The 72,089-nt window shown below is 39.6% G+C and overlaps 2 protein-coding genes across 2 annotated transcripts; one reads left to right on the top strand and one right to left on the bottom strand.

Moving 5' to 3' along the window:
* Nucleotides 1-1,076: 1,076 nt before the first annotated feature.
* LOC149069054 (uncharacterized) lies at nucleotides 1,077-1,898 on the top strand. The gene has a single exon (XM_089250340.1). It carries the CDS (start codon nucleotides 1,077-1,079, stop codon nucleotides 1,896-1,898), a length of 822 nt encoding a protein of 273 aa, XP_089106466.1.
* Nucleotides 1,899-49,028: 47,130 nt separating this feature from the next.
* LOC149069053 (E3 ubiquitin-protein ligase MARCHF3-like) lies at nucleotides 49,029-53,061 on the bottom strand. The gene is made up of 3 exons (XM_089250338.1): nucleotides 52,887-53,061; nucleotides 50,306-50,415; nucleotides 49,029-49,262 (listed from the first exon to the last, which is right to left on the bottom strand). Exons 1-3 carry the CDS (start codon nucleotides 53,059-53,061, stop codon nucleotides 49,029-49,031), a joined length of 519 nt encoding a protein of 172 aa, XP_089106464.1.
* Between the last annotated feature and the right edge of the window lie 19,028 nt (nucleotides 53,062-72,089).

The following is a 72,089-nucleotide window of genomic DNA, read 5'->3' as shown; positions in this document are numbered from 1 at the left end:
TTCCATGCATTATGTTGAACAGCGACTGAAAGGTGAATTTGGTGCCTTGTCTAGTGTGGGGGGGGGGAAGGGGGAGGGCCCTTGCAGCAGACTAACTCAGTCTCCCCTAGTTATGGATCTAGCTGATGGTTTTCTTTAACTCAAAGCGATCAAAATCACTAGGGGCTCACGATAATAAGGATGACAGGGGTGGTGTTCGAGTGCGTTCTGGAAAAAGCGGAGTTATCCATGCACTAGAACAAAAATCTGAAACATTTTACGTACATTTCCGATAATAACAGTAACACAATATGCAGGTAAAATGATTGGGCGTGTTCGAGAATGCTACCGCTGCGAAACGGCCACAGACTTTCTTTCAATTACCAACGATATGCATTCGTACATACGAGTCAAATTGATGTCTACAATCATTGCTCACCTTCAAAGTCGTCGCACGACGACATCAAATTCTCTTCGCTGTCACCACTCGAACATATACGACTGGTTGGCTCGTTGGTTTTGCTACCATTTTCCTTATAATCCGAGTCGTACGCGAGGTGGTCGGAAATGGGTGAGATGACTTCTACTAAAGAATCTTCCGAAGACGAATTCCCCATTCCGGGTGGAACCGATTGCGGTACACTCATGGATGCCAGTCATTCAAGTGCTCTTCGTCGTATGCCGAACATTTACACTCATTAAGATATAAAAAATTAATGCATGCTTAGTTACAAATAAACGGATACCCACTAATTTCAACTCGAGTTTGATGTTTATGGCTACTCATATATCTGTCAAAGAGGAACGTTACAGAAAGTGCTTAATCATTCCACAAAGAATACAACAGGGAAATACTTTGTAACAGATGATTAGGTAGATAAGCTTTCTTGCTTCATGCTCCGTACATTTCTTTTTATACCACTGTGGCGCTGCGATCGTCACGAGAAAGCGCGCGCGTCCGTGGAGAAAGAAAAGAATTATTGCTCCTTCTTCCGGCGCTCGACAAGGTTGTAACACCTCTGTGTGAATAAATTTCTCTTTATCTATTTTGTCGTTTTGTGAACCATAGTTTGGTGACCCGGCATCGAACGATAACGATGTCCAATCCATCGGAGCAACCAACGATGCCCAATTCATCAGAGCAACCACCTGCAATGTTCCGAGTCGCTGTCAAAGCCCCACCGTTTTGGGCCAAACAACCTCATCTATGGTTCAAGCAATTGGATTCTCAGTTCCTGGCGAGTGGAATTACCTCCGATGCCACTAAATACCACACAGCCGTTGCAGCCATGGATACGAGTGTTTTGGCACATGTGAGTGACCTCATCATGAATCCACCGGCGGCAAACATGTACGACGCACTAAAAAGACGCCTCCAAGCTGAATTTGCTGAACCAGATGAGCGACGCTTACAACGTTTGATGTATGAAGTCGAGCTGGGCGATCGTCGACCTTCGGCGTTACTCCGAGAAATACGGGATCTGTCCAGTGGCCGTCTCAGCGATGAAATACTTCGAAGTCTATGGATACAACGGTTACCATATCAAGTTCAAGCAATCCTCTCCACAAGTTCAGAAACGTTGGAAAAGTTATCGGAGATGGCAGACAAGATCATCAGCGTCAGCGGCAAAGCAGAAGTACAGAATATTTCACCAAATCTCGATCACCCACAACAACTTGACGTGCAGCAGCTGACTGAAAAAATAGAGACATTGACATTGCAAGTTGACGCGCTACGTCGATCTCGAGAACAACGCGGAAACCCTCAACGTCCTCCCAATCGAAACCGCCACGAAGGTGCAAAATCCATGAGGTTTCGAAACGATCTCTGCTGGTATCACCGTGAATTCGGACCCAACGCCCGTAAGTGTGTGCAACCATGTAGTTTCTATTCGGGAAACGACCAAACCGACAACTAATGGCGACGAGGGAGTCGGTTTCATTCAGCAGTCGCCTTTTCATCGCAGACCCACTAAGCAAGCTTTCGTTTCTCATCGACACTGGTGCGGATATTTCCGTAATACCCCCTTCTGCAGCTGATAGAAACAAACCACAGTCACTACTCACGCTTACCGCGGCAAACGGTTCTACAATAAAAACATACGGAAAGAAAATGATAAAACTAAGTCTCGGATTAGCAAAAACTTTTTCATGGGTGTTTACCATTGCTGATGTATCCCGACCAATAATCGGCGCCGATTTTCTGAAAAGATTCCGACTCACGGTGGATTTGGGAAACCGAGTTTTGGTCAACAACGGGGGTGAACGGTCTACAACCGGAACAACTGTTTCTCCAACTGTTTCCCCTGCAGTAACTGTGACATGTGGACATGAGATTTTCCACAATCTATTACAAGAATATAAAGAGCTCATGGAAGAAACATCAAGTCCAGTGCAAGCAACACACGAAACGGTGCATCACATCGAAACTACAGGAGTACCGGTTTACGCGAGAGCCCGTCGATTAGGCCCGGAGATGCTGCGAGCTGCCAAAGCTGAGTTCGATAAAATGATTACCATGGGTATATGTCGCCCTTCAAATAGTCAGTGGTCCAGTCCCCTCCACATGGTGAAAAAATCCGACGGTTCGTGGAGATGCTGTGGCGATTATAGAGCTCTCAACGCGAAGACGGTTCCTGACAGATATAGCATTCGGAATATTATGGATTTCACTATGGATCTGCACGGTAAATGCATCTTCTCTACCATAGACTTGAAACGCGCTTATCATCAAATACAATTGTCTGCTTCCGATGTACCAAAAACTGCTATTGTCACCCCTTTCGGACTCTTTGAATTTAACGTCCTCAGTTTCGGGTTGCGAAACGCTGCGCAAACGTTTCAGCGCTATATAGACGAAATATTGCGAGGACTTTCATTCTGTTTCCCTTATCTAGACGACGTGTTAATTGCATCTTCAAACCTTGAAGAGCACGTCGGTCATGTGCGTGAGGTCTTGAAACGTCTGTGTACACACGGATTAAAAATAAATATCGACAAATGCGTGTTCGCATGCAGCTCAATCAAGTTTCTAGGACATTTAGTCAACTCTCAGGGCATTAAACCGCTACCAGCCAAAGTCGATACCATTGACTCTTACCCAAGACCCAAAAACAAGGCAGAACTTCGCCGATTTGTCGGTATGGTTAATTTTTACCGTCGCTTTTTACCGAAAGCGGCTGCGATACAATTGCCACTGCATCTAGTACTTCGAAATTGTACGCGTCATGACAAAACACTTATTACCTGGACACCAGAGCTCATTAAAGCTTTCGATGACACAAAACTCGCTGTTAGAGAAGCAGTTCTTTTGACACATCCGAGGCCCTATTCCCCAATTGCACTCGTGACAGATGCCAGCAACATAGCTATCGGCTCAGTGGTACAACAACGAGTCAATGATAGCTGGCAGCCGCTCGGGTTTTTTTCCCGCAAACTGAGTGATACTGAAAAGCGATACAGTGCTTATGACCGCGAACTTTTGGCAATTTTCGCATCGATCATTCACTTCCGATATTTACTGGAAGGTAAACCTTTCACGGTTTTCACAGATCATAGGCCGTTAGTGTTCGTTTTCAATCAGAAAGCCGACAAGCTTTCTCCTCGACAAATTAATCAATTAAATCTAATTTCTCAGTTTACAACTGATATTCGTCATATCGAGGGAAAAAGCAATGTGGTAGCGGATGCTCTCTCGCGAGCAGGAGTTGACCTACTTTTTCCTTCTTCCATGAATTACGACCTCATCGCTGAAGCACAGAAGAATGACCTTGAACTGAAGCAGTTGCTTGACGGAAATATACCATCTTCACTCGCTCTTCAACAGCTCTCTTCCCCATCTGGAAAAACACAACTTTTTTTTCGATACCTCGACATCTAAACCACGGCCTTATATTCCTAAACAATACCGTTGGGAAGTGTTCAAAATTATTCATCAACCTGCGCATCCGGGTGTTAAATCCACTGTTAAAATGATCATCGACAGATATGTATGGCCGAACATGAAGAAAGACATCCGACATTGGGCTCAAGCGTGCATCGCCTGTCAGAGGTCAAAAATTCATCGTCATACCAGCCCTCATATTGGACAGTTCGTATCTCCATCTCGACGATTTAGTCACGTGCACATCGACATAGTGGGCCCGCTTCCATTATCAGAAGGTTATCGCTACTGCCTCACTTGCGTAGATCGCTTTTCAAGATGGCCCGAAGCCATTCCTATAGCAGATATTACTGCTGAGACTGTTGCTAAGGCTTTCATACATACTTGGGTTGCACGGTTTGGAGTACCAGAAGTGATCGTTACTGATCAAGGTCGACAATTTCAGAGTGATCTATTCCGAGCTCTCGGCAAACTACTGGGGATCAAACAAAATCGTACCACTCCATACCATCCGGAAGCGAATGGTGCCGTTGAAAGGTGGCATCGCGTCCTTAAAGCAGCGATCAAGTGCCATTCATCAACAGATTGGGTGGCAGTATTGCCAATCGTCCTTCTAGGACTAAGAGCGGCATACAAGCCGGAACTGGAATGCTCCACATCTGAACTGGTATATGGTGAACCTATCAAACTCCCTGGCGAGTTCTTCTCAGCTTCCACCACAGACGTCAATGAAAAACAGTTGCTCACTGAATTACGACAACACTTTTCGAAAATTCGACCTGTCCCAGCGTCTCACCATAATAAATCCAAAACATTCATCCATAAAGAACTTGATCATTCCACTCATGTTTTCCTTCGAAATGACGCTGTCAAGAAGCCATTGCAGTGCCCATATGATGGCCCCTATGAAGTGGTCGCAAGGCGCAATAACACTATCACCATCAAATGCAAAGGAAGAAACGTATGTGTGAACATTGCACGAGTGAAACCAGCGCACATTGCCACTAACAGTGACAGTACAAACAGTGAACCCATTGTGACCCGTTACGGCAGAGTAAGTCGTCCCCCGAATCGTCTCATTGTATAAGTGCATTCATAATCCCGTCCTTATATGTGTATATATATTTTTTTCTTTCTTTTGTTGTCAATAATTAGTTCGTGCGATCCGCACTGGAGGGGGGGTACTGTGGCGCTGCGATCGTCACGAGAAAGCGCGCGCGTCCGTGGAGAAAGAAAAGAATTATTGCTCCTTCTTCCGGCGCTCGACAAGGTTGTAACACCTCTGTGTGAATAAATTTCTCTTTATCTATTTTGTCGTTTTGTGAACCATACCACTATAGGAAGGGTTACCAGATTATCCCCTCTCGAACTGCTGACCATATTCTATCGATACAATCCATTCAATTATCACCAATTGGCGTTCATTTCCTTAATTGAAGTAAAATCCAACACATTATAAACGGAACATATAGTCAACCGAGTTTCAGTCCCAAATTCATAGCTTTTTGTTAACGTTTGTGTTATCTATGTACAGGGTGTCCTGTAAGTCCAAATTTTGCCATCTCATTAACCGTTCATCGTAGAGTTATGGTTGTAATTTAAAACATGCTCAAAATGTGTTCAGAAATCACGCTTTCGGGAGTCAGAATATCGTGTGTCATAAAATAAAAAAAAAAAATCCAAATTTGCATACGGTGTTACAACACCGATGAAATACAACTTCCAATTAGAAGGCTGTAGCTCTGTGAGGCCAAAAAAAAAAAATTAATGTTTTTAAGTTAAAAATTAGCCGAAACTGCTGAAGCTATAAATATAAATTTGGTTGGTAGTTCTATTCTACTTATATGTGGAGACTCAATAAAAAAGGATTTTTAAAAATTCAACACTTAAAGGGGTCATAAGGGGATTTTTTGATTACAAAATTGATGCAAAGGGTAACATCTCGTACAATATAAGAGGTTTAAAGACTTACAAAAGGAGAAACCCGAAACATACTTTTTGATCAGATTCCAGTTTCTGTTTTACCTGAGCTTATTCATAGTTTCTACATCCATGAAAACTTCATAAATTCATAAGAAATGGAGAAATGATCTTGTTGAGGTGCTTTTGACAGAGTTGTATTGTATACATGGGGATATTTTTTTTCTTAATACTTAGAAAAAAATAGTTACAAAAATCCCCGTAGTTGGCGTTGCCGTAGGAAAAAGTAACTGATAAGTGATAAGTATACAACTGTCTGTGACTGCGTTTATTGTGGTCAATGTTTCATCTAAGCCAGCGAAGATTTTTTACTTTTTTCTTCAGAAAACTCGCAAGTCACCTGCACCAAGCACGAATGAAGAATTTAGAGGAATGGATAATTAGGATTTGATTACCAGGAGCAGGTCCCCATTTGCAGAATTGTCTCCATAGAGACAGCAGGCGATACTTACATCATCGATAACATATCAACATGACTTACATAACATGAAATTCCAGCTATTTGCGAGTTTCACATCAGAATGTAGAAGCCACGTGGCAGTACCAGCCTATCACGGAACGAACATACGTTGGGCGTCCTGTAAGTCCAAATTTTACCATCTCATTAACCGTTCATCGTGCATTCACAACAAAAGTTCTGACATATATAGTTCGAAATTCCCCAGACACGGAAGTTTACGAGAAAAGGCTGATTTCACAAGTTGTATGCACGATTGAGTAGTAGTACCTACACCTCGTTCGTTCGATGTGCCATCTACTAGCGAATACAGCAACTTTTTTTCTCTATCCGAAAGAAAAACTACACTTACGCACAACTAGTGCTCATGAAAAAAAATATGCTGACTACACCCAAATAGCATATTTCTTTTACTTTTTACAATGTTTTTGAAGTTTTACGTAAATCTGCTCCCTTCCCTGTACAAGTAAACTGATTTTAAAATAATTTTCTTATAAGTTATATAAATTTCTATGAATTATTAACTGTTTGATGTTACATCATTTAATTATTGCTGCAACGGTACTGTACAACAACGTGGACCGTTGATTTTTAAATTATGTATTGTTATTTTATGTTTTCGCTTGTTTTTTACTATTGCTGATTCATATGAACCGAACGATAGTAAAACAGTTGTTAATTAAATGGGAAACAACTTGAGATCAGACTCATACTTGGGAGATCGTTATAAAAACTATTTACGGCCTCTGTCATTAAAGATAGGAACAAGTTGGAGGATGGAAAACACCTATTACATACGCAAGAACACTATCCTCGAGAGGTGAAGAAAAAAATGAAGTCAAAAGAAATGAAGTCGATTTCCACAGCAGAGAAACGCCAGAACAAAAACCACTCATTATTTTAATTATTTCAGTCGAGGGAACGGAACTCACACGAAAAGCTATTCCGCAGAGCCAAGTTGAATGGGAGTTGTTCTCGGTGTGAAACTGAACTTTAGAAGGTTTTGTCTTTAAATGGTTGTGAATTACCCTGGCATTTATTTGTTGCGTTTATGCTTGGTAGTGTGTGTCATTCGAATGTGTAAGATAATAGAAGACAAAAGGGAAGAGGAGTCCAAATAGAGAAGTGTAATTAGATAAGTTTAATAAAAACTGAATCATTTGTACGAAAAAGAACAGAAATAAGCTACCGCAGCACTCTGATTTCACATTTTATCTCATTTTATCTCTCATCGTGAGGATCCAGATTTGAATCCCGTTGGCGGCACAGTGGTGGTCAGCTAAAGTTGGTTTTCTGCGGTTTTCAAACTTCAAGAAGTGAATGCAAACTGGTCTCAATTTGTAACAGTTTCTCCTCAGAGAGTACGCAGTCCTATACAACATGACACTCACATAACATAAAAAAAAATTCCAGCATTTAACATCTTTAATTCAAAATAGGGTGGAAAGATGATAGCACGCACAAGAATGTGAATTAAGTACAACTCTAACAACATAAATAAGTGAAAGGCTACTCATTTACATCCAGATACTCCCACATTATGGCGTGTACTGATTCGTTAGAAATTCTACACATGAAAAATATGGTCGAACATGATTTTCGGTAGGTTGAGCTTGCTCTTCCATCCTATTCTCCGGATGACGTTCAACAAAAACTTTAACTTTAATGGCTAAAAAGTCTCGCTACAGAGAGCAACAGGCCTATACAACGATACAGTTATTCAATCATTACACTTCACTCATAGTTAGAAAAATTGATGGCAGATGGCAGCACTAAACATAACAAGCATTACGCGAAATAAACTTCACGTACACGCTTATTTCAACGTATACCGATTCGCAGAGGAATGAACGAGGTCCATGTGTGGTTTAGTAGTAGTCAATTTATTAGACAGCATTTCCAATTTCAATGTAACTTACAACATAGGAAATCATATTCTGAATAATAATTCTTTGATAAAACTCTTTTTCTTTCTATGTAGAAAAGTTGCTCTTTTTTTTTAATGGTTAATCTTTGAAAAACTAAACTAAAACTTTTTTGAAAATTTTCACTAAATTTAATTTGAATTGATGATATAAATACAAATAGAAATCCAAAGCCGCCACAACAGGCGAAATGGCCATAACAAATATGGATGTCATATATTTCTAAATACAGCAACCCAATTAAATATGCAATTATGAAAACTAAAAACTATATATACGACAAAATATTATGGAATACCCATAAAAAATGAACCTTTAAAATTAATGGAGTACAGGAAACCTCTCTTTTGCGGCCTTCGTCTGAACAAAGAGTTTCGTCCGTAACGGAGGGGTAAGCGTAAAAAATGAGTTGTTACTGAAGACTCTTAAGAATAAAACCTAATAATTATTTGGCCGTAAAATAGAGGTGAACGCATCTGTGGGGGTGACTATCAAAAGAGGGTTTGACTGTATTTTGTTCACCTTACATTCATAATAACATTTATGGAATTTTTCTTTCCATAACTTCTTTATTAACCATCAAGTCAGAGTAATAAAAAATTCTGTCCTTAACTTTAAACTCTTCATTAAAACACATTATTAAAATTATCTATTAATCTTGCAACAAAGCTATTTCGGAAATTTGATTTGGTTTTCAATTCCATGCAATTAAATATCTTCAGAAACACGGAAATATATGTTTTGGAAAATGCTTGAAGGCAAACATAAATTTTTTGAAATAAAATTATATACAACATTAAAATGATAAGAAAAATCCCACTAATTGAATTTACATGAAAACGAAGGAAACAAATTGAAAAATTTGAACTCGAGAAATTGGCGATACTTGAATTTAATATTTAACACAATATAATGAAAAAATCCATGATTGGATATTTTACTAATGAAATAAGTCAAATATTTTCAAAGTTCAAAAATAGTCATTATTTATTTGAGGATGTTTTAGAGAATTCCCCTGATATAGAGAATATCTCTTTGATTTTGTAACGTTGTAGAGCTTTTGAATAATTGCTTTTACCGTAAGTTTCTCAGTAATTGATGGCCATTCCATTAGGAAATTCGGGTGGATATTGTCTTACAATTTTCCAACGAAATTCGTACTGAAAGTATTTATAGTGCAAGAGCGATCACGTTCCGAACAACTTCATTAGAAGCAATTCCATTTGCCTCAAATTATAATCACGTGAGTTCTGCGACATTAACATCAAAATTGAAGCTGGTAAACTTTAATGCTCTCTCATCATTGTTTTTATTTCAGTTCAACATTTTCATCATTGCTGACGATGAATTTTATTGTATCTTGTTCGATGTGATTGCCATTCGGTCCCTTCAGAATTGACTATACTTAATATATTGTATCTTATACTTATTACTTGATATTCAAGTGCGATTGAAAAGTCAGTAAAAGTGGGAAAAACTACGAATTTAGCTGAATATAAAATAATTTTAAGAAAAATTGCAATAATGCCCGATTGATGGCACTTTATCTGCCAGCAAGAATATTCATAAAAACTAAAATAATTACGTTAATAAAAAAATTTGGGCGGGGGGGGGGGGGATTGAAAATACATATGTGCACACATGTTGTATACTTACAATTATCACATTTCATAACGAAAAGTGATATTCTATACATTTCTAGGTTACCAATGATGTAATATATTGATAGCAGCACCTACTAGTAATATGCATAATCGTTTGCATAAGTCAGGGAATTTAGTGACATTAGATCTCGTTTTGCTCTAATATAGATGACTGACACTATTACAGAAACTAAACTCTCATCCAGTATGGTTTAGATTATTGCAAGATATACAGAAAACTGGATGTTGTGAAGATATTTATTTTTTGAGATAGTTGATTTTTCAAAGGAAAAACTCATCTCTGCCTCTACCGGAAGTCGAACCCGTTTATTTGACCGGACGAGTGCTCTCACCATTTAACTACAAAGGAAACAAACGCTTTCCTTCTCTGTAGCTTAGTGATGAGAGTACTCGTCTGGCATACGAGGGACCCGGGTGGGACTACCGGGAGTCGAACCCGGGTCCGAGATGAGTCTTTTTTTCCTTCCTTCAAAGAAAATCAACATCTCAAAAAATAAATTTCTTCACAACATCCAGCTTTCTGTGTACCTTGCATTAGCCGCTGTGGTGGTCGAGTGGTCATAATGACGGACTCGCATCGCGGGGACCCGGGTTCGAGCCCCACCGTCACCACAGTGGTGGTCGACTGAAGTTGGTTTTCTGTGGTTCCCAACTTCAAGGCGCAAATGCGAGTCGATCTCCCTGTTAAAAAGTCTCGCCACAGAGAGCAACAGTCCTACAAACCGTACAGATATTCAGTCATTACACTTCACTCACTTCACTTCTGAGATATAGATGGCAGCACTAAAAAATCATACACAACACTAGGTACACATACTTACACTTCCGGCACAACTCACTAGGTAGTAAATTGCCCATGGCGTTAGACCTGAGTTGTGCTCGGCTTAATAAATTTAAAAAAAAAACTTGCATGAACAAGGCGACATCATGTCATATATATTTAGATTATTATTGTCAATACCAGTTGAATGGTCACCGATTTGGGAAATCTCATTGACGAGCAGCTTAGGTTTTCTGAATATTGTTCAGCGATGGTAAAAAAAGCCAAATATAATCAGCAGGGATGCGCTGTTGATTGGTCATGGATAAATAAAATTTTGAAAGCACAATGAGTATCCCATAAATGGGCCTTCCTAGTTATTCTCTTGGAAGATTTTCTATGGTGCGAAAAAAAAAATAAATTTAGCTCAAATTTTGTCGATAGAGAGCACTGCACGCGAGCAAATCACAGGAAATATGCAAATAAGAGTATTTTAAAATTCAGGGTGTACGATTAAGAGCTCATTTCTGTATTTTCCCAGTTCCTGGTGCTTATGTAAGGTTTTCGTTGTGATGATAACATTGGCGGTTAATACTATACTGGTGAAGTTGTTTTACGTCAGCTGCGAATCGCCGGATGAAGCCTTACGAACTTTTCGGACACTGAAGAGATTGAAGAAACGTTCAGGTCTAATCACTCCCACGGACTGACATGCAGCGCCTTCTATCGACGAAAATGTAGACAAATCTTTTTCTGTACAAAAAAAACATTTGCTTTCAAGAAAATAACTTCGTCGTAAATTGCATTAAAGAAAACAAATTCTTTTCATTTTAGGAATTTATAAAACATTTAAAAATTTATAAGACACCCTTTACTTGATAAGAAAATTCTTGCTAATTATATAATTTAATACAAAAAAATTATTAAACATCGAATTCTTTATGTTATAACATTTACTTCGTTGTTCCGAAAGGACCACAACTAAGTACAAATACAAGGAAATCGATATTTGTCGATCAGAAAAAATGTTAAATGAATATATTACATGATATTTCCATCAACTTACGTAAACAACACTCCCAGAAAAATAATTTATGGAGAGTGTATTTCACGAAATTCCTAGCGTTTCGTCGATATTAAAACTGCGGTTTGTGGTATTAGAAGCTTTTAAACAACTTTTTATGTACAATTAGCTCTTACGGCCATTAGGGAAACGATCGATATTGCGTTTCTCAATTGATCTCCGATAACCGCTGTTGATCCCGAGACGAATATCGAATGACCACGTGATCAAAAAGGCCCCTTCCATTCTTCTCTTCCGAATAACATTTCCCTCCCTGAAAGTGATTGATAAATATTGAATCACGCCGGAGATAAACAAGATAAGTGCTCTCGAAAAGTAAAATACAAATCTTCATATTAATTACATTCGGAGAAAATCTTGCTGAAGTTTGAGGGAGAGAGAAGCACTTGAAAAATAATTAAATGGGATTTATAATAACCATTATGGTCTTTATGATCGGTGAATGAAAGAACCTTCTCGGTTTTAAGAAAATTAACGAGGGGGATGTGGGGGGGGGTGTCCACAAACTTTCAAACATTATGGACCAGGAGTGCAGAACGTCTTCTGTTCGCGGGTGTCCTACAGGGTGTCCTACAAGTAATAATGCAACCTTTATCTCATTAACCGTTTTCGTAGAGATTATAGTTTCGGTTTTAAAAAAATGCTCAAAATGTGTTCAAAAATACTCTGTACACCCGAATACCTCAGGAAATATTGCACTTAAAAACGAGGCTTTTTTTTGAACAGGACAACAACTTTCTAATTGGTTCTTTGAGCACAGGGTGTCCGTATAAAAAGTTAGTTTTTTATAATTTGATAACTATACATTCCCTTGCAATATAAATGACGTATCTACACGACGGTCTACACATTATTTGGATAACTTTTCTAGTTTGGAAGTATGCTTCTAGGATTAATGGTTCCCCACTAAATAGCGGCAAGAGGAATTGTGGAATCACCCTGTATATATCAAAGTGCAGCAATCATACATTTTATTTATAGCAATTTGCACTTGAAACTTTTATTAGAACACGTCTCCTCTTTTCATATGATTGGGAATAAATAAATATTTAAAAAAGACGCTCAGGAAATAACATTAATTAAGCTTAGCAAAATATGTATATATTTATACAGGGTGCATTGCACAAACGTCGTATGTCAGTTTACTAGTGAACCGTTGATCCTAGAACAGAGGTCTTCAACCTTTCTCGAGTCACAAGCACTGGATATGCCCATCATCAATCGAAGAGCACCCCCTGACGGTAACTTTGACATAAGTATGCCTGAAATCTACAAAATCGTAATCTCCGAAGGAAATTTTTGCATGGCGTTGATCAAGTGCTCGGGAGCACGAAATCGGACACGTGCACTGAGCACACTTGGTGCTTCGAGGAGCACCATGGTGCTTGCGAGCGACTGATTGAAGATGGCTATCCTAGAGGTAAAAAATATCCAAATAGCGTGTAGTACTCAGATATGTCATTAATATTTCAAGAAATAGTATAGTTATTAAAATAAAAACATATATATATTTTTATGCAGTGCCCGTGTTACCCAAGACCAAATTAAAAAGTGGTTGCCCTGTCTCACCTGATTACAAAAAAAAAAAAAAAAACTGGTACAGGATAATTTTTGAACGCATTCCGAGCATTTTTGTAATTGGAATCACACCTCTACGACGAACGAGCGTTCACGAGATAAAGTCCGCATTCATTATTACGGGGCACCCTGTATACGAGCGTTTTATAATTTCAGTATAAAGACAAGAGTATTTTCTCGAATCGAGTTCCAGGAAAAACGATTTCGAGCATTTCGCCACGTTCGCGGACTCTTGAATCGTGGCTACGGGCGATTATTAGAGATATTTCCTCATGACCAGTTGATTTGCTGCAGTGACAGGCTATTTATATTCCCAAGGACCTATTGTGTACGAGTAGAGAATTATCTCGGCAAAACTAATCCAAGAGTGGGGAAGATTCCTTTGCAATAGCACTTCCCATTGAGATCTTTACATCATTTCTCAGGTGACTTGATATGGGAATGGTGTTCCGAGTAATATTCGAATGAATAACCACGCTTTCCGTGTTACTCTAAAGCCTCCTCTTGTTAGAGTGTCTGTCTCCGTATTGTTTATTTCATAACAGGCTGGAATTGTGTTACGTAAGTTTGCACAACGCGATTATCTTCGGGCGAGGAAGGTTGCTTGTTAGCTTCTGTGTGTGTACGCTTCTACGACGACGAGAGTTTGCCTGCCATCCAGTATATACATCAGACGTGATTTGTGTTTCGGGCTAGATGCTTTCGAGCACGTGTTAGCGTAATTCCTGAGCGAAATGGTTCCATTTAGAGCAAGGACACTTTAAAACTGTCCTAGAATTAGGATTAATCATCTTAGGCAGGAGAGGCCAGCGCTTTTATTTGACTTCTGTAGATGCTCACCGCAGCTGTCGTTGAAACACCGAGACGTGAATTTTTGGAGAATGGCGTATCGCCCCTAGAATTTGCATAGAATAATCGGTTTTTTGGAAATTTTGTCCCCGGGCATTTTTTTCCGTTCATTCCACGTGCCTGAGTGACCAAGTGAATGAATGAGTATGAGTGAATTAATGACCGTAAGACTGACCAAGTGAGTGGATGAATGTAACATTGGCCAAGTGGGTGGTGAGTGACCTTATGAGTGAATGACCGTAAGGCTGACCAAGTGGGTGGGATAGTGACCGTATGAGTGACCAAGTGAGTGGGTGAATGACCGCATGAGTGCCCAAATGAGCAACCGTGACCAAGTGAATGCTTGAGTGACGTTATAAGTGGCCAAATGAATACTTGAGTGACGTTATGAGTGACCAATTGAAGGGGCGAGTGACCGTATGTGTGAAGAAGTGAGTGGATGTGTGGTCGTATGAATGAGTGACATTATGTGACCGTATGGAAGACCAAATGAATGTGGTCACTAATACAGTCACTAATAAGTGCAACGCAACCAATAAGTGCATAGGTTGCATTTGTAAATAATAAGTTTACTGGTCGTTCTTTCAAGTTTCATCAAAGAGCTTTCGTAAAATTTTTATAATATAATCCTGGCCGAAGAGATATACCCGCTTTTTTGCTTCGTCCCATTATTATGAAACGAGCTTCACGTAAAAAGCCATGCCGAATTATTCGACAGGATCCCAGAAATGATGCCTAGCCAAAAATATATGCAGATTAGGTAAGCGACGCGAGAAAATTGGAGTGGCCTTAAATTTTTTTTTTTTTTTTGCTATTTGCATCGTAATGATAACAGAGAAAAAAAATTTGCTGAGAAAAAGAATTGCAAATTTTCGAACGAATTTAAAAAAATTAATTTCTCATCTGTATTCGTCATCTCTGATAAAAATTTCGAAAAATTCTGACAATTATTATTATTTTTTTAATCGACATTTTTCATCTGGCCCTATAATTTCTTCAACCACTTGTACTTTATACGGATATACACTAGTTATCTGAGTTACTCGAGAATAGATAGAAACACGAAGCAACACGCGATGCGAGATAATCGAGAACGATAAATTATTGTGATCACTTTACGACACGAGGGAGAAGTGTTGCTCTCGAATCCCAAGATTACCACGAGGGCCTCAGGAGGGATAATAGCATATTATAATAAAGACGGCCATCGACAATGAAGAGGTTAGAGAGATGATGTTATTTTCTCGGCCAGTAATATAGCACTGGGAGAGAGATTTTTCCGGTTGTTATGCCGGATAACGGACATTTGGGAAAGAAAAGTTATCCGTCTCCTCCGGGAATCGAGCCCCGGGTACTTTCGCATACCACACTATAGTACACAACTTTTCTTTCTTTATAACACAGCATTAATAGCGTGCTGCGCTGAGTGGAGACATTGTAGACTATTGTACACAGGAATGAGCTTTAACAGACGTTTGAATACTTGCGAAGCCTATTATTACAGATCCATTTGCTCGATATTGAAAGACATTTTTAATTGTTTGTTTGCTGGCACCTAACAACCGATTCGGTTCGAACCACTTAGATTTTCACGTTCTCGAATGAGTTAATTAGTGCGGGTTAAGTAATAATTGATGAGGTAATTAATTACTGATCCTGTGTAAATGCATCTGTAAAGCTGTCCGAACTGGGATTGAAACCCACACGGAAGTAGTGTGTACTAACCTCCTCTACTGTCGATTGGCACTGAGATTATTCGGAAATCTAGGGGTAAGCGAATCCCCTCCCAGGGGTGCATGACGAGTCATTCAGAAATGCGCGAAGAGGCTATACGGCAGATTCTTATAGGAGCACGTATTTCTAGAAGGTATGCTGGGCATTTCTAGGGGGCGTGAAAGATTTTCTATAGGGTATGCAAACCTGTTTATAGAATCACGCACAGCACAGTTCTCACACATTTCTAGAAGATAGGCACGCTCCTTCCTCCCCCAACTAAAAGAAGGTTTCCCTACGCTTTTCTAGAAGACGTATGCAAGCGTGTTTATAAGAGAACTCACAACTCTTATGCATTCCTAAAAGGTATGATCGCCTACCATCCATAACAAGTACAGAAGACTTCCTACGCCTTTCTAGGGGATATGCAAGGCTTCCCATAGGATCATGCTCAACTCTTACGCGTTTCTAGAAAGCACGGACGCCTCCCGCTCATTACTAAAGAAATAAAGCTTCCCAAGCATTTCTGGAGAGCGTATGCAAGCGCGTGTTTATAAGAACACGCACAACTCTCACGCTTATTTATAAGGTACGCACGCCCGCCTCCCCCGGCATAACCAAGGGAAGAAAGTTTCCTACACATTTGTAGGGAGGGGTGTATGCAAGCCTATTAATGCCTAATTTTCACTTAGTTCTAGAAAGTACGCATGCCCCCCCCCCCCCAATCATAATTAAGGAAAGCTTCTTGCGCATTTATAGAGAGCGTACGCAAGCGTTTTTATAAGAGTACACACAACTGTCACCGTATATCTAGAAAATACGCATACCCTCAGCCATAGTTAAGGAAAGCTTCCTACGCATTTCTAGAGAGCGTATGAAAGCTCGTTTATGAGAGCACGCACAACTGTCACACATATTTAGAATGTACGCACGCCCGAAAAAAGTTTCCGACGCAGTTCCAGAAAGGTATGCAATATGCCTGATTGTAGGAGCACGCACAAGTGTCACACTTGTTTAGAAGGTGCGTCCTTCCCCATAACCGAAGGAAGAATGTTTTCTATGCATTTTTTAGGGGATGGGGATATGCAGGCCTTATTATAGGAGAACGCACAATACTCATGTATTTTTAGAAAGCACAAATGCCACTAATAAATAAGGAAATAAAGCTTTCTACTCATTTCCAGAGGGCATGCAATCTTCTCTCATTTCCAGAGGGTATGCAATCTTCTTTCATTTCCAGAAGGCATGCAATCTTCTCTCATTTCCAGAGGGAATGCAATCTTCTCTCATTTCCAGAGGGCATGCAATCTTCTCTTATTTCCAGAGGGCATGCAATCTTCTCTCATTTCCAGAGGGTATGCAATCTTCTTTCATTTCCAGAAGGCATGCAATCTTCTCTCATTTCCAGAGGGAATGCAATCTTCTCTCATTTCCAGAGGGTATGCAATCTTCTCTCATTTCAAGAGGGTATGCAATCTTCTCTTATTTCCAGAGGGCATGCAATCTTCTCTCATTTCAAGAGGGTATGCAATCTTCTCACATTTCTAGAAATACGCAAACATTACGTATGTTCGTAGAGGCACCCACACACCTCACCTAACATGCATTTTTGAGGTATGCATATCTCCTAGGCACTTGAAGTAAGTACGCAAAGCATCCAGTGTTTCTTGGGGTTACTTGAAGCATGAAAGAGAACAATCGAGAGCTACTTCACTAGAGGGATAACAGAAAAAAAAATCGATTGAAATCTCCGTTTTACCAGTAGAGGTATTTTCGATTAATAATTTCATCTTATACGAAAGGAAACACTTTCCTCAGAGTTCTCGCATACTTTCCATTATGAGCTGACTAAAATAGATATTTTCCAGATTCCATAACAGAATCCCTTTTTCCCAGATAAAACGGAGTATGCGGTATAATTTCTTATAACAAAGTATCCATCTTCTTTTCTATCTTTCAGAGAAACCTGAGAAATATGTTACGTAAAAGTAACATGATATATCTTTGGCATTCCTTAATGACATTCCTTATTATACCAGGATCGGGAAGTTACGCTACTTTCACCGTTCAACGTCAAGGCAATGTTTCTCTCTACAGTTTTAGACCCAAGAACCAGTAAAATGTCTAAAAATACTTTGACGCAGCTCTTGATCACGGAAATCGAAGAAATAGTTTGCGGAAACTCAAAAAATAAATGAATAGAAGAAAAACAAAGAGTTGAAGTGATTTCCGGACCACAGCAAAAACAAATTGGGGGGAGGTAAGTTTTCAATATGGAAGAGTTGCTCACCTTTGCCCAAGAAACAGATTATCTACACCCCGATCGCAACACCATGGCTTAAATTCATTTCGAGCGACAATTCTAAGAAAATTCGAATAGATCAATCGGGTATCACTATTCCACCCGCAAGCGTCCAATCAGGACGCTGCATTAGTATCTCACAGCTTCATTCTGACCACGACGTTTGAAGTAAACAGACGTACTAATGTGGGCCAGGTGCTGTTTTGAGGTCATTCATTCCTTTTAGGAAGAGAGCGTTTTTAGTTGGTCTCTCTAGGCCAGGGGTGGCTACGGGTCAAAACACAACTGAGTCGCAAGGGCTTCTGAGACGGTTCGAATGAATTCACTACTATCCGGTTATAAATCTATTTGTTGCACCACTGGTTTCAAGGCACCTGAACATTTCACGTTTTTTTGGGTCTGGGCTGGAACCCCGGTATTTTCGGCGACCACAAGAAACACACGGTTCCAGAATTTAGGAAAAGTTATTCGGAAATTTTTGGAAAATAATTCTGATATATTAATGAAAAATTATTGTGATATTGATGAAAAATTATTCAATAAATTTTTAAAAATTGTTCTAAATTTTTAAAAAGAATATTCTAAAACAAATGAAAAACTATTTCATAATTAGTGAGAGAACTAATTTCAGTAATTAATTAAAAAATAATTTCACCCTATACCTGAACGTAAATCATTTCGTACAGAAAAATAGGATAGAAATTCTAAAGGGTACGATTTTGAGTCTAAAAAAACCAATGTTTTCCAAACTTTTTTTCCATCGAAATTTTTTTCTCTCATCACCCTCCAACTCAAGTGAACCCATAGGACCCTATGCTATTCCGTAGCATTTCCCCTGCCCTGCTTATTCCGTAGTTTCTATCGCCCCCTGGGCCATTCCATCGCCCACCAGGCGGCGATATTGCCCACTTTGGGAAACACTGGTCTAAACAGATTTATCCCAGATATATCCAAACATTTCTAAGAAATTCCTAACAATAGCCAATCGGAATATAGAAGAAAATGAGATTTCCAATGAACCAATGACTGAAGTCAGTCAATTTCAGCGAAATTTTCGGAAAATTCCTCAGAATCGTTCAATTTCTTTCTTTCGCATCGATTCCGTTTGACGATGTAGTCACCGCTTAAAAATATCACTAGCTATAAGAATCAACCGCTTATGAGAATCTAATGAGCAAAACGAAAACCAAAAGTAATTTTAACATAGGAATATCATCGGTTATAATAAGGGGCCGTTCAAGTATTACGTAAGCAAATTTCTAGCCATTTTTGACCCCCTGCCCCCCCCCAATTGTCAGCAAAAGTCAGCAAAACGCTGACACCAACCCCCCCTCGTCAGCAAAATTTCGTCATCAGCTCTGCCCCTCTGAATCCTAACTCATATTTTCATAAGGGGTGATTGATTACGTAAGCATCATCCAAATCCCCCTCACCCCTTGTCATCAAAAATCAGCAAATCAGAAACCCCCTCCCCCCATCGATGATGACGTAATACTTGAACGGCCCCTAATCAAATTCCCGCTTATAAAGAATCAAAGAAAAATTTTCTTTTCTCCAAAATTGCCACCGTTTACCGTTTACCTCAGTAGTGGGAACTTACAAAATATTTGTGTTATTCACAAAGTTATTTTAGATGAACACTTACCTTTGTCATAATCATCCTGTATTGACTGGCCCCCCCCCCCGGGTCAAGTGAGTTTTCTGAATCCCTACCTGGCTAAAAGTGGTTGCTTACAAATTCAAATGTGTATTCGAAAATTTCAATCAGATTTCATTTTTGTGGGCACCTTCTTCTCTTGCGACCCTCGGGCAGTGTCCGGGTTGCCAATACATTATGAAGACACTGCTACAGCTTTCTAGTAAAGTGAGCTTCCATGAGTGACAGGGGGGGCCGCAATTTTGTGGGAGTAGACGGGTGAGGTACCCTGGAAGCTGGACTCTAGGGGGAGTGCCCAACTTAACTCTTTTACTGTTCCTTATACATTATAAGGGAGCGGTGAAATGCGCGCTTGCACTGGCTGACAAAGTATAAGTACCTAATTGCGACCCTGATGACAGAAGTCATCAGGGTCGCAATTTAGGTACCCTGATGACAGAAGTCATCAGCAAGAGGTTTATGGTGGAAAAAAAGAAATAAAAATGGACACCCGTAGCTCCTACCACCCTCTTGGACCATTATCGCTCACTTTGGGAAACACGGACTTCTGCGTTCGGACAATAGTACAGTTGTAGTACAGTTACTGCGTAACATAATCTTCAAAAACATCATAATCTTGGTTTAAGCCCCCTTCGCCACTCCTTGCATGCTTCAGTGGTAACTGTACAGGAGAAACAGAAAAATATTTCCGGATATAAGAATCAACCGCTTATAAGAATCAAAATGATTGAACAAAACGTGATTCTTATAAGTGGTGACTGCTGTGTAGAAGAAAATGAAATTTCCAACTAAAACCAATGACCCGTAGTCAGTCAATTTCAGCGAAATTTTCGGAAAATTCCTCAGAATCGAAGTTCGATTTCGCGTTTCTGCAATCGGTTGTTTGTTCACATCGATCCCATTTGACGATAACCCTTTAGAAACGAAGACTCAGATTTACATATTAATACTCGCGTGCAAGCAGGATGTGACTATTCTTGCGAGAATATTCCACTCAAATACTCAAAACGCGTACTTCATCCCTCGTTCTGGTTGCTGAAGCAATCAAGGAAGTTTCTTGGGAATATTGTCCAGCTGATGATCTCTAGGGATCAGTGTTTCTTTACCTTTTTTCAGCCCATATGGGCCCCACCCTTGTACAATATTTTCTTCTCGTGGCACTCCATCTTATCCAGGTCCTCCACACCATTATTCAAGAGCGAGATCGTTTCTATTCATCGAAATGGGCCAGGCACTGAACCGGAAAGTGAGTCATCAGGTTATGCATGACCATCTCAACATCATGGGTACCAGGGCAAAGTGATGTTATGAGGCCTGATATTTAACTGGAAATCTGGGCTTGTAAATCCTAAAATTAGGGACTTTTCAGGAGGCGAGATATTTCGTCAGTGCCGCTTAAAGAGTTTAGCCGATTCAATAAATCTCATTGAAGCAACAACCCAAGGACAAGATGAACAAATTCGAATAAGATTCTTAATTTAACAGCAATTTATTAGAAAAACATGAAATGAACCACAGTTTAATACGATTCAGATTCCAATATACAGTATTATGCATAGATTTTGATATTTTAATTTAGAATCCTAAACGCATTTCTAAACTTTGATAAATTATTAGAATATTATTGCTGACGACTTAATACATGGGATTTATAATTACGGTACTACACTGATCTGGAAAAAAGGCAATAACTTTTAACAAATATATTGCATCGATCATGATGAAATCTCAGTCCACTATCTCTAACGCGACATTGCCTTCAATCGTACCAACAAATTTCTTCGAGGCCGTCATCGGAGCCGATGATAAAAATGCTTCGGATGACGTCAGAAACACCACCGAAGAACTAGAGGCAGGACTACTATTTGTTCCATGATAGGCAGGCCTTTGTAGAGATATCACCGGACTCCTCAATACCAAAATTCTCGTAGGTTGTTCCCTCGTCCATTCGTCATTGATTATACATATGGTCCTGAAACAATAACAACAACATCCTCTTAGTTGGAAGAAGAGATGGAAGTCGGAAGGAAAGTTATTTAAAATGTGATTTTATATATATATATATATATATATATATATATAAATTCACTAATAAGAGATTCCCGAATTCTTAAAGTCCACCGAGCATTCATGGTCGGAGGAAAATCACGCTATTCTTTTTGGCGAAACTTATATGCCTTGCTATTCAAATCACAATCGCATGGATACAGAAGCCATTGAGATCTCCACTATTCGTCAAATAAGGCCCTCCTCACACGCGGATACTCAACTTGATCTCGAATAGTCCAAAGACCAAGCGACTGGTTGACTGAACGACTCTAGTTGCCCATTTTTCCTCTCACGGCACAACTTGCAACACTTGAAAACTGACGCCTGTTTTCGTTCGATCACAAGAATATTTACCAGTGCAAAAGTATACAGGGTGTCCACCCTTATCGTTGTCCAATGGCTATTTCCTGAACCGTTGGTCTTAAAGACCACTTCTAATTAAAAAAAAAATTTCAAATGATGCCGCCCGTCATCTTAAATCCCATTCAAATGAAAGAAAAAAATTAATAAAAAGTTACAAAATTGAAATTTTTATACGGTCCCCACGTCCTCCAACTTCCAATTAGAAAGTTGTTGCCCCCGTCTCTCCTGAGACTAACAAAAAAATTCCCACGTTTCTTGGTGAAATATTCGTCGAGATATTATATATACAGAGAAAAAAAAGGGGAAAGAAAACACAGCGCAAATGAGAAAAAGGAGCATTGGCCGTTAATTATGCTTTTAATGTCTAATTGAAGTAGCATTCCGAAACGCCAGCCACAATATGTACATGTATATGAATATACAAAAAAAAAAATTTCCCCCCCTCTTTTTTTAGTTAAAATAGTAAAATATGTGTATTATGTTAATTTCATGATACTTTGTACTACTAATTAAGTCAATTTTGTATTAAGATTATTTATGTGATTTGAATTTATATTGTTTTCCATCAAAAGATTGTATCAGTTTTTAATTTTCTTTTCATTATAACCCCAGTATTGACAGCCATTTGGGTAATGGCCTCTTGGGTAATGCTGTTTTTAGTATGGAACTGTTATTTAATAAAATAAATTGAGATGAAAAAAAAAATGAAGACACGAGGAGACATCCTGGCGCAAGAATAGTGAACTAATTGAAAAATGCACAGTTGCTCGCATGCGAAAAAGCGTGAGAGAGGGTGTGCCATCTGTATGCGAAAAAAACTACAGATTTTTGAGAAATGTTTCATAAGGGGCCATTCAAGTATTACGTAAGCAGATTTTTAGCCATTTTTGACCCCCTCCCCTCCCCCTTGTCAGCAAAAATCAGCAAAACACTGATCCTCCCAACCCACCCCTTGTCAGCCAAATTTCGTCAGCAGCTTAGAATATTTCATATCTTCAAAAAAGGCAGTTGATGACGTAAGCAACCTTGAAACCCCCTCCCCCTTGTCATCAAAAGTCAGCAAATCCGAACCCCCCCCCCCTCGATGCTAACGTAATACTTGAATGACCCCTAACCACAGTACTGGAGTAGCGAGGAGGCTAGCACGCAAAATCACCAGCGTAGGTATTCTAGTCATCGATATTCCAAAATAAACCGGTCTTTCAGCTTTTGGGATACTTGAAATAAATTTGAGTACCTCGTGTGAGAAGGACACGGGAATACTGATGTTGCTTGGATATATATATACCAGAAGACTTGGTATCCGGGCGACATAACGCGTATATTTCAATGGCACCTGCCACCACTCAGACGAGGATGCCGGAGTATTAGCGACTGGAATCCGTATGCATCCAGTCGACTGGTGACTGCGTGTTTTTTCATATATATAGATAATACATCCTCTCTTTCGATTTTGCCCATGTAAGCGACTGTTTATTTTTAGTTACTATAGTTCACTGTTTTTGTTTCGGGATTGTACCACAGCATGAGGGGATAGGTGTGACGCGAGTCGTTCGATCGACTACTGTTTTGACTTCTGAGGAAACTCATGACCAATCCGAGTATCCCCGCACGAGGAAGGTTGACGGCAACCAAACCAATCAAAACCATTTACATCCCATTAAAAATCAAATGACTCTCGCAAAATAAATTCATTGCCAAGAGATTAAAGAAATATATGACAAAAACAACTCACGCCAAGCTGTGAAGGACGCACAAGAAGAGCAAAAAACTGATCGCCGAGCCAAATGTATGAACAAAAATCGTTAGCCAACTCCAACCAGATGAGGATTGGTTCTTTCTGAGAACGTTCAACAAGCACACGATGAGAGCAATGGCCAAGACGGCGAGCAGAACAATCGCTACTTTGGAACACACCTTGCTGCGCTCGTCGATTGCGGATGGGTCCGTCCAGATAGTCTTGTGAAGAGGAAACAAAAGATAATTAATTGATTAACTTACTAGCATTTAGCTCGTCACAATTATAATCAACTCGACGTAACGTCGTAGCTGAGCTGATAGCTCTTACGACAGGGATCTTCACCCTTTCACACGCAGCGGGCCAAATTGAAGCTTCCCACAAAGCTCGTGGTCCACCAACTCACGCCATTTAGTAACACGTTAATAGATGGGGGGCCCTCAGTTAAACAAGGACAAAAATAATTGAAGACTTGTTTATTCTTAAATTATAACTTTCATTAATTATCAATTTTAATTAGTTCTGAAATAATTTTTTTTCACTGATTCTGAAAAGGTTTTTTTGATTAATTAGTGGTTAAATTAATTAATTCTGCGATCAATTTTGATCTGAAATCACTTTAAATGATTCTTTGATTATTTATTTCGGTAATTCCGAAATTATTTCTTTCTAGAATTAATTATTTTCTAATGTTTTCAAGCATTTTCTGAAAATGATCAGCGGGCCTCGTCAAATAGCTCCTAGGGCAAATGTGGTCTCCAGGTCATGCGTTGAAGACTCCTGTCTTACGACGTTAGCCCCCCAAATGGCGTCATTATATAGAAAAAAACGACATATAACAGAAACAAACCTAATTTTAGGTTCACAACACGTGCACGCACATTCCGTCATGTACCTATTCGTTAGAGGAATGTGTACGAGGTGCATGAACGGTTAAGTGGAGGTAGTAGAGAGAAACGATGTGACGGAGAGTGACATCGTTTCTATCAAAAAATTATTGTAGTCGTAGATTATGCTACGAACGCTGGCTAGAATAAAAGATTGTTATTATCTACCTTATTATTGTTCACCAGTTGGAACTCGAAACGACAGGTGTCGCAAGTATCGGCCTTTCTCTCAGCCAGCAATCGCTCAAGGCAACGAACGTGAACATTCGCAAGAGCACCTGTGGGATAATGTGAATCAAAGATGCCATAAAACGTCGATTGTTTCCAAGTAGTTGCTTAATAATTAATAGCGGGGTTTTGAACTGTGACTTATTTTGTGGACACTGTTTAAGGGAATGAGACGTACATAATTTTTCAACAGAGGACGTTTGTGCCTTTACGATGGCACAGATTGTACCAGTGCCGCCAAGTGATTTTTCTAAGGCCCTACCTGAAAAATTCTCTAAAAACACAACCACTTCCCATTTTTCTGAGGCCCTCTTCTTTTGAAGCCGGCCAGGGTGGGGCCTCTAAGAGAAGAGGGTCGTAGAAATCGTATAAACGAGGTTCTACAATATACCGAACCTCCCCAAAAGCGGACACTCCCCGTCAGCGGACAAACGTTTTGGTCCCATGGGTATCCGTTATCTAGAGGTTCTATTATATAAACCGATTTCTGACAATTTAAATGCTTTTTGAAAGATGGTAAGTCAAAATTTCTCGGGAAGAAAATTTTTGTGCCCCCCAAGCTTTCTGTGTCCTTCCGAAAAGTCGATCGTGCATACACCCCGTGAGTGACCATATGAATGATTTAGTGAGTGAGCGATTGAGTGCATGAGTGGATGAGTTACCGAGTGAATGAGCGACTAAGTGAGGAACAAATAAGTGACTCATTCACTCGCTCATTTTCTTACCTGCACACTCACTAACTCCCGTGCTCACTTATTCACCCATCGGCTCGTCCACTCATTCACTATGTCACTTCGTCGGTAAAATGTGTGGTGGTGAATTTCCCGCACACACGCTCTGAAAATATCTCATTCATCAAGATGTTAAAGTCAATGAAAGTTGGCCCGAGGGCCCATAATGCTCTTAAGACGGCCGTGGGTCTACTCACCTGCGCAATGGCACGGTGATATCAGAGGATCAAAACGGCAGCTACCAGACAAACATATGCGGCACCTTCTTTTATCTGAATCCTCGGATGAATCTTTGACGAAAGCCTCGACGTCCAAGACAGCATCGTTCACGACATCCTCGACTTCTTTCGCGATGTCTTTTTCGCCAAACTGGTCGATTTCGGCTGAGCCATTCTCACTTATGACACTCGATTCAGTGACCTCCGATGAGTTTTCGAGGTTCGTCATCCGTTTTGCTGGGAAAAAAAAAATTTTCAATTGATCTGAAAATTAATTTCACTTGAAAACCAACTCCGGTAATATTGATACACGGCAATTTCCTACCAAGTGTGTTCGGTGGGAAATAAAGGCCTAAACCATAGTTTCCCAAACTTTTTGTGTTCCATCGCCCCCTTCTCCAGAGAAATTTTTCTCTCATCGCCCTCAACTCAAGCGAACCCATAGGATCCCATGTTATACCCATGGCTTCTATCGCCCCTTTGGACCTTTCCATCGCCCACCAGGGGGCGATATTGCCCACTTTGGGAAACCCTGGCCAAAACTACAGTCGGATCCCGTTTTAACGAATACCGATACAGCGAAAATCTCGTTTTAACGAACACTTTTCTAATCCCCCATATAAGCTAACGTAGGAACAATGCATAAAGTTTGAATTCCTTTATAACGAAATTTCGTTACAGCGAAGTGATTTCTCCGGTCTCTTGGAGTTCGTTATAACGGGATTCGACTGTATAAGAAATACACATCTGAGTGAGTAACCATAGAAAATAGAACAATTTTTTTTATCTAAGACAGACTAGTAGTATTGATTATGATATTGAACCTTATTTTACACCGATGTAATCTGAATGTTAACACTAGCAATATTTGATTTATTTAGTAGCCATCACTTACCTTTGCAGTCACGCTGTGAAATCAACATTTCCTCACTTTCGGTGATGCCATCGCTTCCATCGTCGTCCGATTCACACGCCGGTGCATCACTGGGCCCAGCGTTTACCTTGGAAGAACTGCTCCCCGTTTTGGACGGATTTGATTGTGAACAACTCATAAATCAGCCTTCCGTGATTTTAAACTTTACTAACCAATCAAGACATTAAAAAAGAATGGAGGATAATATGAATAACGAATCAGTGGTTATATACGCAATTTTTATACGTTCAATGTGACTTCGGTGTTTTTGTTTTGTGTGAAATAAGTGTATCTTAAGAGAAAGAGTATATACGAGATACGAATAGTTGCCACTATTCCTCAAACAAAATCACAGCAAAATACTTTGTAACAGATGATAAATATTTCATTTCAGAATTTCTGTATTAAAGAGATGCAAGGGGACTTTCGCGTATTACGTCGGCAGATGTTTAGCCATTTTTGACCCCTTCTCCCCCCCGTCAGTAAAAGTCAGTAAAACACTGATTCCCCCCCCCCCCCAGCGAAATTTCGTCAGCAGCTTAGAATATTTCATATCTTCAAAAAGGATGGTTGATGGCGTAAGCAACCTTCAAACCTCCTCCCCCGCCCCCGTCATCAAAAGTCAGCACATCCGAAACCCCTCTCGATGCTGACATAATACTTGAATGACCCCCTCCCCCCAAGTATAAAATACAAATAGTCATTAAATGAGTATTTTTTTTTTTTTAAATTTCCTACGCAGTAGTCATGGGAAAATTATCCTTAGACTCGAGAAAAATTAAAGCATTCCCCCTGCACTGCCTTTCAAAGCAATGACTCTTAATCCTTAACTGGCGAGGTGGGGTCATTTTGACCCCCCCCCCCCATTCGTCATCCTGCCACCCCTAGAGAAAGAAATCCATCTGGACCATTTTATTTTCAGTACCTTTCAAGCTAGTTGTTACACGTGTTTGGCAAATTTATGATGTTATCATACCTTTTTCGCCCCCTCCCCCTATATAATTTCCGTGGGGTCAGAATGACCCCCCACGACACTTCACTTGCGTAAATCATTTCTTGTCTGACGGCCGGGGGGTTCAGGTCGAAATGTTGTATCGGAAGAGCGCCAGTTTTCTCGATTAGGGGTTTCAAATCAATGGTGAAACATCGTATATCCGAGGTGAGGAAGAGGGTAGTGTTGTTAGTGAATTGTACGTATTGTTATCATTTATCTAACATATTAATAAAAATTGAAATTGAATTGAATTGAAATTGATCTGTGAGATCAACATGTCATGGTGTTGTTTGCAAGTACTGTGCTTCTGACTTGGAATAAGGCTAATTTTGGTGCTTATGAAAATGTAGTAAATAATATTTTAATATGTAAATTTTATTTTCTGAATATATTTGAATCATATCTGTTCTTTTTCTTTAATCATGAAAATTGTGTTAAAAAAGTTTAATATATAATTATAAAAAAAATTCAAAAGTCTCTCTCTCTCACGTATCTCTCCATTTTTTTTCGAATGTGTGTCTTAATAAAAGACCATTTTTTAAAAAATAACTAAAGAAATTCGAAAAATTATTTAGTGAGTTAATTGATAGATAAATGAAGTCATGAGAAAAACCCAATGCTTTTATGAGAATTCCTTTTGTTGATTTTTAAAATGCATTAATACTTGCTGTGGTCAAAATGGCACCAAGACACCAGTTACGCACAAGTTCCACAATGCGCTGGCATTGTGAAACTTGTGCTTAAACAGGGTTAAACAGTAGTCCACTCGCAACTTGAGCCCGTATGCATGCATACTCAACCCGTGACCTGCGGGCCAGATGTAGCCATTGGGATCATCTGATGCGGCTGCGACCTCGAAGCTAATTTTGTAAAAATGAACAACTAAGCGGCACATTTTCAGATTTATCTCCTGTTACGATTTTTCTCGACGCCGGGAGATAAATTATTTGGTTTCACAGGTCCGCAAGTAGAAAAAAGATTTAAGAACGTTGGCTTAGATGATGAATGGGTAGTTCCGTCTTAACGCATGGGCCCGGGGGCCCATGATGTTCTTAAGACGGCCATGTGAATGGGGAGAGGAAAGAGGGCAGAGAGAGAGAGAGAGAGAAAGATCTGTGACAGAAAATTCAAATATCAATCCATCACGAAAACTATAACATCGGAACATATTTTATCCTCCACATCATGCTAATGATAAAAATAGAAAATGGCTTTGTATCAACTGATACAATATTTTTTAATTCTTCAACTAACATTCACTGCCCTGCTGAATTTTCATATTAAAATTTCATCATGTTCAACCATAGCTCCTCATCAACTCTCAGCTCAGTTGCACAAATTCTCCCTCTATGCAGTGATATTATGGCCTCCATAACTCCCTCATAAATTCGAAATGATGACAGCCAAGGCCATCTTAACTGGAAATTAATCCGCCGATTCTCTCGCATATATAACCCGTTGATAGTCTTCTCTGAAATTATGCCGATGTCTTATCCAGACCCAGACCTCGTACCTGAACTGGACCCGGCTCTGGATCGCAGAGATTCGGAATTCATAGTTATTCCCGAAACGAAATTCCAGGACATGTTGGAAGAAGCTGATTCGGACGCGGACGTCCATGATATCGTGGTGTCTTCGGATGTACTCATGTGCCGTATATGCCATCGTAACAGCAACCCCGACTTTCTGGTGTCACCGTGCGACTGCAAAGGTGAGTGTTTCGTTCGAGATTGCAATTATTACTTTACTTGTAGCGTACGATGTGTTTTCTGGTCGAATTGTGTGTGTGTGTGTGTGTCCATGTTCTTAAACATTACCATGACTCCCAGAAGGGTCATCAATGGGTCAAGTCAACGAAAACGCAGCCAAGCCTACTCGTGTGCAATTCACTCTCCTGTTCTAGTCCGATTTTCTTGACCATTCATTTCTCAAATTAACCGCCCTAGGCTCAGAACCACCGCGCCCCTGTATGTACGCATCTGTCTTCAAGTCCCTTTTCTTTACTTGTGTGCTTGAAAAATTTATTGGTCAATCTTTTGGTCGTTCACTGACAGGTCCTTCGCTCTCTCTTGGTCACTCCTACGCTTACACACTCTCAAGGTCACCGTTTTAGTCAACCCCATGCTAATATACACTCGCTGGGTCACTCTTTTGGTCGTTCACTGACTTGGTCCATTGCTCTGTACGTTTCTCTTTCGCGGGCGACTCTCTTGCTTAAGTAGACGTGTATCCCCCTCCCCACCCCAAGAAAGAACCGCTTCACGGTATTGAATAGGTACACATCAATAAAAACCGTTTAACGCGATGACCCTGGCAAAGCTTGGTGACGTCCCTAGTGGCCACATGCTCTGAGAACCACTGCTCTTGAGTCGGATTTATGGTTTTACCGCCTGTGAGCAAAGTAAATTTTCCCATCCTTCTCTCATTGCACTAATCCAACACCACCTGTAGAACAAGGCCTCCGCACGGAGCTTGTGACGTCAATGAATGCGGCCATTTCTCCTATTGCCATTGGATATACTGCAAAAACAGGTAAAGATATCGCATGCTCGGCCTGCTATATCCAATGGCAACAGGTGAAATGGCCTTCTTCCGTGACGTCACGGGCTTCATGCGGAGGCCTTGTTCTGTAGGTGGTGTTGACTAATCTCGACCATCAGTTTACTAAACTTTGCCGCCCCCTCCGAGCTCACTTCTTTGGGCTATAGCCCGCTAAGGCCCCCCCCCCCCACCCTTCCCCGAGAATACGCCACGGCATGGGAATAATTAGGAATTATATTCCAGATTGCTAAATGTTGCCGAAAGGTTGAAAACCACACTGCAGTGGTTCCTGGTTGTCTCAAGATCATCATGGGGACCCCCCAGGAAAAGTTATGTCCTGGGGTTCCATACCTGCTGGATGTACCAACCACTAATATACACACTTATTCTTGAAAATCACAGCGCTTGATCTTGTTTCTTGTGGAGGGGCCTCTCATGCGTTAAGGCATTCAAACCGAGCACAACTCCGGCCGACCGCCATAAGCGATTTACTACCGGATGAATTGTATCTAACAACTTGACTGCGTATCCGATGTTGTGCGTGAAGTTTTAGTGCTGCCATCTTTCAGTGAAATGTAATGATTAAATATTTCTACCATTGTAGTTCTGTTGCTCTCCGTGGCGAAATATTTTAATTGGGAAGATCAACTCGCATTCACTCCTTGTAGTTGAGAACCCACAGAAAACCAACTTCAACCAACTATCACTAAACCCGGGTCCTCGACGCGAGTCTGTCACTATGACCACATGAACACAAAGCTGTGTTAAGGCTGCTCTGAACCACTACATATGACTCACCTAAAACCCCTGCTATAGATTATATTATAATCTATATTAGGTGTTCCTTACGAAGTGTCCACAGACCCTTTGGCAATCCTTGTAGAAATTGCTGAAGTGGGGGGGGGGTGTCTAAGATAATCAAAGTGATCTTGGATAATAAAACGATAAACTCATTGTTTTTACTTTGCTGTGTACTGCATCATTTTGTAAAGGAGCCTGTCACCTTCCTTTTTCTGGACAGGGTCAACTTATCGGTAACAGACACCATGTTACCAAAATTTATCGTATCCGCTAACGGAGATCGTTTATATACAGGGTGAACTTGAATTGTTCTGCCAGCCGAAACCGTTTACGAGTTATGGTGGATAATCTATTATGGAAAAAAAATTCGTCAAGTTTGAAAAAAACCCCGAATTTATGAAGTTTCTGGGAGAACCTACGCGGAAACTAAGCGCATATTTTCAATTAGCAAAAAATGTCCTAGAGGTGGCACTAATTTCATCAAGATATCTGTATTCAATTGCGAGCAACAAGAGAACTGAAAGATTAGCACAGTTCTAAATTGAATTGCCGCCAAATTTTTCCATTGCCAACTGCGCAAACACCCTTCTAGCTACAAACTTTCAAATTTACCAAAAACTTGTCTTTTTCGAAAGCGTCTATAATAAACTACATCCGCGCTCCAGATAAACAGAAATTCGGCCGTTTGTTTGTTTGAAATGAACATCATTGAAATCAGCGTTTGTCGAACTGGACATTTTAGTAGATATTTTGGCGACAATTCGATCTCCCACTTTGCCAATCTCTCAGCGCTTATAGCTCGCCATTTGATCTAGAAATCCTGATAGAGGTGGAGGGTTTGTCACCTATAAATAGGACTTTTCCTGCAAAATCAAATTGTCGCCAAAACCTGCAACCATCAATTCCTAATTTTCGTCGAATATCTACCGATATTATACCTTATTTCAGTGATGTATGTATTGCGAACAAAAAACTAAATTTCCCCTAAACCAGGAAAAACCAATATAGTTTACTGTAGGCCTTTGTGAAAGTTGTTGCAATCGAAAGGTTTTTAGTAAATTTGACCGGTTGTAGCTACGAGAGTATTCGTGGAATTGACGGTTAAAAATTTTGGTGACAATTCGATTTTGAACTTTGGGAATCTTTCAGCGCTTGTAGCTCGCAGTTAAATACAGATATGCTGATGAAATTACTGCCACCTTATAGGACTTTTTCTGCTATTTCTAAATATGTGCTTAGTTTGTACATAGGTATCTCAGAAACTTCATAAATTCGGGTTCTTTTAGATTTCACGCATTTTTCCTTAATCGGTTATTCACCATAATTGGGAAACCGTTCGATGTACGGCAGCTTGGTAGGATTGTTTATGTTCCCCTCGGGCTCGTCCATCACCACCAACCCAATTTCGTTTGGCAGAACAGGTCACGTTCACCCTGTATAGCGAAATACATTGAGGTAGTTCTCCGCATTCAAAAGTTCCAGTTAATGGGAGGTACCCACTAAAGCCCCGTTCATATGGGAAATAGGAAAAGGGTTTAAAACCCGCCTCAAGAATTTCCACCAATGACTGACCCCCATTTCTTTCCTTACTAAGGAAAAGTCTTCAGGAGGGTGCTAGAATGCTACCGCAATATTGCACATGTAAACGGGGCTTAAGCGTGTTCGTCATGGAAGTTCCCCTATATATAACTAGAACTAAGCATATATGAAAGTAGATCATTACTTCCAATCTTTAGTGATTAGTATGTGACATTATCCAGCAAATCAGTGATCAGTATTCACTTTATTATTCTCCCAGGTAGTATCAGCTATGTCCACCTTCATTGCTTGGAGCATTGGCTTGAGGTAAAAAACTCGGACATTTGCGAACTCTGCCACTACAGGTTTGAACTGGTGAAGACACAGAAGGTGGGACTTGTTTTGGTTGAATATTAAATTGATCGAATTTAAATATTGATTCGGTATTATTATAATTTCCACCGTTTTCTGCTCGGAATCATGCAAAATATCTAGACCAGGAGGTGGGGGGGGGGGGTGCACATCTCCGGCCTTAAAAAATGCGGTCCGCCAGGGGGGCTCCGACCGGCGCGCGAAAGTTGTTTCGGAAAAAAGTATCACTATCCACAATACGATAGAGATGCTTAGGTTGACCATATTTCTTTAATAAAAAATACGAAATACCGAAAAAAAAGTTTTCAAAGCAAGTGAAATTGCCACTTAAGCCGTAAAATTTGTCGAAGGCAAGTAAAGAGTTGCCATTTGCAGTCGAAAAATTAGTCAAAGGCAAGCAATGTTGCCAGATACAGCCGAAAAATTTGTCGAAGGCGAGTAAAGTTGTCAAGTATCGCAAAAATTGTGGAAAAATTGCCGATCGTGGGAAGTCTGCAAATCAAAATGTAATTCGCCAAAAAAAGTATATTTTTGACTAATATTGTCAATTTGAAAAATATATGTAAGATGAATATATTTATATGACTATAATTAGTTACGTTATTAGAGTCACAATTATCATATTATTTGTATGTCATGGAAATATACTTAATTCTCGATTTCAAAAATTCACCTAAGCCTTGTTGAAAATAAAGGAAAAACGGGACATTTTATGAAAAAGTTGGACGGCCAAAATCACCAGATTGTCCCGTAAAATAAAGGCCATATGTTCACAAAAGTTTCTGGCTCGTGAGCATCAGAAATACCGCAGTTCTGGTCCGCGGACTGTAAAGGTTGTCCACCCCCTGGTCTAGACTTATACTAGACAAGTTCCAAAACTTATGGATGGTTTTTCTCACTTAAAAAACGTGTTAATTTTCTACTTCTCACGATTGTAGTCCTGCCTGGAGTTTTTCAAAGACCCAGCGACTGCAACGGATCGCCAGAAGATAACTTCCTTCACCCTGTGGATACTGTTCAGCACTGCATTCGTGGTCATATTCGTCTTCAACTGTATGCGCACTGCTTTCGACTCTGCCGTCAAAGAGCACAACATTTGGAAAGCTGTCATATTCTACACTTTGGGCATTATCGCTGCGGCCGCTCAGGTTGCTATCATCGTCTATGCATCGAAGTGAGTAAAGAAACATACTTTTCTCTAGAATCTGAATACTTAGTTGAGGTGGAGAGTGGTCATAAAATAACTTGGACACGAGCCCCCCCCCCTCCGCGAATGCTAATAAAATTCGAGATATAGGTGTTTCAGAGCATGAGCTCGAGAATGAGTAGGGAAACGTAACCCTTCTTCCTCTCGTGATTACGGTTTCTTGAACAAAATTTCAAAAAGTTCGAATGGCAACATTCCTTTCTATGCATAGTGATCGGCGCAGTGAAAAACCACAAATGGCATTAGAACGCTAACTGTAGCACCGTAAATACCGGTGCAGGGGACTACCCAACCGGACCATACCGGACCATACTACCCAAAAGTTTGGGTCGTGGCCTATAGATCAAGAATGTCTGACTGTAAATAGATTTGTAAGTTGTTTGTTCTCAGAAGACGAAACAAGTTTGGCTCATGACCACAACAGACCCTGGGATTTGAACGACCCATCTCGGGAGACCATACGACCCAAGATTGGATCGCGACTCATAGGTTAAGAACCCCTATTTTAATTGAAGTTGAAGGACCGGGGGGGAGGGGGGAAGGGCGTATAAAACTTTAAATTTTTTTTTTGTTTCACACTGTATTTTCACTTTCGAAACTGTTACATTTTAGAACATACTCTGAGAGCGTCTTTTAAATTAAAACCAACTCTATGGCGGACGGTGAATAAGATGACCAATTTGGGACGACTTACAAAACACCCTGTATATTCTACTCAATATTTAGGGGCCATTCAAGCATTACGCAAGCAGATTTTCAGCCATTTTTGACCCCCCTCCTTGTCAGCAAAAGTCAGCAAAACACTGACTCCCCCTCCTCCCCCCCCCGTCAGCAGCTTAGAATATTTCATATCTTCAAAAATGGGTGGTTGATGACGTAAGCAACCTTCAAACCCCCCTCCCATCCTTGTCATCAAAAGTCAGCAAATCCGAAATTCCCCCCGTAATACGTGAATGACCCCCTTATGTATTCATTCGTTTATTTACTTATTTTCTTCAGACAGATGTACAAGATAATCCACAGGTGGAAAAGCGTGCATTATACAGTCCGGGTGCTGTACAGGAATCCCAGCTTGTGCACGTGTCCCAATTCCAAAGGCCAGAAAGCGGACCTCGTCATCGACCAGCGTTCTCTGATCGAAACGACGCGCGGATCCGACGTCGACGACCGACAGCCGCTGATTCCGGCAACAAGTTCGGACACAAATAATTCGGTTCCTTCATCTGATCCCGGGACGACTTCTCGTCAATAAAGAACTTGAACGGGGTCGGGACGGATCTGTCCGCCGATACAAATTTCAATTCAAGTCCGCCGATTTTCGTCCGCACCGATATCTCGCATCCTCTGCTATATAATTACATGCTCGGATTTTCCTGTTTTCATCAATATATGATTCCATTGTATATATAAGTCAATATTTCTTTGAAGTGTACTTTACTACTACAGTCGAATCCTCTTATAACGAACTCCAAGAGACCGGAGAAATCACTTCGTTATAAAGGAATTCCAGGTTTCTCGCATTGTAAACTTATTTTAGGGATTAGAAAAGTATTCGTTGAAACGAGATTTTCTCTACAACGGTGTTCGTTAAAACGGGATTCCACTGTACTACTTAATCTTACATGCACCTCATCCATGTTCCTCTGCGGAACTTCTAACGAATTGGTACATGTTGGAATGTGTGTGTGTGTATGTACGTATGGTGAACCTTCCGTGAAGTTTGTTTCTCTGTAATGATTATTATGTGTAGTGCTGCCATCTGCAATCAGTTTTTTAAACTACGAGTTTTTTCCTCAACTCACAGTGAGTGAAGTGTGATGAATGAATAATTGTAACGATGTGTAGGCTTGTTGCTCTCTGCTGCGAGACTTTTTAACGGGTGGATCGGCTCGTATTCGCGCCTCGAAGTTGGGAACCGCAGAAAACCAACTTCAGCTGACTACCACTGTGTCGACGGTGGGGTTTGTACCCGGATCCTCGCGATGCGAGTCCGTCACTATGACCAGTATAGTGTCCCAAAATTTCTTTACAGAACTATTCTCCAGTTGTCACAAAATACACGATGCACAATCATGCACGATCCGCTTACTGTATATACAGGATGTCCAATAAATTGGTAACTAGTTGGAAGTTCATAAAAATTATTCATTGATTTCCTGAAGGAATTATTATATTTGGATGCAGTTTGCGAAAAAGTTATTCTCGCGAAGGGGATTTGTTTTGGCATAAAGAAGATGAAATTTTGTTGATAGGGAGCGCTGCTACTACTGTACCAGACATACACCACGTCCATATTCCACTGCGGAACTTCTAACGAATTGACACGTGTTGGAATATGCGTGAGCGTGTTCACGCAAACTTGCGTGTAAAGTGTTTCCGCCTAATGCTTGTTACGTGTAATGCTGCCATATCTGTCATCAATTTTTCCAACTATGAGTGAAGCGTGATGATTGGATAACTGTACCGTCGTGGGCATGTTAAAGGCGATAAAAAGCGCTGCATGTCAAAGTAAACCACAGAATTAAAAATTTCTTCAGTCTTGTCAGAGTGCTACACGTTCGTTAAGTTTCAGCCGACGATACGTGTGGCTGAGGTAAAACAACTTCACAATTAACACATCACAATTCAGGGGCGTCACGACCCCTGAAGTCGAATTTTCAAAAACTACTTTAAAAAATATTCCATTTAATTGCAAATAAAATACAGGGGGTGGGCAAAAAGTCCGTAGAAGCTTTAAAAATTCATAAAAACCGGAAAAATAACCGCTGGCGTACGCAAGCCAAAGAAAAGATACGCAAATAACGAACAGAATACCTACAAATCGTTTATTACAGCAGTATGTGTTCCACATGACCGCCACCCCAGGGGATAACGCATTGCAGGCGAGTCACAAATCCAGCAACGGCAAAGTGCAGCAGATCCGGATGTAAACATGACACCTCCCAGCGGATGTCAGAACGGTAGGAGATCCCTGCTTACATGACCCATGTCTCCTCAATAGCCACGGTTCCTTCAAGTTTTGCTTCTTTGTTCCTAAAGAGACTGCAAATTTGTCTTACAGCAATCCATCCGCACGTACCGACAACTGTTCGAGTTCACGGTGGGACGTGTTTCGTATTTTTCTTGCACATTCGTAGTTTATTCCTCGTAGCGTAATCACGGCAGCATGAGTTAAAAAAGGCATCTTAGATAAAGACCTTGAATATGGAAAGGCTTTCTTTGTGGCAGTGGTTCCCAAACTGTGGGTCGCGAGAGATTTTCTAAATTGAAAATGTCCGAAAAAAAGTAAACATATTTCAATAATAAAAAAAATGCCTGAACTCAGTTGAACAGCTACGTACCGTATCATATAAAGTAAAATGAAAAGATTGGGACGTCAGAGGGACTGAGTCCAGCCCTGGGCCGTCGAGCGGGATGAGGTGAAGGTGCCCCCATCTTCAGCTCTCTTTGAGCCCCGCCCACGAGAAGGATAGAGTGGTTTTGGGTGTCCTCTCTTGAAGATATCCAAGACCACTCTCATCCTTGGCTCTCGTCGAGCCCCCCCCTCCCCCCCCCCCAAAAAAAAATAGGAAGAAGGAAACGGGAGTTATATATAAAAATATTGTAGGGTTTACACCGGGCATTCGCTATAATAGAAAGTATGTCTTAGTTGAAAAATAATTGTGCATAATATAGCAAAGGCGGCTGTGCCGCAATCATGGAAATGTCATAAACATCCAAAAATCAACTAAAACTATTCTTCCCGACAAAAGGAATCTGAAAATATTTTTGCACTGGGCCCTGTGTTTGGTAATGATGGCCCTGAGTTTGGTTACCCAATTATCCACTCTGCACCATTACGATGGGCAAGATACGTATTCCGTTCTAACTTCTAAGTTGCGGTTCTGTTCATGACCGCGGCCGCTAGTCTAAAAAACTTAAGCTAAAAAGCATCTGGGTAGTTTGAAATCTTATAATGAAACTGATTGTTAGTTCTGTCAACTAACAATCGAAGAAAATTTTTATTTTATTCATCATTGATTACACGGTAATTAAAACACATTCATTAACAGAAAAAAAAAGAATGGTCAGGAAAACGGGACATATGGTCACTCGGAATGATGACATGGAAGAGGAAAGGGTCAACGTTAAAATTCTCGTCAAAAAATGTGGTATCCCACTTCATAAAGTTTGGGAAACACTGCTCTATGGCATCAATTTTGTTCCCAGTTTCAGGTCCAATTTTTTATGACGCCGGCGATGCCGTGGGAAAAAAATGCCTGGTACTGTATATACCGACAGAGCGGCGGGCCATGTTCTGGTTTGGAGGAGAAGGTACTGTATGAGCAGCGTAATCGATTCTGAATGAATATTTTACTCCAGGCAGTCACCACTGTTTGATGAGTTTCTACTGCAAATATTAACTGAATAAATATGAATAGTTTTAATTTGAAGGAATGATTTAATTAATCTCAAGTAGTGGATGCAGATGAATTGAAATGCGGCGACACCAATGTATATCTGTTTTCGCAGCCATTTCAGAATGAATGATATACAGTGTGTCCAGGAAATGAATATATCATCTTAAAAGGTAAAAGGAAACGCGCATGAGAGAGAGAGAGAGAGAGAGAGAGAGAGAGAGAGAGAGAGAGAGAGAGAGAATAGAAATGCGCTATTTGATGCATTGATTTAGGATCGTTTTCTGACGAAGAATTTTCTGACTGTTGTTTAGACAGGAAATTTTAGATAAGAAGAAGACGGTAGTTTCGACGGTATGTTTAACAGTATATTTACATCCACAAATTATTTCATTGCTGAAAATGATAGAAACATTGTAAGCATTGTAATTTTGTTGTTAACACAGCAACACCACCTATCGACAAAGTTATAAGTGATTTGGAAAATCGGTGCAGTACAAAATTTAATGAATCTCTAATCAAAAAACTACAATCATTTACATCCCTCTATATCATAGTTTCCCAACCTTTTTTGTCCCATCGCCCTACCGCCCCCCCCGGAACATTCCAACTCCCCCTAGGGAGCGTTAACACCCACGTTGGGAATCACTGCTTTATATGGTTTTAATCATGAATTTTCAAACTTATGAAGAAGTTTCGGCACTCTGTGACTGAAACACACATAATACTGTATATATATATATCTCAATAGACCTAGGGCTCTGTTTTAACAGCACCCAAAGCCCCTGGGAAAAGCCACGTTTTAGGTGCTGATGCCTAGAAAATTATGAACCTCTCTATCAAATTTCATGTTTACTCTCAGAAATAATTTTTCCAAATTTCATTATCTTGAGATTCCCATGTACTTCTGGTCCCCGAGCCATTCCCGGTTGGGCCCCATGCGTTAGGACGGCAATGACCTAACCAGGCAAATGATTTGACATCCGCTCGTCTGTTGATTACAGAACCAATTTGAACTGGAACACGGAAACATATTGAAACTTTTCGAAGCTAGAAGCAGTCAAAAATAAAAGTATAAGGACTCATCAGGCAAAATGCCCAACGAGGTAGCCGAGAAAAAGATGCTCAAAACAAATATCGATGGTCATACATTTCTAAAATACAGCAACCCCTAATTAAAGGTGCAATTATAAAATCTGAAAACTGTACATGATAAAATATTATACAGTGCCCATAAAATGTATTTATGGTTGTCTTATTCTAAGAATGGTTACCTTCTTACTTTACCCCAGCATGTTTATCGTATTTATTTCTAAACGTGCCAATTGTGTTAGTCACAGTGGTGGTCGGCTGAGGTTGGTTTTCTGTGGCTCCCAACTTCAAGGCGCGAATCTTTAAAAAGTTTCGCCACAGAGAGCAACTGACCTACAAACAATATAAATGTAATTCAATCATAGCACATCGCTCACTTCACTTCTGAAATATAGATGGCGGCGCTGAAAAATCAAACGCAACACTACATACGCACTCAGACTGTTAGTTACAATTCCGGTACAACTCACTAGGTAGTAATTCGCCCATAGATGGTGATAGACCTGAGTTGTGCTCAGTTTGAAAGTATCGATTGATAAGGCGCATTTCTAGATTCTGGTGTTGCATGGAATTTTTCTCGAATAGGATTGTTAATAAATGGAATAGATTACACCCCGGTTGTCGTGTACTTTAAAGGCGCGTATGCACTAGCCGCGCAGATCATGCAATGAAAGCCTTCGCAATTGGTTGCTCAGTAATTTGTACGGTGTTGTGAACGATTCTCGAGCTGTTTTCACTGGACCAACCTGCGATCGGTTTTCTCAACGAACACAAAGAAAAGAAAGGAGCACAAAGGAAGTTCGCGTACCCACGAGCGGATTAAAACCGCTTCAGGGGGTCGTGCGTTGCAAGATCGGCGCGCTAGTGTATACGCGCCTTTACACAATTGACACGTTTAGAAATAAATATGCTGGGGTAAATTGAGAAGCTACTCCATTAGAATAAGACAACCATAAATACATTTTAAAGGTTAATGCCAATCGATACTGGTGTTCCCTTGTAAAAGCAGTCGATTGACGGCGCATTAATAATTCATGGCTCATCCTATCCATCCCGTTGAAAATTTTGAACACTTCGATCATATCCCTCCGATACCTGTGGTGAAACATGTTCAAAAAATGAAGTCTGTCTTCGGTAGCTCTTCTCTGCTCCCCTTCAGCCAAGTCTATGAGCCCTCTTAGGTACAGTCTCCGAAACCTTACAGCATACTCCAGTCCAAGACGAACTAAGCCTCGAAAAAGCGGAAGAATGACTTTAAGAGAACGCGAAGAGGCCTTTTTGGAAAATGAAACCAAGCATTCTATTCTATTTTTTGACCACCGCCGAACAATGTTCAGAAAACCTAAGCCGAATGAGAGAATTCCCTAATCGGTGATCCTAGTTGCAACCGGGATAGTGGCACCATTCAACTCATAAAAGGAACGTGGGTGTTCCAACCAAAGTGAGCGACCATGCACATGTTAACATCAAACGTCATGCTCCATTCATTTGCCCCTGCTAAAAATATCTGTTAAGTTGAAAATTGGCTTTTAGGTCGTCGTTGGTATGAGTTTTTCCTCGACGTTTCTCAAAAATGCTAGGGGGTTGGCATCATTAAGAGCAAAACGGTCGAGGGCTCGAAAAGCCAATTTTCATCTGATGGCAACGAAAACTTTATTAGCTACATATCAAGTAATTTTAAGGCGATTTCAAAACTTCACAGGGAATTAAAAAAAAGTGTAATTCTGAAACTTAAAATACATTTTTTACTAAATATAAAAGTTTAATGAGCGCACATCTTGGAAAACAAAGGACGATTTTCCCCCAATAACCAAAAATTCTTTACATCATTCAGATAAAACAAAAGGCCAAACAGATAATCCTACAAATGGTTTCGTATCATTATTAGTTTTCCTGGAAGGTTTCAACGTGTGTTTTCAGTGTGATTATGGTCCCTTTTCCCATCTCTCACTCGCTCTCGAGAAACGGCATCTTTCAGGAAACAGCTGGAACAAAAGCTTCCTTAAACGCAGATGAAACAAGCTTAAAAGCACTCAACTCGGATGATCGATAATTGCTCACATCGAATGGTCAAGGGGGAAAACAAGTTTCCCAAAATATCCTAAAAATGGCTGATGATGTAGAACTTCTATTTGCGGATGGATCGCGAGTTTCGAGCATCTGCTTTAACCGTCGTCTTTCATCATAAGCATCTAAATCTCGAAAAATCGCAATTCTTTCTCTTGTTAAATGGAAAACACACATAAAAATCGTTTCTTATCGTCATGTAATAGTTTATGGTAGTTCAGTGCGTACTTTTAAGAGGACGGAGCGTTCAAAATAAAGATTATATTTCTAAAATGCTTTCAGCTAATACGTTTTTAAATGGCGTAAACACACGCAATATATGAATTTTGGTGAATATAATCAAATTATTAGGACATTTTTTACGTTTAATGAATAATTTATTGTAAACCATCTGTAAAATGAGCTATATTTGTTGTTTGCGTTGCTTATTTTGCTGAAATCCATTCATATTTGCTATCGTGCTTCCAAAGACACACACAAACATTTATAATCATGGATTTTAGAATGTGTCGAACGGTATGCGAGAAAAAATAAATAAAGACTAAAAAAAAACTAATCGTACCAAACGACAATTGTTTTGGTCTTTTTAACAATTAATTCATATTTTTAGCAGTAAATATTGGAGTTAAAAATTGATATGCAAAGTTATCTTAAATAGATCATTAAAAACAAGTGTGTAAAATTTCTGGATATGCCTGCGACGAAAAACAAACACGGAGAAAACTAGAAATGGAGATATTATCTCCCTTAAACAACCGTGATTTTTTAATTATTAAAATCGCGATAGAAAAATAACTAACAAACAGATATTACTGCGGTTTCTTGAGGAATATTTCACGCAAATTTCGTTGTTTTTGTGCAATAATAAGTCTGTGATGTTTGGTCAGAACACGATATCTCAAAAAAAATGGCTTTTTGATAGTCTTGTTAATTTCAACTGATTAGAAGTGAGCTAAATGCACAAATACATGCATTTAGGCTAAAACAACAAGCTGATGTATGATATTTTCACTTGTATTCATGTGTGTGCTTTATTTTTAAATGACAATGAAAATGCTTATATCTGAAAAATGTGATTTTGGAGTTGTCATGTTCTGACCAAACACCACAGAAATATTTCGCCATATTTTCATGATTTGAACGTCCCGTATCCCCTTTAATGCAAACTAAAGTTTTCAACAGGAAAGATGGTAATAGGTTCTTCGTGGAAGTCTGCCGGTGCCAAATCTGGAGACCGAGGAGGACCATGGACGACCATCTCTTTTACGCGAAAAAAACGTTGCTGGATTTGTGACTCGCCTGGAATGTGTTATCCCATGTGGTGGTGGTCATGTGGAACACATACTGCTGTAATAAACGATTTGGAGGCATTCTGTTTTCTTTATTTGCGTACCTTTTGTTTGACTTGTGCACGTCAGCGCTATCTACCGGCTGTTTTTGAGTTATATTTTCCTGTCTTAAACAAATTCCCGCAATCTAGCGATGCTAACCTTGCAAAACCGTTTTTCATTTCGGTTATTTTTTTCGATTTTTATGAATTTTTAAAATTTCTACGGATTTTTTGCCCACCCTGTACATCATATATGTGGATATCATTAATGTGAATTAATGTAAAATTAGCATTAATTTTGTGGGATATTTTTTCTCTCAAAGAAAGGTAATAAAATTACACAGGGTAATAAAATTACAACCATAAATTCGTAAATAGATGAATGAATGAACGCCAGGGTCTCTGCCACCGGACTTATCCCGTTGTCGAGATCTCTTCCAGCCCAGCTTCGTGGCAGAGTCTGGAACAAAGTGAGTGTGTACACCTAACAGTCTGAGTATGTAGCTAGTGTTGTGTATGATATTTCAGTGCTGCCATCTATACTTCAAATTGTGAGCAATTCGTAATACAGTATATCAATCGCTTATATCGTCTAAAAGGAATAAATAATTTAGAAAACGGGAATAAAGAGTATAGCAGTGATTGATAGGAAACGATACTTTTAATTCACTGCAAGGAATTCGAAGTGCATTCCTTCCCTGATGATGATAGAAAATGTTAATTGAATTAATTTTCAATTACTTAATTCGTGTGCTACGATTTATTAAATCAGGAAATATTTTCCCCAAATAAACGTTTATTCTCTTCAATGGAAACAGCTTCCAGCTGATGTAAATTTTTTTTCACTTTTCTTTCGAATTCATCGATTTTTGTCTCAGCTGGTGCTGGAAATTCCACGTTCTGGAAACGAATGCATACGCGGTATTTACACTTAATTCCCATCTTTAAACAAATTTTTCTTCGAATGAATGGCCATGAAATCAAATTAGTGGGAAATTGCATAGATAAAGAAAAAAAAACATTCTGTAACAGTTTAAGATTTCATCGAAGCTGTTATGGATATGCAAATAATATTTTCTTTTCTAATTATTTTACTAAGAAACTCTTAATAATACGAGTTTTGAAGGTTTTTTTATTTAATTTTTTACAGATTTAATTGAGTTATTTTATTCATGCAGCAGCTGCAGATTCACTTGCCTGTAATGTCACGTGTGCTAATGGCTAAAAAAATATTGATGTGAATTAAACTCGAGTTGGTTGATTTGGAATTTATTAACGAAACGTAGAAATTCCATGAAACAGTATTTACTTGAAAACAATTTGTTGTGGATACGAAATAGAGAAATGATGCAATTTTTTTTTTAAAGTAAATTTTCTTCCCATTAGGTTTTCGTGAAAATACGCATCACGAAATGATGATCATCCTCATTACTATGGAAATGAGAAAAGAATGTAAAAAATAGCAATTTTAAATCAATTTATATTTTTTTTTTAGATAATTTATTCGGAATTTTTAATGTTTCTTTGAGTAATTGAAGAGTAACTTTCGTGATTCTCCGATATAATGTTCCGTATTGATTTGATTTTGGCATTAATTATATTGAACAATATACGCGGTATTATATTTTAACACTCACGTGCATGAGAAATAGGTTTTAGTAAATTTCGCAGCTGAAATATCCAGAAGTTTCCCAAGTTTAAAAAAATAACTCTAGCCAATGTGGTGGTCGAGTGGTCATAGTGACGGACTCGCATCGCGAGGATCCGGGTTCAAACAGCACCTCCTACAGATAGAGGGAGTCTGCACTGTTTGCCATAAACGTCATTCAGACTACCTAGCAAGTTTGCCACATTTTGAAACACAGCATCCTATTTCGTTTCTTCTTATTTTGGCGTAGAATCTTCCTGATTGGCTCACAAATACCGCATAGCGATTGGATGTGGGGGCACAAAAATCACCAATTCTGAGCCCGGTCATTTCTTTTCCGCATAACGATGATACTGGCACTAGCAGGGAATTTTTTTCCCTGAATATTCTGAGAGGAAATGGGCTATTTACTGACGTCACAAACAGCGTGCGGAGGCCTATTCTGTAGGAGGCGCTGGTTCAAACCCCCACCGTCGCCGCAGTGGAGATCGGCTGTAGTTGGTTTTCTGCGGTTTCCAACTTCTCCCCGTTAGAAAGTCTCGCCGCAGAGAGCAAAAGCCCTACAACGGTACAATTATTCATTCATTACACTTCACTCACTTTGAGTTGAGAAAAAACTCATAGTTTAAAAAATTGATTGCAGATGGCAGCACTACACATAACAATTACACAGAAACAAACTTCACGGAAGTGCACTACATGCACACACATTCCAACATGTAGCAATTCGTTAGAACTTCCGCAGAGGAATATGGACGAGGTGTATGTGTGGTTTAGTAGTAGTTAAAAGCTCTTGCGTAACCTTTGACGGTTACGAAACTGTTTCGCGGAACCCTTTTGGGGGTTTCACAAAACACAAACAGATTTGACTCTTTATTTTAACCTCTTTACGATCATAGGCGTAGTAGTACGACCAAACACCAGAAAATAAATTTAAAGCAGTTCTCTGATTTCTTTCCTCTCTTTTAACCGTCGCGAAGTTTTACACAACGACTCTATTATCACGACTACTTCACCAAACACCGACTCTGGCCATATCGCTATATTGCAATTTACTACCATTAGTGAGATGGGTTGGAAGTGAAGGCGCTGTCTATCGGTGGTCGCCTCGAGTTCGTTACGGGAAAATATCTTATCTATATCCTCCCTTGGGTTCGAACCCGGGACCCTGACAACAACCTTTACGATTGTAGACGAGCATCTTACCACCATGCCACTCGGGCACTCTATTGTCACGACTGTCTATTACCAGAATCGGGCAAAATAGGGCAAAAGCTGTTCCGTACAGGCAACAGTCGCGAGGCAGTTCCCTTATAACCATACCAGGTGGGCAACTGCTCGAGAGGCGGCTGGACTGTGAGGGCTGGGTGGCAACTAGTCAAATGTCAGACAGTTCAGTGTATTTTGTGTAATATGTGTGTACACTTTGTACACAATCGCTTTCGTGGCCCGGGGGATTTGAGGGGACACACACTCATACTTCCGGCACAACTCAATCAGTAGTAAATTGCCTATGGCGATAGACCGGACTTGTGCTCGATTTGAATGAATGAATGAATGCTTACGTAGCTCATCAGAACATGCAGGTCACGTGCCGTCCAACAGCATTTCTTTTGCATACTGCCAGCTGTCTCTAATTAAATTACTCTTCAGTGTATTTTCCCATATTCCCTGTAATTTTTGTAATATACAAAGTAACTTACTAAGGTAAATACTAAGAAACTTTCATAGCTACAAAATCGATTTATTCTTCTCGATACTGATTCGAAACGAAATACAGATAGGCGGCCCCCCCCCCTCTACCGATGTCCTTGAACTGATTCGGTAAAATCATCTCAAGATGGATTTAGACACTGCCGATAAGAAATGGACCATCCTTCGGTTTCTAGGGATGGCCTCAAAGCAGGATGGCGAGACCAGTGTCCTGATGATCCAGCTCTTCATCCCGGGTCGCGTTCAGCAATCGCACTGTATAATGGTTCTTCTTCCACTCGTAAATTACTCGCAGTGCTTGCCTGGAATGTGAAAACCGTATTTCTCTTAAGTATTAGGCAGACAGAATATTCAGTTGCGTGATAATAATTATTAACAATTCAGTGACAGTGATTGTAACTGTGAATTTCTTGCGGACTGTTCTGAACTGGTACTGAATTGGCGCGGGGGGGGGGGGGTTGGCGGCGGCTCTATCTAGTAACCGATGGAGTTTTGTGACGATGGCTGTCACGCTACGAGAGGCGGCGTGATGAATTTCAGCCAACGTGCGGAAGTGTTGCCGGTAGAAATTACTTGCCAAAGGCTCTTCCACTGGACGCGCACTCATGAGCGGTTTTTGCTCTGAATATGTTCAGGATCAGTATCTTTGCTGGAAGTTCGTATCACTAGTGTGGCAAGTTAACCCAGCAATATAGGCTAAGTGATCCACGCTTATAATACGGGGTAGGCGAGACGTCTTAGACAGACTTGAAAAATGAATAGAATTCCGACCAGCTGACAGGAAAAGGTACGGTTTGCACCTGAATAATCCTCATGGACAAAAAATTGTTTGAAACTTCACTCACAGGTGCCGCTGTATCATGAAAAACTTGACAATTTGGTTACCTCTAGTCACCACTTATAATTCTCTCTCTTAATCCCTTCAGTGGTAATCCCGATATATCTCGTCAAACTTGATCAGCTTTATTGCAGTGACGCCGAAATATCTCGGGTTCTAGAAACGCATAGAAGTTGTTTTTACAATCAAACACATTTTCCACCCTTCCCCCTAATCGATCAACTGCCAGTGGGCGGAGTCAGATTAACACATAGCCTACAGTAAAAGCTCTCTTTTGCAAACCTCCAACTACCCAACCGACACACCTATAGGTGAAATTACGTGTTTCTTCCATCTTCCACATAAAAAGAAGGTAAGATACACAGCGTGTGTTGTGTTCTTATGTATCGGGTGGTACTGACATGACCCGTTTATGAACCTCAATTAATGGGAGTAAAGATATTTAAAGCAATGCCACTCTTTTTCCGGTCCATTTTGTGTACATAATTCTTAAAGAAAGGTAAACGTGATTTTCGAGAATTTCGGTTGTTGTTATAGCGAATGTGTTCTGATATTCATTCATAAATAACTCGTTATAAGCGGATACTACTTGTATCTTTAACATTAGCTTTTTGACAATCACTTGCGAATTACTCGTAATAGCGAGATTCTTGTTATATTGTTACCGTACTCGTTATAACTTTAAACTCGGACTTTTGCTCTATGTGATGACTGTATGATCGTTTATTTTACGGGACATTCACTGTGATTCTCGTCATAGCAAAATTTTTCTTTTGCAGAATGAATTTCATTTTTTGCATTTTCAATGAGCCTTATTCGAATTTTTATTCTTTAATGAAATCAAATTAAGACTATTTTCATGATATGACGTATAAATTATATAACGATAATTTTTTGAATCTACCATAATTAAATTATATAGTCATCATGTCACATAGTATTATTTTTTTTAGAAAATTGCATTTCCATACAATGCTACTTGCAGTAGCTCTATCCGTCGCCATTGTTGAACTTGACATTACGTGTCTTCTGACAATTAATTTTTTCGGCGGTGATTGGTAACGTTAATTGCCATTGACAATTTGTTTGGCGATGATTGGCAAATTTAATTGGCTTTGATAATTTTTTGGTGGCTATTGGCAACTTTAACTGTCTTTGACAATTTTTTTTTGGTGATGCTTGGCAACTTTAATTGCCTTTGACAATTTTTTTTCATTATTGGCAACTTTAATTGTCTTTGACAAATTTTGGCGATAACTGGCAACATTAATTGTTTTAGAGAACAATTTTTTTTGGTGATGATTGGCATCTTTAATTGCCTTTAATAATTTTTTTGAGGATAATTGGCAACTTTAAATGTCTTTGAAAACTTCTTTTTGGTGAAAATTGGACATGTTCAATGTATATGGGATTTCCCGTATTTTTCTGATGGAAATATGGTCAGTCTATTTCGTTTATCGCGTTGTGTGCATTTAGTATTTTCGGTACGCACATTTATTATTTCGTTCATAACACATCTCATAAAAGTAAAGAAAAAGAGTGTTTTTTCCGCTCACATCAAATAAGCTGAAATGATGGCGATAAAAAGCAAAGCCAGAGCTGCATGCGTGATGGATTCCTTGTTGTCCCGTTCGTGAGCGTGCTTTGCTATGTGCTTTGCAACTCCGGCCACGAGGAAAACATGCATCGTCGTCAAGACAGCGCACAGCAACATCAAGATCAGGACGCAAACCAGGTCGAAACGGTCTTTCATGTTCGCCGAATCTTTGACGATTTCCACGAAGGTCTAGATAATCCAGAGCATAAAAATCAAACAACGTATTTTAGAAGGCTATTTTGCGTATATATACGATATGCACTAAATTTAAAGTCCTCTTCACACTTAATATAAGCTATATCAAGGGTGTCCAACCTTCACGAGAGTGCGCCCCCCCCCTTTCATTGATTTGAAAACATGTCGCGTGCCATTTACCGTAATTAAGTGATCTGTAAAAATGGCGTGGGTCACTTAAGTGATCTGGAAATGTGCCGCAAGCCACTTAAGTGATGTGGAACTGCACCGTGGGTCACGTATGTGATCTGTAAATGTTGAGCGTGATGTAAAAATACGTTACGGGGTCACTCAAGTTATCTGGGAGTGTGCCGCATGCTACTTTAGTGATGTGGAACTGCACTGTGGGTCACTTAAGCGATCTGTAAATGTACCGCGGGCCACTTGTGTTGCCTGGGAATATTTCACGGGATTATCAAGTAATGTTGAACTTCTTCAGCGAACCACATACTCCGGCAATATCACAATTTACTGCCATTAACGAAATTGAGTAGGAATGAAGGTGCCATCTATCGGTGGTCGCCTCTTGCACGTAAGGGAAAATATCCCGTTGTTTATATTGTTCCCACGGTTCGAACCGGGGACCTGACGGCAACCCCGGCGGTTGTAGACGAACATCTTACCACTACTCCAAGGGCGCAGTAACATTGAACTGCACCACGTCACACTTAATTGATCTGGAAATGTTTTCATGTGTCGGTTCATTTTCTTGAATGTGTTCTCACAGAGTCCAATTGTTCCGCGGGCCATGGGTTGAGCATGTATGCACTGCCAAAGTCATTCGCATATCGTGCGAATGACTTTGGCAGTGGTTCTTAGTCACCAACTTCTATCAGAGGCGTCGCTAAGGGTTGGCACATTGATGTGTACCCCTCCTCAGGCGCCGCGGATGAATGATGACAATGCTAAGGAAGTCGCCGTGTGGGGGAAGAGAACTGGACTATGATATTCACGAATTACTATTTTAAAATACATAAATGTTTGCATGTTCACTTCACCTTAGGCTCTTTGACAATATCGAACTTGAAATGGCATAGCTCGCACGAGTCACTGTTTCGGACTTCCAACCAATGTTCCAAGCAGCGAGGGTGAACATTCGCCATAGTGCCTAGAAATGTTAAGAGCATTAAGGATGTACTTTTATATACGGGGTCGTCCGGAACTCCACCGATAAATTTCTAGGGTTGATCGTACGTGTCAAGACAAATGACTTTTGCAATGAAACCTTGGGTTGAAATACATTTTTCAATCGGAAAACTAAGTAAGCACGGAAAAAGCCACAGGTCGCGGATATCAGAGAAAATTTAATGGCTATGTGAGCATTCAAAGTAGCTGCTTAAAATAGGGGCTCCAAGAGTACAGTCGCACAACTGACACCGACAAATAAAGGAATGACGGACACGCCCGCTCGCAGAATCCCGGCAATAAGTTCTTCCGTTAGGATGTCGTAGACTAATGACTTCAGGTGGCCCCAGAACAAATAGTCCAGAGAATTCAGGTCTGGGGGAGCATGCAGGCAACGCGGCAGGTCCACTACGGCTAATCAACTGCCCTTATATGTTGCTTTCCCCCACGCTGAAAACGTCGTTTCCGACTAAATAACCATGTTTAGACCCAATGTTTCATTATAAAAGTTGTTTGTCTTAACGTGTACGATCACCACTAGAAGTTTGTCGGAGAAGTTCCGGACCTCCCTGTAGTATTTTAAAGAATTTTTACGATTATAAATAAGATGTGACGTTACAGCAACTGAAGTGCAGGGGTTGGTATTTTCAATACGGGCAACTAAAAGTATTAAAATGATTCCGAACATCTACTGACTCACCAACTTCTTTCTGTTCGCGGGCCAACATACTGGTCAACTATAGCGTCGCGGGCCGCATCAGTGGTGCAACTTGGGTGTATAAGCCGCTCTATTATTGATTGAATTAATTAGTTAGTTATTAAATTATTTTCGCCACTAGAAATAAGAAGTTTGTAAGCAATTTGTTGATCAAGAAATCTGCTGTTGGGAACCGATAGTTCAAATAATCATCACAAATTTAATTTTTTCGCGGTACTTTCACCTTTTCGCGAGCCTCACAAAATCGCTTCTTTGGCCAGCTGTTGGCCACCCCTGCTCTAGACCAAGCATATTATCTATAGTCTTCGTTTCTCGATGAAGCTCCCACATTTCCCCCACGTGACAGATGAAAAAACAACAACAACAAACAACAAGGGTGTGTTCTCCAGAACTTGGCGCAGAATATCAGTCAGGGCCGTCATTTCAACTTTTTTCGTGGGGGGGGGGGGGGCAAAGCACATGTACTCAATGTATGTATATATATATATATACATACCATATTTAGTGTATTTTCAAAAACCAGGGGGGCAACGGCTCCCCCCCCCGCGCCCCAAATGACGGGCCTGATATCAGTACAGTGTAACTTTCCTTAAGGAAACTCTTGAAGCCCGTTTCAATGTATTTCGCTCTATATTAACGGAAACTCTCTTAGCGAACAAAACTATCGGTTGGAAGGGTGTCTGTTACGTAGCGATTTCGTGGTATTTAGCGACACGATCGTTATAATGCGTGAAATGAGGAGGAAATGAAATTCTTTTCCTTTTAAAACTGGCTATAGTGACGATATGAAACCAAGCCAAGCAATGCCGTTTGCACCACAGGTTAGTAACACATCTGCCTTGCCTCAGAGTAAATTGGATTTCCCATCGCTCTACGTGCATATGCGATGGCGACAGCACAAAGTGAGTGGCCTGAACAACCCTTTTATATATAGGTTTTTCAGCAAAGCCGAACGATGTATAGTCGAATTGCGAGCGATATATCTCAGAGACTAACTTATATCTTTGTCGAAATTTTGTAAATGTATTTATCTATATTTTCCCGTGGGATCTGACGGCAACCTTCGCGGTGTAAGAGGAGCATCTTACCGCCACGCCGCAAGTTATGACTGATTTATTTAATCCCTGGAGTTAAGAAAAGTCTTCACCAATTCTAAACCTTCTGACTTCGACACCCAGAATGCACTACGGTGCGGTTGGTGCGTATAAGGTCGACAGGGGAATTTATAATCTATAGGTAGAATACTACCTATAGAAAGCGCATGTACTACGCGTTTTTCTTGTTACGGTTAGAGTTGCCGCATATCAGTGTGTGTTTCGCAAGAAATTCCACGGTTGTTGATAAGATCAACCGCGGCAACTAGAAAGGCCCGTATAGTCAATGGAAATTTCCTACGTTGATCTCTGATCATAGATAAATCGATCATTCGATGGTAACCATTGCAGAAGGATTGCGGACATCCTTCAAGAGTTAGATTTCCCTCTTCTCTCCTTCATCTGATTAAGCATTGCCGGTGGCATCTGACGATTTCACATCACTAGAGACAGGTTTCATGCAATGCTGTCAGACTGTAAAACCTTAAGACTATGTATGTATTCTCTGTGTGTCTAGTAAATAAATCATTAAGAAGAGAGAGAGAGAGAGAGAGAGCGAGAGAACCAACCCTTGCACAATAACACACGAATTACGGGATTCTACATCCACAAAAACGCTTTCAGTTCGGACAATCGACTCACCTCTACAACTACATGGTGATACGAGAAGTTCGGGGCTGCTGTCGCTGAGACATATCCGACATGTCGGGTCCTTATCCTCGAATAAGATACTCCAATCTGAATAAGTATCGCTCATATCTTCGACGGACGACGAATCAGACTCATCAAACAAGGGAATCGGAACTGGCTCATCCATGATGGTGGTGATACGAGATTCAGACGTAAATAGGACCAGTCACTGTTTTCACATCGGCAAGATGCTAACCTCGACTCTAGACTTCGTTTCTCAAACTCTATTAAAATTTAAAAAACTCCCTGTCACATTTCTGCTACTTTTCTACAGTACAGAACTTGTGGGGGTTAGGAAATGAAGTGATGGATAGACAAGGGTGAAGGGACTTTCTTAAATGGCTGAACCTGAACTAGAATGTTGTGATCGAGAATGAGGAAATTTACATTTTAATAATATTTTAATTTTTTCGAAAGTATTAACTGATATAAAGCCATTATCGAAAAACCTTGACGCCTTTGGTTCAATGAAACTAGCCAATCAAAGGTTTCCGAAGAAATCCAGAGACTGTAAAACTCATGAAATCCATGATTGGCTGATCAATTGTTAATTTAAACTGGTGGCACCAGGATTCAAGGTGCAATTGTTTCAATATAGATTTTGATTTGAAGACGAACTTCTTAGCCCTAGCATCGATGCGAAAATTTGGAGTTGTGTAGGTCAGCGACACCTATGGGCTGTTTTTTGTTTTTTTCCCTGTGAAAAGAAAATTCCCGTGACCTTGCGATGCTAACACAGCAAACCGTTTTCTATTTCGGTTATTTTTCCGGTTTTCATGAATTTTTAAAGTTTCTACGGACTTTTTGTCCACCCTGTACATGATAAAATACAATAACCGGTACGTATGTACATGTATAATAACCGGATTTATCACATTTACCATAACATATACATTGTAAAATAGAGCAGTATTTATTGGAAAGCTTTTAATTGAAGATCTCTATCATTTTAATACAAAACTTTTACAATCGATTGCTTCAGCTACTGTATATAGAGTTGTTTATTCTTCATTTGTATGGCGATGATTCTTTGTCGCTGTCTTGTCTCTGCAACTTGTAGGTCTGCTGGTTCCTTCGGAAAATACGGACTCCTTAAAAGAACTCCCACCATCTTCGGATCCTTGATGAGCAATTCGTGGCGACTGCGCGTCACGTTGCGGGATTCTGTACACCAACCGTTTCGTGTAATGCGTCCTCGTCCAGTAATATATGACTCCAGTTATAGTTCTGTGAATGACGAAAGGGACACGCGTTAGTAAAATGTAGTAAGAATCTTTATATAAAAGACGGCGTCATTGGAAGACGTTTCAGAGGTTGGTATCAAACGAGACGTTTTGTGTACACCTTCGGTAACATCCAACTCTTCCGTTATTCGTTTACAGCAGTGGTTCCCAAACTTTTTCAGTCTCCGCGTACCCCCAACCCCGAATCCTCCCCCCCCCCAATGCGTTTCACCCATTACAGTTTTCGAGAAAAACTTACGTACATGTTGAATTAAATTACATGGTCTATTTTTTCGTTATTCAGATTTTCTATTTTTCAAGTAAGCAAACAAATTAACACAAAGATTGGGGAAGAATTGGATTGGAAGTCGGCGAGTTACTGAGTCAGTGAGAGAGGAAGTGAGTGAGCGTCGGTTTCTGAGTCAATAAGCGAGTAAAGGCTGAAACACACACTACACTGACGTGACGTGATTATCATGTAATATCAGAGACGTTGGGGATTCTGATTCGTGGAAAACTTGTGACGTGGAAATTATATTACGTGCGATTCCCACGTCACAGAATTTAAACGAATCAGAATTCACAATGTGAAATCACGTCACGTCATAGCAGTGTGTTTCAGCCTTAAGTCAGTCTGTAAGCTAATGAGTGAGTGACCCAGTGAGTAAGTTATTGATCAAGTGACCTAGTCATTCACTCACTCAGGATCCAGTAGCTCGCTCGCTCGCTCACTCAATTACTCACTCACTAACTGACTCGCATCAAACTGTTGTTGGTGAATTTTCCGGCAGTGATTGTTGGTTGGTGAATTTTCCTGGCGGTGAATTGTTGGTCGGTGAATTTCCCGTGAATTGGATTCCGTTCAATTGGATTTATTAGGACAGGGTGACCGTATAAAAATTTAAATTTTTATTTTATCACACACTGTATTCTCACTCTCGAAACTGGTACAGAGTGATTTCTGAACACATTTTGAGCGCATTTTAAATTAGAACCATACCTCTATATGTTGAACCGTTGATAAAAGATTACCGAGTTCGGACTTACGGGACACCCTGTATGTGTGTATGCATATACATAAATGCTTTAAGTACGCTTTAATTTATTGTAAGAATGTAAAATATGCATTTTGATCATTTCTTTCGCACCATTTTATGCACACTATTTTCGAGGGCTAATTTTAGACAGGGACCTACAATTTATTGCCGATTCCGAACGACAGGCTTGCTTTTATACTCATCGACAGGTTGGTGCGCTAACCGCTCGATGGGGGACTCCTTGCAGTAGCAATTTTTTCTGCGATCATGTCGCCGTTTCTGCTGTAGCCCTGTGTCAGGAAAGTTTTCTGACAAGGACGAACCGGGTATCGAACTCGCGACACCTCTAGACATCCTTTGGTACTTTATAGGCGGGTATCTTATCGATCTGGGCTACCGCGCCCTATACATTTTTTAAGCCCCAGGAGCACTAAATTGCTGCTCTTTTGATGGTAATGGTGTTCGATAGGGGATTGGGGTAGGGTATAGTTTTTTTCCCTTTTTTGGAAAAAAATAAGTGCTCCTTTTTTGAGGAAACCTCCGAACGGCAAATCATACTGAAGTGATTTGAAAATATGGCGCGGCTGCTCAAATGATCTGATTCTCACTCATCTGTAAATATGTCGAGGGTTAAGAACGAAACACACACTACACTGACGTGACGTGATTATCACGTCAGGCCAGAGACGTTGTGAATTGTGATTCATGGAAATTCGGTGACTTGGGAGATCTACGTCACATAATTTTCTTGTCACTGAATTTCGCACGAATCAGAATTCACAACGTTTCTGAAGAGACGTGAAATATCGTCACGTCAGTGCAGTGTATTTCGTACCTTACTCAAGTGATCTGGGAATGTGCCGCGGGACACGTAATTGATCCGAAAATGTGTTGCAGGCCACTTAAGCGTTCTGAAACTTTGCCGCGGATCAGTTAATTGATCTTGAAATGTCCGCTTAGTTGATTTTTACAAAATTAAGTGTTTGATGTCGCGGACCACATCAGGTGACTCCAAGACCCATTGGGGGTGGGCGTGTATGCTCTACGTTGATCACAAATGTTAATACTCACATTATGCCTCCTAACACCAAAATGAATACTACAAAGCCTAGGAACGAGCCACAGATGAAGCCCAGGACAGCGAGCCAGACCGTACCTCGAGATAGGATATCATTAGCGCCACCTATGAAGAAATACACGATGATCGTCATGACAGGGGTGATGAGCAACAGCCTCGCCAATTCGAAGGACACCTTCCTGCGCTCCATTCCTGCGGACGGGTCCGTGAAAAATTCCAACCACGTCTTCGGTTAAAACAAATGAAAATGCACACATTTAGCATGTCAACATCATCATCATGATTTTCATGTCACTTTACAAACTGTGTGACAAGGGTTATTTCATTGAAAATAAACTTATTTACCAAGGCTATTCAACCTTTAGAAGGGTGCGGGACGCTTCACCGACTAGAAAAAGTGTAGGGCCACTTAATTTAGCGCTATGGAACAGCGCCGCGGGTTACTTCAGTGTTCTGGAACTGTGTCGCGGCCACTTAAGTAATCTTGAAATGCATCGCGTTTCAATCGAAGGGGCCTTTAAAGAATTGGGACGTGGGTCGCTTAAGTGCTCGGGAACTGTGCCGCGGTAATCTGTTAATATGTCACGGGTGGCTTAAATGATATAGGAATGTGCTGCAGGTCACTTAAGTGATCTTTAAATGAGCCGCGTATCCCTCAGGTGCTTTGGAACTGCGCCGTAGGAATCTGTAAATATTCTACGGGTTACTTTAATGATCTTTGAATGTGCTACGGGTCACTTAAGTGATCTGGGAATGTGCTGGAGGTCACTTGAGTGATGTTTAAATGTGCCGCGGTTCGCTCAAACGCTCTGGAACAAAACCGCGGTGAATGTAAATATGTAACAGGATCATCTGTAAATATGCAATGCAGCGAAACACTTGAAAGAGATCAGGAAATGTGTGGCTAAGCTTATATTTGCACTAATAAGTTTGAGTTCCCGGCAGAGCAGAATTAAGAACATCACGGGGCCCCCGGGGCAAGTGATTTTTCTGAGGCCCTGACAAATACTACCCTGACAAATTCTGGAAAAATTCAATTACTTTTCATTTTTCTGAGGCCCCTCTTCTCTCAAGGCTCCCGAGCCGTGCTCGGGTGGGCCCATGAGTTAAAACGGCACTGGTTCCCGTGCCACATTTGCCCAGTGGGGCCATGCGTTTTGTGCTTGTATACTATATAGCCCATAGTTTCCCAAACTTTGCATTCCATCGCCCTTTCATCAGCAATTCTTTTCCTCTCATCTCCCCCCCAACTCAAGTGAACCCATAGGATACAATCTCAAGTCTGTGGCTGCTATCGCCCCCCCCCCCCCGGACTATTCCAACGCCCACCAGGGGGCGATATTGCCCACTTTGGGAAACACTGTAGACCATTCTCGGATATCGGATGATGATTTTCCACATAGAAATTTCGAGTATTAAGTAAACAACAGTTATTTGTAAACAAAAGTTGTACCTTATGAAGGTTCACCAGCTCGAATCTGAAATGGCAGATCTCGCAGATGTCAGTGTCTCTAGCCTCCAACCATCGTTCCAGACAACGAACATGCACATTCCTAAGGGTTCCTGGAAATTCAATTCCAATGCAAAAATCATGAACAGAAACTTCAAATCAGTGCTCCTAAACTAGGGGTCCACGGACCCTTTGGGGGTCGTTATAGATTTTTCGGGGGGGGGGGACAGAGAGCTTTATTGAAATGACAATTAACTTTTTTTGTCTTACATTATTATGTGCTGAATGTTATAGGTGTTCGTGGTCTTCATGAACTGGCAATTTCCTAGCTTCACTTACTGGGGAAAGATGCCTGGTATTTGTCTTAGAGTAAGGTGGGGGGGGGGGGTGCATCAAAGTTGTATTAAAGAGCTTCTTAACAGAGCTCTTACAGAGGTGCGTAACCTAAGACCCGCGGGACAAATTCGGTCCAACAAGGGTTTCCATACTGCTGACGAAAGTTGCTTCAGTCGTCAAGTATCAATGTACAAATGATAAATACCTAGGCTGACCATATTTCCTTCATAAAAGTGCAGGATATTGCCGAGAAAGCTGTTACTAAGCTATTTCTATGTATTTGTAAGTGTAAGTGATTGCAATTTTAACAATTGTAAAGTTGCTATTCACGGCCGAAAAGCTCACCAAATAAAAAGTAAAAAGGGGCCGTTTTCATCCGAAAAATTCATCCAAGGCAAGTAAAATTGCCGCTTTCAGCTAAAAAAATTATCAAAGAGAAATAATGGTTTCATTTCCAGCCGAAAATTTTATCACAGACAAGTGAAGTTATCCCATACTATAACAACCATAGACTTAAGATATAAATAGACCGCGCACGCTATTCATAAAACTTGTCGAACGTGAAGAAAAGATGAGCAGTATTGTCGGGGAAAGAACAGGTTCTGCGCTATTACATTTGGCGCGTTTTCGCAGAAGCTAGGATGTTGCTGTAACGAAATTTGACTCAATTCGATCAAGTTGATGAAAACTTTCCTTCATTTTTTCAATGAATTTCACTCATTTTTATGTGAAATATTTAGGGAGTATCAGATTTGAAAAAATAAATTCTATAAAATAAACAAATATTGGAAAACGGAATTTTTTTATTTTCCATTAAGTGATAATTCTTAATAATTTCTTAACACATGGGTTTTTAAATTTTAATTGAATATATAATATTTGAAGGAAGTGAATATAAACAGTATAAATTTCATGAAATAAATTTTTTTGGCACAGTTTTTAATAGCTTTCTAAATATCTATACACACACAGGAAACAAAATATTGTATACAACAAATATATAATGTTTATGTTACTGTAAATTTGATAAATCCGTAGTGCGCGTTATCTTCAGAAATTATGCATAATAGTTGGTAAATATATGCATAATTACCAATATTTTTAGTAAGTTTGATGAATTTCGTAGCATTTATCACTTTTTACGAATGAATCGAATAATTCTCAAAATGAAGTTAGTAAGTTTAATGAATATGGAAAAAATCCATGCTGAAATATCACTTTATTTCAACAACTTCGTTCTGCCCGTATGAGATGCGTGCACTACACATATTTCGCCATAAAAATTAAATTAATAATAAATGCGAAGATAGAGAGAGATTTTTTTTCATCGGCTTAGTTCATGTTGGCTTTTGCTGTATTTATCAGCATATGCAAACATAACCGTTACGAAGAGGGGTAAAAATACTATTATTTTTAGAGGTTGTTATGCATTTTTATGCAAAACTGCAATTGTCTAGAGGGGGGGGGGAAGTTTTCCTCACATTCTATTTAAATAGAATATTTTTCATAAATTTCTCCATCTGAAAAGCATATTTTCTTCCAAGTTGAGCAAAACTCGAATGAACTCACTAGCTCGCCAAATCTCGCCAAATCTTGCGGAGACGTATATTTCAGTTAAAACTTCATAAAACTCACAATTTCAATCACTTATTGCCAAAAATTCTATTAAAACATTTAATAATGATTCATGACATTTGAATTTTACCAAAACTTGGAACTTTAATTGAATTAAATCCAAAATGGAGTCGTTAGAAACTGAGATTACGTCAGAAATCCATTGCATCGTCAATTTAATATTCCAATTTTTAATTTATAAGAAGGGGAATAAGCAAAAAAGTATTCCTTTGTGAAAGGATAATGTTCCTCCTTTCCTAAACCGTTCAGAACATCCGAAAGCTGCACACGTGGTGACCATTCTAATGAAAAATAAGACAGCACTTGGAGATCGTCATACGAACAGCCATAAGGAAAGCATTGCCAGCAAGATTCCCTGACCAGCCTTTCGACCGGAATCACGTGACTCCGGATCTTTGCTTCACATTGTAACCCCTCGCGCGCACTCTATAGTATTATTACTCTGTGATAACAACCTAGAAAAGCCCAGGCTACATCGCCTATTGGCAATATCGCCTTCCTCCAAAATTAGGGGAACATAACCCGCAAATGGCGGGTCATATGGACACTCCTTATCATCATTAGAAATACGACATATATATATATATCTGGCCCGCGGAATGGAAAAGGTTGCGCATACCGATCTTATGAGCACAAAATGTTAAGAACTCCTGCGTTAAAAAATCTCAATATTAAAAGAGGATGTTTTCAAAATCTTAGAAATATCCTTACCCGTACAGTCGCACGGTGATACCAGACAGTCCGAATGGCCGCTACTGGACATACATATGCGACACGTCTTCCCATCCGATGACGCGGCTGTGTCTTCGATGACGATGTTCAAGACAGTATCGGCATCTTTCAAGATCTGTTCTCTTGGAGTTAGCTCAGACTCGTTGGTTTCAGACGTCAGTGGCCTAGTCTCTTCGATGTTACCAGATGAAACAGCATCTGATGACAGTTCTCGATTCGACATCTAACGATAAATTCTTGTAAAGCAAACGTATAGAGAAACCTATCGCGCCCTTTTTTAAGTTTTCGCCAACTTATTTCGGCTGCCTATTTCATAGTTTCAAAAATGTTTGGGTTTACAGAAAAAATAATAATATAATTTCCAATGCCTTTGGAACGATCGTTAATATAATAACTTGGGGTTATTGATAAAATTCAGTTGCCGTGAATACAATATACCGATTGATTGTATTTTTGGTCTGACGGCATTAACCGTTACACAGTCATTTTCATACCATGCGTACCGGTCACTATTTGAATTTCTCCGATTTTCCTGAACGATTGTCCCGTTTTTTTTTTTTAAACTCAGCGTACTCCCATCCTCGAAGGATGGCCACAGAGAGTAGTATCGTGCTGGAAAGTCTGTGTGAGTTTTATTGCCATCTATCGGTCACAAAAGTTAACTGAAGAAATGGGGCCTTTTTTTTTAACCCAGCCGCACTGAGAGCAGCTTTTCTCCGGCTATTCCGCAGTCTAAAGGTTATTGAAGCTTTTTTGAAATAATAGTAATCTAATACTAAAATTGCGAATGAAGATACCTTCCGTAACTTGTAAATAGGGCTCGGATTTCTATGACTTGGCATATTTTTCCATGATTTTCCATATTTACACTTTTTTCTATGCGGTAGAGCATTTTTTTTAGTAATTTTGATGCATTTTTTATGATTTTCAATAACTTTGAAGCATTTTTCACGATTTTCGGCATTTTAGGCATATTTTCATATTTTGCATATTTAAGCAGAAAAACTAAGAGAAAATTTTTCTCAAGCTCACAAGCTCACTCACTAGCTGCATTTCCCGCTATTGGCAATTCTTTGCCGATATCAGCAATAATCGAGAATTTCCACTTAACTTTAGCAATGATTGGGAATTTTTCGGAGATGTTAGCAAAAATTTGCTATTGCATATCTATGACTTTGTCATCATTTGTTGGAGGATTTCCCGTAATTTCCTCGAGGAAATATGGTCAGTCAATTTGTAAAGGCATATTTTGTAGGTTTTTACGCCACATTTTAAGTTTTTTTTTTATGGAGCATATTCTGTCGGTTTTTAGGTCATAAAAATCCTAGCCCTCCTTATAAATTATATTATGATAACTATGGCTGTATATTTATCTCACATAGTCGTTCAATGTTTTTCTGTGACATACATTTCAATTCACTGCGAGTTCCAGTAACAATTTATTTCCCGCTTTCAGCCATTTCAACAACAATTGGTGATTTTGCCGACTTTTGGCAACGTTTCTGGTGAAAATTGGCGATGTCCTGTATTTCGCCGTATTTTAGATCGTAGTTTTCCGTATTTTTATTCGTGAAATATTGGCCCCCAGTCTACGGCCGACTCAACACAAGGGCAACGAAGATAGACACCACGGTATTTTATCCGTCCAATCCTCGGGCGTAGCTGACTCGATGTGTTTGGTCACGTGACGCACTCCCTCTGGACTGCTTGGGGATAAACTTGGGGAATATATTTCTTAGATCGCCCAGATAAAGTCACGTGATCTATCGTATCGTTGGCCTTGTGTTGAGTAGGCCGTGCTCAGTCATAATGAATGTTTTTTTTTTTGCGAAATGAGTTTTTGACATGTGTTATTTGTTGCAGTCCTACATTTCTTTCCATTTTTCAGCAATTTTAGCAATAATTAACAAATTTCTGGTGAATTGCATTTTTTGACTAAAATTAGCGCGATATATACAGTCGGATCCCGTTTTAACGAATACCGTTATAGCGAAAATCTCTTTTTAACGAAGACATTTCTAATCCCCCAGATAAGTTTACATAGGAACCCATGCAAAAACCTGGAATTCCTTTATAACGAAAATTCGTTGTAACGAAGTGATTTCTCCAGTCTCTTGGAGTTCATTATAACGAGATTCAACTGTATTCCATATTCCTTACCAGAATTTATCGCATTCTCTTCGATCAGTTATGGCTACCCTGGGTATGAAATTCTAATTTTTATTTGAACCCATAAAGATATTATTGATATCGATAACAAAAACATTCAGTTAGAAATAAAATTACTGAGACTGCCTGCGGACCAGCTCTGGTCTGCGGACGATAGGTTCAGAAAAACCGCGATCTGGGAAATCATCTATTGAACTGGTGAATGCCGGAACATGTCACGCGCGCGCGTGTTTCTGTTTGGCACTAACGCAGTGTCGTCAGAGTCGTGCTTATTTCACGTTATACTGGTATGATGTTGAAGGTCTGCCTGTTCTATGCGGAGAGACTTTTCCAAATGCGATATCGGCTCGCATTCGAGCCCCGAAGTTGGAAAACCGCAGAATACCAACTTCAGATGCAATACACAGTCAGGGACAAATACAGTACTTTTTGAGTCCATAAACACAAGCACAGTCAAAAACATAGAGGCATGTGCAGTGCAGCGTGTGTACAAGTCCGTTTCCAGGACGCTTTCTTCTCAACCGTTGGTCGTGAATAAAAACTTGCAAATTGTAAAAATATGTTTTAAGAGGAATGTATTTTCACGTACAAATTAATTTGTACGTAAGTAAATTAATTTTTGAAACAATTACAAAATCGAATTTTTTTTATGTTCGCTCAAATTCTCTAATTATACAATGGACTCCCGTTTCACGGAAAACGGACGCTATATTGGGTGGTCGTTATATCGAATGTTTCAAGGAAAAAAAATTGTTTCTCTAGAGAATTTATATACTGGGATGGAATAGAAAAAATTTATTATTCATTGCGCAATAGGAAATCATCGGATCAGAAAATATTAGTAAAATTTTATGAGTTAGTTGCATGCATGCACCTTATGTACCAAGTTCAGACACACCTTTCTCCTTCATCTTCTACAGAAATCGGAGCATGCTATATGTACCGAATTCTACAATATATCAGGGGTCAAAATCAGCACAAATATGCCGACAATAAAAAACCCGATTTTGTACATTTCTTTGCAAAATACATAGTTGGGACAGTGACGAGTTAGGACGTTGTATTGAATCGATGGCCTTTTTCAGCCGTTATATTGGATGAAAATAAAGGAGAACGAATAGGAAAAAAATTGGACTAATATATATATATATCATACCGATTTTTGTACCAGAATGATTGCAATAACGCATGGCCGTTATAATGAGCTTGGATTTTGTTGACGAAACTCAAGGCTGATAGTTAATCTCTCTCATCCCAGTATCACTGTATCAACAATCCGAACGTCAAGAGCAGGGTAAGATAACAGATAGTTTCGATCCACGGCCACAGATCACAAGTACACAATAGGCTCGGAGGAGTCTCCATGACACCAGTGCTGAACAAATATACCACAAATTAATGATGTCCAGTAGCTGATCTAAAGAACTCGGAGACTGTGAGGAAAAGCATTCCTTAACCCCTCGGATGTTTCGATTTATCTCTTCTTTCATTCAATGAAATGCATTTTATCTTTCTTCAGGCAGAAATGCGCCAAGAATAGAATCTAATCTCACACCATGAGATAAAAGAGATAATTGTAGTTAGATTTATTTTTAATTTTTTTTGGTGATAACACTGCTCAACACTCATTTTGTTCCCAGATGATGTTTCAGTGGTTCTAGGGTGATATTTTGGCGCTCTTATTCCGAACCTGGTATCGGTTTTGTCAGATTGACTATAGTTTGTTTTGATAAAGTGAAAATTAAATTTCAATGGTGATACATAAGCAGCCTATTGAAACTGTATAAATACAAATACGGATACGTTCGATTACGAATAATATCGAGCACCAACAAGAAAGTCTCCTGCATATCGATATCTAGCTGTAAAGTTCTCCCAATCGATATCTAGCTGTAAAGTTCTCCCAATCGATATCTAGCTGTAAAGTTCTCCCAATCGATATCTAGCTGTAAAGTTCTCCCAATCGATATCTAGCTGTAAAGTTCTCACAATCGATACCTGGGTAATTCAAATTCCCTAATATGACAACTATAATATAAACTGTATTTATAAATGAATTGGAAAAGATATTCTAGTGGTTTTTGGATGATTTTGGGGGGGGGGGGGCCTTGATTCCGAATCTGGCATTGGTTTTGTCAAATTGGTAATACAGTCGAATCCCGTTATAACGAACTCCAAGAGACCATAGAAATCAATTCGCTATAACGAAATTTCGTTATAAAGGAATTCAAACTTTATGCTTTGTTCCTATGTTAGCTTATCTGGGGGATTAGAAAAGCGTTCGTTGAAACGAGATTCTCGCTAGATATCAGTATTCGTTAAAACGGGATCCGACTGTACATAAGCACAGCATACAAATCACATTGTTGAAAATATGCATTATCCCAAAAGCTAGAAATAATTCAGCAAAACCCAACATCAGTTTTTAAATCAGAAGCTCCAATGTACAGTAAAACTATTAAAATTTTCTTATGAACATGAAATTTTGTTTCTGTTCAGCAGAGTAATTCTTCTTTCTATACAGGGTGGTCCGTAAATGTTGATCCGGCATTTATCTCATCAACCGCCCATCGTAGAGGTGTGATTCCAATTTAAAAAATGCTCAAATCGCGTTCAAAAATTACCATGTACAAATTTTGTGAGTGAAAATGAATTGTGTCAAGTAAAAAAAATCTAAATTTTTATACGATCCCCCTGTCCTATAACTTCCAGTCAGAAAGTTGTTACCCTGTATCTCCTGAGGCCAACAGAAAAAAAATCATGTCTCAAAGTGCAATATTTGCTTAGATATTTGAATTAAAAAGCAGAGAAAAGTTGGGAAACAGCAGCAAAAACTAATTGGCACAACGCTCTTTTCCCTCATTTATGCTGTCCTTTCCCAACTTTTCTCTGATTTTCGATGCGAATATTTAAGCGAATATTACATTTAGAAACAGGGAATTTTTTTTTGTTGGCCTCAGGACAGACAGGGTAACAGCCTCCTAATTGACAGTTAGCTGACAGGATGGGGGGGGCGTAAAAAAATTTAGAATTTTTTTTAATTTCATGACACTGTATTTTCACTCTCAAAACTGGTACAGAGTAACTTTTGAACGCCTTTTTTTAAGCATTTTCCTTAAAAATTGAAACCATACCTCTACGACGGACGGTTGATGAGAACAAAGGCCACATTAGCACCCTGCCTGCACAAGGAGTAGCAGACCTACAAGACAGCGGTTTCCGGTGTTGTGGTTATATCGGAAACCGCTGATGGTTACGGGACTATTCTACGAAAATCAGAAATCGATACAGAGTAGTGGAAGAAATGATAGGGCTAGGTGGAAAATGGGGCGATCAAAAAGAAAAAAAAAATAGCGGTCAGTAGCGGCTCGAACGTTTCATCACAGATGATGAATGAAATGAGGAAATAATATCTTGAAAACTCATTCTAAAATTCGCAATACTGTAATGTTTTTTCCTTTTTCTCGCGTTGCAAATGAAAAAAAAATAATTATACGGCCACTACGATTTTCTCGCGTCGCTTAACTAATTTGCACATCGTTTTGGCTAGGCATCATTTCTGAAAGCCTTTCGAATAATTCAACGTGGCTTTTTGTTTTCCCCGAGAAGCTCGATTCATAAAAATAGGACGAGGCAGAAGAGCGACTCTTATAGAAAAGGGTAAGATCCTCGTCAGCGGTGTGTGTATTAACAGGGTGACTTAGCGGGCTGTAGCTCAGGGCGACAAATTTCAGGAATGAGTGGCCAAGGAAATTAGTAGAATAGAAGATCGGCGAAATGTGTATAACTGTCAATTAATCCACCTCTGCTCAGACAGCAAGGGACTAGTTCAGTGAGTGACGTAGAGCGTGTGTGAGAATGATAGTGACCTAAACAGTGTGCAGTCATGTGTGTGACCTAAACAGTGTGCAGTCATGTGTGTGACCTAAACAGTGTGCAGTTATGTGAGTGACAAAAAAAGTGTTCAATCATGCGAGCAACCAAACAGTGTTCAATCATGCGAGGGACCAAAACAGTGTGCAATCACGCGAGCGTCTAAAACAGTGTGCAATCACGCGAGCGTCTAAAACAGTGTGCAATCACGTGAGCGTCTAAAACAGTGTGCAATCACGTGAGCGTCTAAAACAGTGTGCAATGTATCATACCCAAGACAAGATTATTATGCGACTATTTACATAAGGACATCGTACGATTACGGACTGATTAACAGTGGAGAGACGATCACAATTTTTATTCCAGATTCCTCATTGTATATATGTACATATGAAATACCGTTGTTTGTTATTTTCACATAAATTAATAAATTTCCGGATGCATCCATCCTCCGGGAAAGCTTCGATATATCTCTTAGATGGGAAGCGGGGTGTGTCCGGTCCTTTAATGGTCAATATGCAAGCATGTGAATGACTAAAAGAGTGACTATAGAGACACGGGTGTACTTATAGGAGGATGAGGGGGCGACTGCGATCTAATATGTACATACACATATAAATGGACATAATCATCATCCTGACCCCCCGGCATCAGTGTATCGTGCCTCTGCAGCCTTTGAATACTATCCCGCCTATGACTGTGGCGTATTCGAGGAAAGAGTACTTAAGAAAATTAGACCTCAGCCCACAGGCAGGAAAAACTATAAATACGCACCTGATCCTCGTTTTAAAAAAGTGTAAATTAATTTCTCGAAAAATTGTACAGAATATTAATGTCTAAGACAGTGCTCATTAATTTCCTGAAAAACTAAGAATTTTATTTTTGGGTAGAAAAGAACGGTTGTGAGCCGTTTTCTTTAACACAACGTTTCTCAACTTTTCTGAACCCAAGGACCTGCAAAAAGTCTCAAACAATTTGACGGATTACTTGCGTCCCGTAAATAACCGGACATTCCTGTAATTTTGTTTGCTCAGATTTTTTGATACATTTCTCCCGTTTTTTCTTCTCAGTTTATTTGAATTTTCAATGTTTGCTAAAATTGTGAATAAAAAGTGTTTTCGTAATATACAAGTTATGTTGTGATAATTATGGCAAAAAATATAAATATTCGTCACGTTCAACATTTTTCAGCAATTTCAATAACAATCGGTGGTTGTGCTTTCTTCTGACAATGTTTTTGATAACAATTGACGATGTCCTGTATTTTACCCGGTTTAAGATCCCGTTTACCGTATTTTTCTCAATGAAATATGGTAATCTAATCATTTGAATATTTTTTTGGGAAATAAATATTTTTGGGATTTGTTGCACACACAGTCTTTTATTTCCTCCACCCTTCAGTAATTTTAGCAGTTATAAGTACCATATTGCCTTTAAGGCAAGAAATTGAAATTTTATTATACACTGTTTAAATTGAAATTTTATTATACACTGAAATATTAATTATACACACTATGTTTATGCCAATTTTAATCTTTAACAGCTCCATCTATAAATATAATTATGAACTATTTTTAGATATGCAATATCGAAGAGAAAAAAATCTACATGACTAGTGTTTGCGTGCCAATTGTACTTTTTATGTGTTTCTTTTATCTTCTTTTATTAATTTTTAAAATTTGTATAGGATTTTTCACTCACTTTGAAGATAAACTATAGTACATATTAAATTTTCACACTAATGATCCAATTAGTACTCCGAAAAGTATGCAGCTTATAAGGGACGAGAGACTAGGTCAGTTAGTCAATCAGCGCAATATTGCGCAGCAGAATATTAGCACATGATGCACATCTCACCTTATCGTGAGGGAGTGATGTCAAGGTTTCTTTGACTTAAGAGCATGTTGAGCCTGATATGAGTCAGTGGATTAGTTTAATTTTGTAAAAAAGTATAAATAGCTCCAATTCTTTCTTCATTGATTGAAAGTATAGTGTTGCATATACAGTGTACTGAACGCTACTACCCGTATTTATCGTATTTAATCTTACATCCACATGTAATCACGTATATCGTATTTAATCAGGCAGTTCACCGGAATGAACATATACAGGGGGATTCGAAACTCAACGTACAAACTTTTAGGGGAAGGTAGAAAACACAAAACAGAATTACATCTCTATGACAAAAACACGGTGAGTGCTAACTCTAAAATCGGTCGAAAACTCCTCTTATTGGTTGAGTACCATCGCCTGACAACCAACAAGGTTTTCATTGGCCCTACAGGCACGTGTACAGGGGCGTATCTTCTTCGTTTTCGTGTGGAAGGTTATGAGGGAAATGTGATTGCGTTGCGACTCTTGTATGTATTTCCTGTATAAAAAGAAAAGGTGTGCGTCGTAAGAATTCCTGAGCCAGGAAAGGAAAGAAGCCAACGTGTTTCCTGGTATAAAAACGTGTGGTTTCTAAATACGTGGAAGGGCGGGATGTGCGATCATGACATAGGAATGTATGGCGGGAAACCACAACCTGATTAGCTGGAGGGTAAACGAAGATGCAGAAATGACAAGCCAATAATGGGTGGAAAAAAAATCTTTATTTAGCGATACTTTTTACACGAGGATAGTACGTGTACACGTTCAGTTCCACAAGAAGTGCTCGAAGTTCCTACCATTCATGTCACAAGAATCTCCGTCGCAGCTGGAAACGTCCGCGAAATGCTGGGTTTTTAATTTGAAAGGGTTCGACAATCGATGCGTGGCCGTTGTGAAGCGTGCATAAATGTGGATAGTGAGAACTCGAGCACTTGTTGTGAAAATGAACGTGTACACGTACATCATTGGCCAGTCATGCATTCTTAAGTGATTCTGTTTTGTTCCTGTGTTTCCTACCCCTTCCGTAAATATTTGCAGGTTGCGTTTTGAATCACCCCGTATATGTTCATTCCTATGAACTGCCTGATTAAATATTATATATGTGATTACATGTGGATACACACAAGATTAAATGCGATAAATACGGGTAGTAGCGTTCAGTATGGTATACTGTATATGCAGCACTATACCTTTTCAATCAATGAAGTCAATGAAGAGAGAATTGGAACTATTTACACTTCTTACAAAAATTAAACCGATTCACTGACCCATACCAAGCCCAGTATGTTCTTAGGTCGAAGATTTCAGTGTAGTGTGTTTCGGTCTTTAACTGGACTACCTCGGCGCAACTCGAGATTTATTAATCTCGTTGTTGGCACAGTACAAGTAAAATGGAGAAACTCGACACATGGTGACCACATCACGCGTAAGTCGACTACGACTAATATTGCGTTATTACAATTCATTTTTAGAAATCGGTCATGTGCTGATCAGTTCGAAAATTTTACGGCGTTACTCTCGTGTTTTATTTTTTTGTTTTCCTCTTCATTTGTTTGTCGCACCACTGTTATTTGCTTCCCACGGGGGCTAATTTGACCGGGACGTACAATTTATTGTCGATTCGATTCCGAACTGCAGCCTTTTTTCCATACTCACCGAAAGGTTGGTGCGCTAACTCATTGATGTAGGACTTCCTTAAAGTAGTAATCTTTTTCTGTGGTCATGTCATCGTTTGTGTTGTACTCTTTTGTCAAGAAAGTTTCTGAAAAGGACGAATTGGGTATCGAACTCGCGACACCTCTAAACATTCTTTGGTATTTTAGGCGAGTATTTTATCGACCTGGGCTACCAAGCCCCACACTCTCGTGTGTTTCAAATTATTTTGTTTCATTGTTTCCGCGTTTTTCTGTTGATTTCTTTATGTGTCGAAGATTCTCTCCCACACCTTTGGATATAGTGTTATTCCCCCCATCATTTCTTTTTCTGTTTGAAACCTCAAAACTCAACCTGTGGACTTGGGAAAACCATAAACAGATGTGAATGGCTTCTGAAATTTTTTGAGAGGTTCAGAAAATTTTGGTCCAGGAAGCTAGATAAAAATGTTTTAAGTGAGAGGAGGAAAGTTTTTTTTTTTTGACAATATTTTTGCACTGTATCATTCACAAATAACAGATCTTCCAGCAATAAAAATATATTCTTCTTCCCACATAATTCGGGATTATTCTCAATACGGAAATTTTTCATAAACATTTTATGAATTTATATAAGTGATGGAATATAGAATTTTTCAACAATATGCGAACAATTCACAAGCACACATGCGCACAGAAACGAATTTTAAAAATTGTTAAAATTGAAATGAGATAAAACCTCGCTTACTCGACAATCGCTTAACCGTTTAAGCGGCAATGACGAGATATTTCGCCTCCATAAAAGCCTCTTATTTTAGCATTGACAAGCCCAGATATTTTGTAGAGATGATTTTTCAAAATGGAAAACTTTTTCCTATACCTTGGTTTGCATCTTCTGGAAATCGTAAGAAAGCCTACTTAATTAAAAAAGCTATGCCATTTTATTTTGAACAGGAGTTTAGTGACAGATTGCTACTTAAAGGATTAAGTCGACATATTTTTCGATGACCTTTATGCGTGAGCCCTCTACGTATTTATGTTGTTCAAGTTGTGCTTGTTTTGTGTTCTGCTGGCCATCTGTCTTCCATAGTTCCATTGAAATGAAGATGACAAATGCTCAAATTTTAACATATTCGTCACCATAAAACAACCGCAATTTGGTTAGAAAACAATTCATTCAGGACCGATACATTCACGTTTCGTCACCAAATCGATGCCAACCAGAGGTAACAGTTAGCCATCAAAATTCAAATCGAGAGATGCCATAAAAACAATTTAATTTTTACAAAAAATACCGAATATTTTCAGCGATGAGTACGTAATCAATTTACACTGTAGATTCACTCAATTAATTTTCGAGAGCCAGTTATTTCGACCGTTACGACGCCATCCACAGGAGTCTCAGCCGTTCCGTCCGTCAATACCAAGGTTACAGATGGTCCATCAGCTTTTTCAACAACCGTCGATGTATCCTCCATCACGGGGTTCTCTGGAGGATTGTTGTCTTCATTTTGTTGCAGATGCGGCTCATCGTCTGCGTTTTGTCCCGCGTTATCCGCAAGTCTACCGCACATCAAATTACAGACAACACTGGAATTTAAGAAGCGACATCATCAGAATCCATGGAGTGACAGAACTCAACAGTGTAAAATGCAGAAAAATGGCAAGGAAAAATATCACTATGCTACACACTATCCACATAAGAATAGTGTCTGGCAGAAAGACTGAATAAACTGCCATTTATGCGTTAAAAAAATAAAAATGACTGAACGTCAACTAAGAAAATTAATTAACTGGTGCGTCGTACATCACTGTCAAGTGCGTTAATTGGTACCAAAGATAAACACGTTCATTATCAAACAGATGGGAAATTCTTATAAAAAAATTCTCTCGTAGACAGGTATCGCATCTAGAGAGCGCAGGAGTCCGACTTTGTCATGAGGGGCCCCTAGCATTAATTAGGGTACCCCTGAGACTGAGGTGAAAGATGTTCTGTGAGTTATTCAATAAAATTGTTGTTTAGATTTTGATTCTCCCAAAATCATTTGGCCCTCCCACTTGTTCCTTCGGAAATACAGCTTTCTTGAGGCCTAATCCCTTCGTCCCGCTGCAATAATTC

Source organism: Pholcus phalangioides, unplaced genomic scaffold (assembly GCF_987345545.1).
Source record: "Pholcus phalangioides strain wild (caught in Gottingen) unplaced genomic scaffold, Ppha-v1.0 ptg000024l_1, whole genome shotgun sequence".
Taxonomy (NCBI): Eukaryota; Metazoa; Arthropoda; class Arachnida; order Araneae; family Pholcidae; genus Pholcus; species Pholcus phalangioides.
The sequence above is the reverse complement of the archived record's forward strand: the minus strand, read 5'-3'. Positions and strand labels throughout refer to the sequence as shown.

What these genes read in the sequence shown, in the direction of transcription:
- LOC149069054 (XM_089250340.1), top strand. Translation starts at nt 1,077, where the DNA reads ATGTCCAATCCATCGGAGCAACCAACGATGCCCAATTCATCAGAGCAA.
- LOC149069053 (XM_089250338.1), bottom strand. Translation starts at nt 53,061, where the DNA reads ATGGATGAGCCAGTTCCGATTCCCTTGTTTGATGAGTCTGATTCGTCG. An exon ending in ATCACCATGTAGTTGTAGAG is followed by an intron (nt 50,416 to 52,886) that starts GTGAGTCGATTG and finishes TAACATTTCTAG; the next exon opens with GCACTATGGCGAATGTTCAC. An exon ending in ATATTGTCAAAGAGCCTAAG is followed by an intron (nt 49,263 to 50,305) that starts GTGAAGTGAACA and finishes TGGATTATCTAG; the next exon opens with ACCTTCGTGGAAATCGTCAA.